Here is a 72089-nt window from a genome sequence, read left to right as displayed (position 1 = left end):
CCGAGCGATCGTCCTGCTCGGTCGCTACGTAGCGACCGAGCTCAAGCCGAAGCTCGGTCGCTACGTAGCGACCGAGCACTCGTTTCGCTCGGTCGCTACATAGCGACCGGGCTCGAGCCAAAGTTCGGTCGCTGTGTAGCGATTGAACCTTTCCGAACATCGATACGACACCAGTCCTTGCATTCTCGTCAAACCTTCGAATGCTATCTCCCGAAGACCGTAGCAAGCTCAGTCCATGTTTCCCGCTATTCTAATTCATCGATCAAACTTCGCGGATTAGAAACCGCGGAAAACTCGTAGTAAACGTGTCGAGTCGGAAGACGGCCCAAAGGGACCTAAAACACGACTCGAGGCCCATCCTACGATTTTTCTTAACCAAAAGCCCGTGAACCACAGCATGGTTCGCGCTTGGCCCACGAGGAAGGATAAATGTCAAGTTTCCGCGGATAAATACGGAAGTTTTGAAGATAATTGTGAAGATCGGGAAAAATGGAATATCTCCATTTTTATGCTATGACGGCTTAAGGGCAGAAGAGTAAAAGCGTAAACCGACCTTGGAGCTAGTATATAAGGAGTCCTAGGCGAGGAGCAGAGGAAAGAACTTTTTCAGAGCAAACTTAGCACTTAGAGCGATTTAGGCAACTTTCCGTTTTTGTTATTTCGAGCTGCGACTCAATTAGGTTTAGCCGTCTTAGGGTTGCTAGAACTAGGAATCTCGCTGACAGCTCTCGAGCCCAGGCTTATACCTTGTTGTAACGCTCATACGCAGATTCGGAATAAGATCTAATTTGCTCTCTTTTCGATTTCTTATTTTTATCGTTGTTATTCTCGTGTTCTGATTGCTTGACGTGTGGTAATTAACACATATCCGGGTCCTCTCGGAAACTAGGGTTTTCTTAGTTTCCTTATTTAAACGGAAATCGACAGTGCGAATTTCGGTTCCCACAGTCCCTTCCTCGATCATACTCGCGCTTACCGTGTCTTCTGCTTCACTTCCAGTAAGAGTACCTAACTCAACAGCAATGACAGATTCGGCAATCTCCGACCACGACTGGCGGCCATCGGCAAGCTCCATCTTATGAACTAACAAAGACAGCTGCTCACGAGCAACCTTCCCATCCAACGGCATACCAATCAGCGAACTCAGCTCCAACGTTTCCATCACCGACGGTATATTTGGCACAACATAAGATAAATTCGGAACGAAAGACGAGCTCGAACCAAAAGACGACGAGCTCAACCCAACCTCACCGTGACACAGCTCCATCGATAACGACAAGCTCGGAACAGCAAACGACAAGCTCGAACCTATGAACGAGCTAGGAACTGATGAACTTGACACAAAATCCGAGCTCGAACCCACCAATGGCAAGCTCGTGCCCTCCGCATCTCGACCACACTCTTTCACCAACAACGAACCCGAAGTAACAACAGGAGATGAGTTTGGAGAAGCTCGGGACGTCAGGAGGCGAGCTCAGACCTGCCGTTGGCAAGCTCGGGATGTCAGGAGGCGAGCTCAGAGCCACCGTCGGCAAGCTCGGACCCGCCGATGGCAAGCTCGGGACGTCGAGAGGCGAGCTTAGACCCGCCGTTGGCAAGCTCGGGACGTCAGGAGGCGAGCTCAGAGCCACCGTCGGCAAGCTCGGGACATCAAGAGGCAAGCTTGGAGCCGCCATCAACACGTTCAAAGCAACAGGAGACGAGCTCGGAACCACCGTCGACGAGCTCGGAGCCAGCATTAACAAGCTCGGAACATCAGGCGGCAAGCTCGGTGCCACCATCGACGAACTCTTCTTAAACGTTCTACGGGCGACGAGCTCAACCCCTTTTCAAAACGAGCTCAACCTCTTTCCAAAAGAAGCTCAACCCCTTTCCAAAAACGAGCTCAACCCCTTTCCACACCTCAGAACACGAGCTCAACCCCTTTTTCAAAACAAATTCAGCCTCCCTTCTCCCACATCACAGACCTCCTCAAGGCAAAAAAAACCAGATTTGTTTTCTTTTTTTTTAAGGGAGGAGAAGAGTAATAAGACGAGCTCAACCCCTTTTCTAAAAGAACTCAGTCTCTCTTTTCCCACACATCACAGACCTTCACGCTTCTTCCACCGAAAAAAAGAAAACAAAAAAAAAAGAGGAAGAAGAGAGACGGGAAGCAGTGTCGGGAAGGAGGAACCAAAAAAAGAATAAATATAATAATAAATGAAAAGGACAAGGATCAAACAAAAATAATAAAAAGAGAGGGCAAAATTTTTACCTTTGCTTCCAAATGGGAGATGACAATCTGTTTGAACGGAGGAGCCAACGGTGAAGACGTTGCGCTGAAAGTTGAAAGCCATGGTTTCACTCTCTGTAGAAACTATAACGAGAATAAATTAAAGACTTCAACTTTTTGATTTCACAGATAAATATATAACAAGACAAGTCAAATCAGAATAAGACTATTGAATTTTGGAATCATCGACGAGCCAATCGAAAAGAGTATCTGAAAGGAAACAACTTTCTACGTATACTCAACTTTCTACTTATCTCTACAAGATCACAACATGATTAAAACCTAACACTTACTAAGATAGAGACAGAGTGTGTGAGGATGGATCAACTGTTTTAGTAAATGTTCCTGTAAAGTTATGATTTTTATCCCATATGACAATTTGTTAATCCGAAACTGAGGATCGAACCGGTACAGCTTTCACAACGAAAAATCAAGAAAACCACCTTGATTCTATCGATCTCACGATTGATAACATCTTGATCACTTTGGAAATGATTTTAATAGTATATAGTGGTGTGGAACTCGCAGAAAAGATGGTTGGTGGTGAACATTGAGCATCGAAAACTATTTCCATTTCAATCAGTACTTTTTTATGAACATTAATCAAACTGTTTTTCTATTTTTCCTACGATAGAGTAGTTAACTTTCTAAATGGGCCTTTGATTTTGTAAGTTAACCATTTTTCCAACCAACACGTGAATGGCCCTTTTTTCATTAATATGTTTTTACCTATACGACTATACACAATCATTAAAATATATTCTTTAGTTGTGTTATATATATATATATACTAGGGTCGGTCCGCGCTACGCGCGAAATATGATTGTCGTGTGATGTATATTACTATATAATTGTATATTTTATTGTATGTGTTTCATGTTAGGATTCGCAAGAGGAGTGTACAATAACGTTGATGGTTTTTAAGTATTTTTGTGTGTTAAAGGTTTATAAATGTTAAGTGTGTTTATATTAAAAATTTGTTGTGAATAGAATATTATATACTTTGGGTGAGGTGGTAAGGGGAATTGAAAATATAAGCTATTTTATATAGAGAATTTTCATGTTTACTTTGTTGATATAACTATTCATGTTTATTATTATTAAAATTATTAAAGAAACATTTTAAAAAATACATTTTTCAATAACATGCAAATGATTTTTATATCCTTGTTATATATATAATAAAAAATATTTAATTTTTTTTTTATGTTTTAATTATATTTTTTTTAATTTGAACTTTTTATAATTTATTTTTCTAAAATTTTCCGATTTATAATTTAAAAAGAAAAAAATCTTATTGAAACTATTTTTTTTAAATAAAATTTTAAGTATTTATTTATATATTTATTAGAATCCAAAATTTCATATTTTTAGATTTACATCTAACATTTTTTTAAATTTTCTAATGTCTCTGTTTTTTTGTGGAATGTTATTATCCTGCCAACCTAAAATTTTACGTCTCTTGTTTAAATCACATGTAATACGTTGTTTTTGTATCCTTATAAAAGGTCGTATAAAATGGTAATCTTATAACTCTAGAAGCGCTAACCTAGTGAAGTGATTACAAACTATGACCATATAGGTTTTTCTCTTCTTCTTTTTTTCTCTTTCTTCGTGCGACCAATGATCTAGTTGTAAACCCGTATTTACATTGTTTTCATTTCCATGTTTAACGACCCTTTTTTTTTTTTGAAAATTGGCTTTTAACGACTTTCTCTTGTTGAAAAATTGGTGAAGCTCTCTGAAATTTCTCTCGTTTGTCAAAAGTTCTAATTTTGCTTGATATTGTAATGTAAATAATAATGGGTGGTTCTTCATCGGGGTAGAAAGATTTATGTCTATGTCGAGATACCAATTTTTATTATATATATTAAAAAGAAATATTTTTCTAATATATTAAAATATTTTTTTTTTCACTTCCTGCATCACTGGTATTGAGATCACTGAAAAATAAATTAAATTTAGGGGTTTTTGCCAAAACTAACCCACAACTTGATTTTAATCCCAAACCTATACCCAAACTTGAATCAAATGCAAAACTAACCTAAAAGCCTAGTGAAATTACAGCTCAGCCCCTTGTGGCCAAACAAAAAAACAGAAGCCATTTTTACGAATATAGCCCCAGTAAATCGTCTGAGATGTTGGAAGTCGTCTGGACGACTGAAGTGTAAGTCGTCTGGTACCAGTTTATTTTAAAAATAATTTATAAATCTTGTAAAAAAATATTTTGCTGCGTGAAAAATAAAAATCAAGTAATTATAAACAGTTTTAAGTGATATAAATTAAGATATGATAAAATTGATTTGTTTTGAAGATAGATGAGTGGAAGTAGTGAATCATGATATTCTTTGGTTTAGGAGTTTGGCAAACATATGTTGTAGTATTGTATGTATTGTTAGGGTTAGATTTTGGTAAACTAAAATGTTTTTTTCAAAAATTAGTTTTTACCTATATGTGTTTATTTCTGTGTATAGTAAACACTTTTCAAGTTTGATTAGATTTTATGAAGTGTTTAATTCGATAATTAAGTTTAGGGGTTATGTTTAGGGTGTGGACGACTTATATTTCAGTCGTCTATTGAATAATTTACTCGGACGACGTATATTTCAGTCGTCCACATCGTACCGAACCTTTAATTTTACCAATGTACGTTTTAACCTAACCGGATCATTTACCGGACATATAAAAGCTAATTTTAGGGGTTATGTTTAGGGTCTAGACGACTTACATTTCAGTCGTCTGGTGAAGAAATTAAAACAGACGACTTACATGTAAGTCGTCCAAATATTCCCGCCTAAAATTTAAAAAAAAAAATATTTTCCCGCTTAAATAATTTAAACCAGACGCTTAAGTAATTCTAAAACTCTCCAACCTCTCTCTAATCTCTCTGACTTGAAAACACCAAACTTTATATGAATTTTTCAGTTTTGTCTCATGTATTTCTTACTAATATATCTCTTTTGCAGGTTTTTAATCAAATGGTACTCATCTTCCACTAATTTAAAGGTAGATCTATTAATTTTAGATATGTATTTTTGTGTGTTCTATAAATGTAGATTTATCTAATCTTCCACTCATTTTCTCTATTTTTAAGTCATTTGAACGTTTTTGGATATGCAGGTTTTTCAGATCTGGATTTGATATGCAGGTTTTTCAGATCTGGAAGACTTCTGGGACGACTTACCTGTTAGTCGTCTGGAAGTCGTCTGGACTTCTTGGAAGTCTTCTGACAAAGTCGTCTGGACTTCCTGGAAGTCGTCTGGACTTCCAGGAAGTCGTCTGGACTTCCAGGAAGTCGTCATCTGGACTTCATGGAAGTCTTCTGACGAAGTCTCCCTTTCATAATAGATCTGAGCGTTTTGGTAAGTTCTTATGTCTGATTTTTCTTCATTTGGTAACTTCTTGTTGTATAAAGTTCTTACTTTTTTCCCAAACTAAAACTCTGCAAACCCACTCTAATCTCTTTGACTTGAAAACACCAAACTTTATATGAATTTTTCAGTTTTGTCTCATGTCTTTTCTTACTAATCTATCTTTTTTGCAGGTTTTTAATTAGATGGTACTCTTCTTCCACTAATTTAAAGGTAGATCTATTATTTTTAAATATGTATTTTTGTGTGTTCTGTAAAGGTAGATTTATCTAATCTTCCACTCATTTTTTCTGTTTTTAAGCCATTTGAACGTTTTTGGATATGCAGGTTTTTCAGATGTGGATTTAATATGCAGGTTTTTCAGATCTGGAAGACTTCTGGGACGACTTACCTGTTAGTCATCTGGAAGTCGTCTGGAAGTCGTCTGGACTTCTTGGAAGTCTTCTAACAAAATCGTCTGGACTTCTTGTAAAGTCGTCTGGACTTCCTAAAAGTCTTCTGACAAAGTCGTCTGAACTTCCTGGAAGTCGTCTGGACTTCTTAAAAGTCATCTGGACTTCCTGGAAGTCTTCTGACAAAGTTTTCTTCCATATCAAGTGGAGTACAAGCTTGTCTATGTAGAGGAATGATCTATAATAGTTTTGTTTGTGGTATGTTTTGTGAATTGCATGTCTACTCTTTTAGTTGTGAATTTTTTGTAAAATCAGTAATAATGTTTTCCAAGATGTATTAAATGTGCTAACAATGTGTTTACACATTTACAAATCAATGAAATAATAGATTTCAGTAGCCTTTTTCTTATCTTTGGATCTCTCATATGCAATAATAAACTCCAATGGCCTTTTTCTCATCTTAATAAACAAGAATGTTGGTAGCTTCATATTGATACAATATTTTAAGAAGCATTTTAACCCTTCTTCCAACTCATAACAATAGTCATCATTATTGTCTATAACAATAATACTTAAGAGATGAAAACAAACAATAGTAACTAGTCAAAGCATATCATATTTTTTATAAGTTTGCGTTGAAAAACTTAGTCAAATTTAGTAAAACTAAAGAAGAGAACATATTTTGTAAATATGAGTTTTACATATCTTGAAGTTACTTATCACTCTTAAAAATACAAGTTATTCAAAAACTAACGTAGAAGACTTAAAAACTAGCGGATCTCGGATCAGTTAGAAGCTTTAACTAACGTGAATGTTGGTAACCTCATAAATATCACCAATTAAGTTATAAATTTCATTCAGTAGCCCAAATATTCATTAATAAACATGAATTAACAAGAAAATATTAAAAAGTCTTTATAGTTTTAGAGAAAATGCATGTTTATTAAACATTGACGCAGACGACATCCACAGAGGTCATCTAGTAGACTTCCAGAGAAGTTGTCCATTTAGGACGACGCGGACGACTTCAATCTAAGTATTCCAGATGACTAAAATATAAGTTATTTACGCAGAAGTTATTTTTGCAATTGACTTTGAAATCTGTTATTTCGGACGACTGAAAAATAAGTCGCCTACTATTGTTTGGTTAAAAAAAAATCCTAAAAAGCTAGACGACTTACATTTCAGTCGTCATAGGTTAGTTTTGCATTTGTCTGGATTATTTCAGAAGTTTGAATTTCCTGGACGACTTACATTTCAGTCGTCTAGTGAAAATTAAAATAATAATATTTTTTAAAAAGTAGACGACTTACAGTTAAGTCGTTATAGGTTAGTTTTGCAATTGAAAAAAAAAACTTCAAAATTTAATTATATACAGACGACTTGTGGGGTGAATAGGGTAAAACTAATTTTCAAAAAAAAAGAAGGTTAGTTTTGTGTTTGACTTTAAGTTGTAGGTCAATTCTGCAAAAAGCCCTTAAATTTAAATATATTTAAAATACATGGTTTAATTGTTAATGTTGATTTTACTATGATTTTAGAAAATGGTAGGTTATTTTCCCGTGAAATCTTAGAAACAAAATAACTATCTAAAACAAATAAATAAATGAAATAGATTAATTGTTTTATATAACATTTATTTGATAATGAAAAATAAATATTTTTAATGTGATAAACTATACAATTTGTGTTATTTACAGAATCACAACACACCGTAGACTTTCACGTTCTACTTTAATATTATGCTGATTCTTTATTTTCTCCTTGACAATAATGACAATTCTTAGGGTTGAACTTCTTAACAAAATAATGATTAACGTTGTTCTTTCTTCACGTATTCGTAGTTTAGAACGTGAAAGCTCTACGATCTACACATTTAAGATTGGTCTTGACCACAATACTAAACGAATATAACTGAAGTGTTAGAACTCATCATGCAGAAAATGATACATATATGCAATATCGCTGGAACATATAATTATCTGGAATTGCATGAAAAAGTTTTAATCTAACTTTTACCTTGATGCTTTGTGGTAGCCAGAAACGACCTCTTTAAGAAGCTTTTTATCAGAGGCTCCTGTTAGATTCCATGCTTTTGCACATCAACTCTTGCCATGTTCTTCAGCAAGAACAATCACCATGTGACCATTCAACTTGATCCGTTTCTCAATGAACTCCAAGAGTCCACCTTTTCTTTCGATATATATAAAATGCTGACACAGGAGGTAAGGTATCAATCGACATCTCTGCTAGCTTATGTAGCATACATCGCTATGAATCCTGTTGTAAAAAATCCAGTAGCCTTTAGTCATTAACAGCTCAAAATGTCTTTTAGCTGTAATTTTCAAAGCAAATACACATGAAAAGAAAAACTTACCACTGTAAAGACCCATAGCATAACAAACCCGGGACCTGTGTTTCAAAAAGCGCTAGGCGAACCAAGGAGATGCTCCTAGCCTTGCGCCATGCGCCATGGCGCACAAAAGCGCTCGCCTTGCGGACATTATTTTAGTTCTCAATTCTTAAGCGTGTCCTTCTAGAAAGTTGGTTAAAGTTGGTTCATTTGGTTTCATGTTGGTTCAAAATTGGTTCATTAAACTTTCATCTTGGGTTACTTAGTTTATTGTTAAGTTGGTCCACTAAAATTAAATTGAAAGGCACATGGGTTAATATTATAAACCGGGTTGGTTTATTATTTAGGGTTAATTAGGTTAGTTTATATCGTCTTCTTCACCTGAGTATGTCACAAAAGTTACAGAGCGGCGGCTATGCCACGAAGCTCATGATTAGAACACAGAGGAGGGTCAAAACATAATGCTTTAGATTAGAATCTATAAGGCGCGCCTTTCAAGCGCTTTTGGCGCATTAGATTTAAGGTCAAGGCGCTCCATGGCGCGCGCCTTAGTGACCATACCCTCGCCTGGGAGGTGCATGGCGATGGGGCTGTCGCCTGAGTGCGCCTTGCGCCTTGGCGCAAAAGGCGCTAGCCTTTTTAAACACAGCCCGGGACCATTCTCATTACTCTCTGCTTGGAAATGTGAGGTGTTGTTTGCTCGCTGAGCCCCTTCAACAATACATGTATTATATAACCATCAGAACCGTTGATGCAAAAATTCTCATTCCAAGACGGGCGCTTCCGAAGGTGAGATGTCATCTTTCACCTGTTGTTATTGTAGAGCTCAAGAAATGGTTTCATGCAACTATATTTTTTTTATTTCCCTGTAATAAAACCGATAAATGCTATAAACTAATGTTTTCTTACCTGTAGATAAATCAGAAGGTTCACTGGTAATGCTCAGAGTAGGTCACCGAAATAATTTGATGTCACTATTATCAGCATCACCTCGTTAGAGCTTTAAGCCGAACCTGTCGTCATGCCCGAACCACTCTTGATTCACCATACGTCCATCACTGCCGTTGAGCCAAGCAAGAACCGCCATCTTTTAATGCTGCCATTGTTAAGCCAAGCAAGAATCGCCGAAACCGTGAGATGCTTGGAAGATCTGTCCAACAGAGTAAGATCTGAAGGAGTTCATGGTTATGGCTCCTGTAAACCACCATCATTAAAACGATTCAACAGGTAAACACATAGAGAGAGAGAGAGAGAGAGAGAGAGAGAGAGAGAGAGAGAGAGAGAGAGAGAGAGAGAGAGAGAGAGAGAGAGAGAATAAGCTTTGAATGATTGATCGTGCCTGTTGTGTTCGAAGAAGTAATGATGGTTGTTAACGGAGACTTCAATGGACCCGAAGGTTACATAGAAGAAGAATCTCATACGAAACGACGCCAGATGAAACTCGACCAGAGATTCCTCATGACAGATTCGTCTTCAGCAACATCCTGGAAAATCAAAAGACGCGATCGAAACCCATAGAATAGAATCCTCAGTCTCAAGCTTTCGTACGGCGTAGAACAAAGGCTACGATGAACAGGCAGGCAGGCCTTGAAGACAATAAAAAGCCCAAATAACACATAACGAAACTCACGTATATTACACAATTCACTTAATGAAACGCGACGTTTCAAAAAAAAAATAGACAGGTCTCGTGCTTTCCTTGCACGAATTAGTGACGTGGCAGCCTCCAAGAAGAGAATTCCTCTTCTTTATATTATAAGATATAGAACCAAAATGAAATTTTGATATTCTAATGCATCAAAATAACTATCGAATAATATAAATATATAACATCAACTTGTTTTTTTTTTTAATATTAAAGTTAAGTTTTCTCATGTACATATAATCTTATCTAATTATATATGAACTATAAGATTACACAAAAATAGTTGGTAGTTTCATATCAAAATTTTAAAATTATTTTTGGTTCAAATATTATCAAATAAAATATATTAAGTTTTTGGTCAAAAGACCAATTTATTTGCAAAATATAACCATAATTGTTTTTCCGAAATAAATACAATAAATATCATTCATTCACACAATATGGATAAAATTATTTCGAAGGTTTTGTGTCAACGTTTGAAGTTATTGCTACCTTCCCTGGTCTCAGAAACGCAATCGGCATTTGTGGCAGGACGCTTGATTTCTGATAATATTCTTATAGCACAGGAAATGTTTCATGGATTAAGGACTAATGCGGCGTGTAAAGGAAAATATATGGCTGTCAAAACGGATATGAGTAAGGCATACGACCGGGTAGAATGGGAATTTATTAAGGCGTTATTACAGAAAATGGGGTTCCATGGTCATTGGATTAAACTAATGGTGGAATGTATATCATCGGTTCAATATAGGGTTCTTTTAAATGGCCAACCTCGAGGACTCATTATACCACAGAGGGGCTTACGTCAAGGAGATCCTTTATCTCCCTACTTATTTATTCTGTGTACCGAGGCTTTGATAGCGAATATTAAGAAGGCGGAGAGGGAGAAACAATTAACAGGAATAAAGGTGGCCAGAGCATGCCCTTCAATATCGCATTTGCTTTTTGCGGACGACAGTCTCTTCTTTTGTAAAGCTCAAAAGGAAGAGTGTCACACTATTCTAAGGATCTTAAAGGAATATGAGAAAGCTTCAGGTCAACTAATAAACTTTGATAAGTCTTCAATTCAATTTGGACACAAAATCGAAGAATCTGTCCGACAAGAGCTAAGAGATATTTTGGGCATACAGAATCTGGGAGGAATGGGAACTTATCTAGGATTGCCGGAAAGTCTTGGAGGTTCTAAGATACAAGTTTTTGTCTTCGTACAGGATAGGCTAAATAATAGGGTCAATGGCTGGACTTTTAAGTTCTTTACGAAAGGAGGAAAAGAGGTGATCATCAAATCAGTGATTACGGCTTTGCCAAATCATGTGATGTCTTGCTATCGTTTACCCAAGGCTACTGCAAAAAAGCTGACGAGTGCAGTAGCTCAATTTTGGTGGAGCCCTGGCGGTAATACAAGAGGAATGCATTGGAAATCATGGGACAAAGTATGTGTCAGTAAGGAGGATGGTGGTTTAGGATTTAAAGATATCACTGATTTCAACACAGCGATGCTTGGTAAACAATTATGGAGGCTGATAGAGAAGCCAAATACCTTATTTTCTCGCGTTTTTAAAGGTCGGTATTACAGGAATGCATCACCCCTGGAGCCGATTCGTTCATATTCTCCGTCATATGGTTGGCGGAGTATTATTTCAGCTAGATCTCTGGTAAGCAAAGGACTAATCAAAAGGGTGGGAACAGGATCTTCTATATCCGTATGGAGCGATCCTTGGATCCCAACCACTCGCCCGAGACCAGCAAATAAAAATCAACACAATCTTTACCCAGACCTTACAGTGGATTCTCTTATTGATCCTCATTTGCGAAGATGGAATTCGCCGGCGCTTCGGGCTTTGGTGGACCCACAGGATGTGAAATTAATAGAAAGTATACCATTGAGTAGAACTCGAATGGCAGACAAAGATGGATGGTATTTCACAAATAATGGAAAATACACGGTTAAATCTGGATATCAAATTGAAAGGATATACCCAGATAAGGAAAGATCACCATTAGTGTTTGGACCCACAGTGGATATTTTGAAGGCATATTGTTGGAAAATACGGTGCCAACCAAAGATTAAGCATTTTCTATGGCAATTGGTGACAGGGTGTATAGCAGTCAAGAAGAATCTGCATAAGCGAGGGATACCCGGAGATATCGTTTGTGCAAGATGTGGAGCTGAGGAGGAATCGATCAACCATGTATTCTTCGAATGTCCTCCTGCACTTCAGACATGGGCTCTTTCAAAGATTCCAACAAGTCCAGCTATGTTTCCAACAAGTTCTCTCTTTGTGAACATGGATCATCTCTTTTGGAGAATTGTTCCACAGATGGAAGATCATCAGTTTGCATGGATACTATGGTATATATGGAAAGGAAGAAATAATAAAGTCTTTAGTAATCTGGATGTGGATCCGTTGGATACCCTTAAACTGGCAGAAACAGAATCAAAACTCTGGGCTGAGGCACAAATACTGACTGACCACAAGAGGATTCCACAGGTAGAGGCTATGATTCTTCCGGCAATTCCAGGAAGATGGTGTTTTACGGATGGTTCCTGGAAAGAGAATGAGATTTTTTCAGGTCAAGGATGGTACAGTACTCTAGAAGGATTTGCGGGTTTGATGGGTGCAAGGAATGTTTGGGCTTCTCTTACTCCTCTTCATGCGGAGATGGAAGCTTTATTATGGGCAATGGAATGTATGAAAAACTTACGACAATTTCATGTTACGTTTGCAACGGATTGTTCTCAATTGGTGAAGATGGTTTCAGAACCAGAAGAATGGCCAGCATTTGCAAGTTATTTGGAAGATATAAACAGCCTGAAAGAGAGTTTTTTCCGAGTAGAGATTATCTATGTACCAAGAACGCAGAACAAGAAGGCGGATAGCTTAGCCCGCAGTGCTAGGAAGGAAACGTCTTTTGTAGTTCACATGGATCAAGATCTCCCAGTTTGGTTCACAGAGTCAATATGAGTCTGTAAAATTGATGACAAAAAAAAAAAAAAAGGATAGAATAAAAAGTAACTTAAGTAATATATTACTTGGATTAATTTATCAAAATATAATACTTAAAAATAAGGCTATGCATATAAAACATAATAATGTTAAATATTTTTTTATTCACAAATAAATTGTTAAATAAGAATAAAAAATAAAAAAATTGTAAATTGTTAAATAGTAAAAATTAACATTACAAATTGAAAAACATCTGCCCGGGTGCGCGATTTAAAGTCTAGTATATCGTTAACATAGATATCAGTACAATTAAAACCTGATCTCTTTTTTAGATTTGCTCTTACTCTTCTTTGGAATATTACTTGTTGTGCAATTATGATTTTATCTACAATTTAAAAGCTCATTAAGGATAAATTGGGAAATGCAAAATAGATCCAAATTTCTTTAACCAAAGTGCACTTAGCTTTCTCGGCATACATCTGTTTAGAACTCCAGAGATAAACGTGTTTGATCTGGAGTAGTGGAAGGATGGGTAACCTATCGGGAAGTGATTTCCAATATCGTGCGAGTGAGGTCAAAGCAAGAAGAAATATCATGTGGTGATTGCAAGATCAGTAAACAATAATTTCAAACCTTCAAAAAATTAACGCACAGCCCGTCACACGGAATGGGTCCACGAGCCGAGAGAGTGGGCTTGTGAGGCCCATTAGGCGTGGGCGATCGGAGCGTTACAAGTGGTATCAGAGTGGGATTTCGTCCCAGCTCTGACCCGGGACAACGATTTATGGAACTCAAATTTTAGCGATTTTTAATATTTTGGGATTAGAAGTTTTTTAAAGAGAAAAAAATGACACTTATGTCCGGTAGCATTCGGTAAGATGTTAGCATTTCTGATTTTTTTTTGTTTGCAGGTGAAGAACAAGTTTCTATTTGTTTCCTTTGTTCATCATCTAGCGTTTTTCTTTCCTTTTAAACCATTGAAGTTCTTTCACAGTTCATCATGGAATTCAAGACGAATTCCGGTTAATTGGAGGATAATTGAAACGATCCATTTTTTTTAACCAAAGTAAACTTACATTTTCAAACACACCGTTTAGAACTCTAGAATTAAGCGTGCTTGAGTTGGAGAAGTGGAAGGATGGGTGACTTATCGGGAAGTGATTCTCGATATCGTGCGAGTGAGGCCAAAGGACGAGGAAAAGTCTTGTGGTAATTGCAGGATCAGTGAACAATGATTTCGAATCTCAAAAAAATTAATGCACCGCCTCTTGTACGGGATGGGCCCATGAACCAAGAGACCGGGGGTGGGAGGCCCATTAGCCGTGGATGGTCGAGGCATTACATTATGAGTCAAACCTATCTAAAATATAGCTTAGAGATAATTAATCTATATATCTGTAACCAATAATAATTAATACTTTTTCCTTTCAGGTAAACAAAAAGAAATGAGACTAACGAGTGAACTATCATTATTCCAAACACACGATATACAGACTATGCAACAAGAAAATATATACTTAGCTTTTGTATAGAAATGAGGAACGAGGAGAAATAATGTATGGTGACCAAGGAACGAGGAGGAATAATGTATTCCCTAACATTCCTAAAAAAAATCACCATTCACAAAGAATAATTTTTTCTTCTCATTCCCCACCATTCATTTTTTAATAGAGAAAAAAAGAAAAAAAATTATTTCTTGTTAAATATGGGATGGAACAACCATTATTTTTCATTCCTGCAATCATATTTGATTGAATAATATAATTTATATAGTTACATACCGAAGACATAAGCTTAATAGTATTGAAAAATGGAGTCTGTATTAGAATGATTTTCAATTATATATTTGTCAACTTTAGCATTGTCCCTAAATGTATATGTATATGTATATGTGGAAGGATAACCCTAAACCCTAAATTACAAAACTATAAACCCTGAAAATCATATATGTATACATAGTGTATACAATATTTGGTTATTAAATTTGTGCCAACACGTTTCGTAGACCCCACTGATCCTATGGACCCTAGGCTCACAGCCCTGCAGGACACTGATTCTAACCCCTCACTTACTCCCCCATGTAGGTTATTGATGCGCTTGGCGTTACCCGAACCCAATACCTCAACAACTCTAACACAGGACAAGCTGTTACCAATTGAGCTGCACTTTTTATGTGACAACCCGTCCCACTCACTAGGACCTCAGGCTCACAGCTCTGCAGGGCACCGACTCCAACCCCTCAATTATGAGTCCTCTCTGACTCCATAATTAGGTTGTTGGTGCGCTTGGCGTTCCTCGAACCTAAGACCTAACCCTTTGACAACACTCCCACAGGACTAGTTGTCACCAGTTGATATGGAGATCCTAGTGGGTGGGACAGGTTGTTACAAATTTTTTATCTACCTTAATAATTTACAGAAAGTTCAAACGAATTCCCCCTAATAAAATTTAAACAGAAAATTGTAATCTAACAATCTCGCCTAATATATACAAACACTAGGTTAAGATCCATGCTTTGCACGGGATAATGCTACTTTTATATTATGAATGTTAAATAACATTACATGAATTACAATTTGTTACATGAAAATACATTATAACTTGAAAAAAAAATCAATTAAAAACGTGAATTTCATAACAAAAAGACTCAGTTGGATTAATTAAGTGGACTATAATTTTTTGACACAATTTAAACTTTTACTTAATGGTCTTTGACCATGTTAAATATTGGGAAGTTAAAAAACTCACCTAAGTTATAAAACACATTATGAATGGACTACATCCTTTCTTTTGAGGTAGAAAATTACTTTGGGAAATAATTGTATTCAATTTTTAAACTAAAGCCAACGATTTGCATCACGGAGCACGAAATCAGGCAATAAATCATATGGTTTATTATAAGGTCAATATATCCATTATGTATTAATCCTGGAGCATTACAATATATGAACAAGAGTGAGAATTCCAAGATCCAACCTTATACGTATCAGCTCCAGGAGGCCCTCAAGAGACGCGTTCTTGTTAATTACGACACATTCACCATGATAAGCAGATGTTTTCTCAAAACGCCATTCTCCATTGGCCGACTTACTCCAAAGCCCGAGAATGAGCTTAGTCAACCGTCCCATCTGCATGTGAATTTTTTTTTTTTTAGCTAAAACACAACTACAAACTTTATATATCACAAGTTTACCGATCAAAAGTTTTGTTAAGTTTTAGTGTGTATAAAGGTTTGACCTAGAAGAAGACAGGATTAGTACCTTAACTGTTGATTTCTCCAGGCTATTTCCGGAGCAGACGTTAAGAAACTGGATTTTCTGTGGTGAATTTTGTTTGGGATTTTGCTCGCCGGTAGTCGCTATTTATAGCAAAAATTAGATAAAGAGGTGGAGTAAAAAAAAAAAGAAAATCCAGGTAATATGCAAGCAACTTGTGCACCTGCTACCTAGTACTAGCTATCATCATCACAGTTGTGTAGGTTATGGAAAATATCTCTGACACGTTACATTTTTTTATAATTTACAATGTTCTCGACATTATCATCTCCTTGTTTGGGACGCGAAATTGGTCTAAACCGGTTATCGGTTTTGGCTTAGATTTTTCGAGTTGTTCAATTGATCTGGTTCAGTTTATGGTTGCTGTTAATTGTAACGTTGTGCTTCTATCGACCACTTATTTAGATTCGCCCTTTGATGTGTGTTGACTATATTCGACCCCTTATGGAAAATTGAGTTTTATTGTCTACAATTTAAATTTATGAAGTGTTCAGCTTCGTTGCCATTCTAAAAAACTGGGCGAATTCAATGGGGGAAGTTGGTGAATCTTCTTCAGGTTCTATTCATCGCACACAACCATCACTGCTCCTCTTTGCCATTGTTTTCAATCAACAAGCATTTGCATCTCTTCGACCGATGCAAATCCTGGACGACGCTTTTTTAAATGCGAGCAACATGGCTCTGTAGAGGTCTGTTGAAGATATCAGTGTTGCTCATAATATTACGTTTGCGAAGATGTTCTATCAGTTGGTATTATTTTCGTTGACCGGGTTGGCCGTAGCAACAGCTGCTATTGTCTACATGATAAAAAGATAAATTTGTTTCCTATTGGTAGTTATCACTTGGGTTCTATCAGGGTTAAGTTTTGTTGTTCCTCTTTCTTTGTTATACTCGTGCTTTCTATTAGTGTTCTCTGAAATAGGTTTACGTGTTTATCTTAGTGATATACTAATGTTTAATAATCTTACCAGTTCACGTCTGCTCTATATAAAATTATGTTTGTATGTATGATTTCTTTACCATTGGACTCTATTATCGTTTTACATTTTGTTGGCTATTGTTGTCAAAAAGCCAATTGCGAAGGACTTATTTTATAAATTGCAATCTTGATACATGTCAGGTTAAGTTTATATTCGTGTGGCAAATACAATTTTTGTTCTTTTCGAAAGTCTTCTTTACGCGGGAACTATGTGAGACAAAATGTCATTATCTCTGACAGAACCTGACAAGTGTATCTAGTTTAGATATGCCTATATTAGGACTGCAGTCCATCGGCATAGCTTCGATATTCGTAGGGGATATTGCTGTCATTTCCCACCACCTTCTTTATCCGATCACCAAATTGAATTTTATTTTGCATGATCTCCAAATAAACTTTCGTTTCGTGTTTTTTCGGCCAAATAGGCCTAATATATACATATATTTTTTTTCAATTTGTTTTTTTTTAACTTTATAAAAAATTGCTTTTTATCGCATGTATATGTTTTTTGGAAAATTTTAAAAAGGAAACTAAATAAAAATAATAATAATATTTTTATATAATATTTTTAACTCATTAAGAGTATCAGTGTAATCAACTATCGTGAGAATTAACGTGAGAACGACACATAGGAAACTGACTTCTCAAATAATATTATAGATATGTTCATTTACAAATAATACATACATAGATTTATATATATATATATATATATTCTTTGTCTACTTCCAAAGAGTTATTTGGAACTCACTTTGGTCAAAAACTTTAAACACTTCATGATATACACAATATAAATCCAAATGACTAACAAATATAACTAAGCTTCAATGACCTATAAACTTATCCAATATTAATTCTCTTATTTTAAACAAATGACAATGACGAATTGAAATACCTGAAAATGAATTTGCCATATCTTAGGCTTAAGTGTTCATTTACAATATAAAAAATAAATTTATAAAGAATATTAAATATTATGTTATAAAATTAACAACACTCCGTGCGAAGCGCGGACAAACCACTAGTATATATATATTTAAAGAAGCATTCATGTTTCTCACTATTGTTTTGGTATGTTACATTTATGGTTCATATTTATATAATGTCATTTGTATATGAATATTAATCATATAACCCCTAATTGATTTGATAGAAGCATTGATTATGGATTATGACGCAGATTGAATCTTATCTTTTGATTGATTGGACGATACAAACTTACAAATACCATTTAAACTCTTAGCTTACCAAGACTCTAAAATTAAGGAATCAAGAATTGTCAATCAGCTTAATTTACAAAGTTAATATTGTTTCCTATATGATGATTTCTTAATTATAGTACTTTTAATACTTTAAAATAGACAGCTAAAATTAATTTCGTAGCCCAGACAAATTTCGCGAATAGTCCATGCCACTAATCTTGTGAAGTAATATATTTTGATTGGCTCAATTATTGTGGCATAAATTAAAAGTTTTAATTTATTTTAGTCTATTCACCATGCGCAAGGCGCATGTTACCACCTAGTATATATTAATATGGAACAATTGATTTTTCTAAGAATTCTAAAAATCATCATAGTGACAAAGATGTTGAGATTATGACAAGTGTGGAGGACTACATGGCTGAAGCTGTGCCCTTTGTAACTAGTGGACCTGAACTAGTTGCCAAGTACCAGTTCTTCTGTCGATCCCCTTTCACAATAGGTGACACAACTTACCTTGGTGAGGAGGTTACAGAAGCACAGCATCGGCAAGCTATAAGAGGTTCGATTCTTTAACTCATTTCATAACAGTATTTCACCGTAAAAGAACATAAATAACATCATTTTCTTAAATATTAGCAGATTTAGTTGGTGGCCATCCGATCGTATGTAGCAAGCATATCTTGGAGATAATGTTCAACGAACCACAACTCCTCATTGTCTTCCGTGTTGCGATAGAGATAGAGATGGTTTATGGTTTTCCTAATGATGAAGGCGAAACACAAGACCAAGCACAGTTTCAGCGCTTAACCGTGGATGACATTATATCTATAGACGGAGATGGTAGCATGTCACCAGAAGATCTAACGTATTTCAATCCTTATGAAGAAGGTAGCGTAAATCACTTATTTATACGAGTAGCATATTAATTATAAAACCGATGATCATTATTAAACCCCTAGTTAAAAGGGCAACTTGTATAAGTAGTATTCAACACGTAAAAGAATTTTACGTTACTAAGTAATAATAGCAATGTTGTGTTAGACAATTTAAGAACTTTTGAAAAACATGTTGTGGTGATAGGTAGACGTTGATAGTTAGACAATTTATATAACTCATATGGTAAATATCTAATGTTATTTCTAACATTCCTAGTTCTCTATGGCAAGCCCATGTCTCTGGAGGATCTGGAAAATGCAGTCCCAAATTTGCAACCAGCTGAAATTCTCCACCTCTCTACACCTTTGGAAGTGCAACCTCTACGCATATGGAGAGACATCACGCAAGAAGACCCCTACTTGGATGATATGATGGATGAAGAAGACAGCTATGAGGTGTATGTTGGAGAGTCACCACACGAGAATCAAGGCGTATTAGGTTTGCCACTGGCGGCTAACAGACGAGTCTCTGCACCCCAACCTGCAACAATAATTATCATCGACGAGGATGATGATAGCTCAACCACTGACTCTTCTGACAGAATCAACCACAACAATAACATAAGCAACGCCACTCCAACGCAAGTCAACAAACCAAATTCTACAGACGTGCAAAACAATACACCCAGTTTCATAAAAGGTAACAAATAAAGCATCTATACTTATGAAACAATTGTCTTAAAGACTGTATATTATTGTTACTCATTCGCTTGTTCTAATGCTATAAGGTGATTCGTCGGCTGGACTGGAGACAGACTCCTGCAAAGACGTCAACATGATTACACCGTCTGCACCTGAAAAAGGAACCGATGTAGAGCCTTGCCTCGAGCTCACACTTGGAGTTGGAAATAAGACATCCGTTGTCGCTCAAGTTCCATTGGGCACACTCGATGACTCTTCCTCTGAATCTGACGAAACCTGCGGTGGGTTTGGTCCCTTAAATTAATATCATCTGCTACTTTTAAATCTAGATAAATAACCAAGTCACAGATGTTTGTTGTGAAATAGTTGGACGCACTGAAATCCTTTTTGGCTTTTGTTTAAAGTATAACGGTGGCTTTGTTTATATGTTTGCGGAACCTTGTAATGTGAAATATCAATGTAAAATAAATGTATGTTTTTTGCTTTGTTAAAACTTAATATTAACCAATGCGAAGACGGCATTGTAGGAAAGCACACAATTAACTCGGACGAATTATACGAGGGAAAGATTTTTACAAGTAGAGCTGATTTCAAACAACAATTGGCAGTATATGCATTGAGACATAAATTCCGATTTAAAAACACACGTTCATCTCCCGAAGGAATGGTCCTGCGATGCATTAGTCAAACATGCAATTAGAGGGTTTATGCAATTAAATTGAAGAATGTCGACACGTACGAAATTCGGAAAGTAGAATTACAACACACATGCTCAGTAGACGACCGTGCAGGTATTACCAAAACATATGGTTTTAAGTGTTTGAAGCTAAAGTTTGACAAACAAAAGACAGTACTATATTAACCAATTTACGATTTTTTCATGTATATCCATATTCTTCGTAACCAATTCATAAAGTATGAAATTTATGCTTTGCATTTTTAATAATTCAACATTATCAATATGGAATTTATACATGGGCACATGTTCGATGAATTTAGAACATAATATATTGCCAAGATATGGAAGAATATTTCCAAATAATTGATCATAAGTCATCACTTTTACATAAATTAATTATTTGTTCGCATGATTTAAACACAACTAATCAATTCTGTTTACACAGGATATGCAGAACAAGCAACACATTCTGTTATTGGAGAAATGCTCAAGTCAAGATTTGCTGGTCAAGGAGGCGGATCACACCCACAAGAAATAATGCAACTCATGCTAGGAGATCACGATGTTAGGATATCGTATTGGAAGCATGGCGTTCTAGGGAAGTTGCAGTGGAATATGCAAAAGGATCGTTTGCTACATCGTACAAACTGCTTCCGGATTACCTGCACTGACTAGTGATTGCAAATCCGGGCACCATTGCAAAACTGCATACCGTTTTCGATTCAACAGTTGGGCATAGATTCAAATACATGTTCCTTGCACTTGGTGCATGTATTAGCGGCTTGAAGCATATGCGTAATGTCATAATCATTGATGGGGCGCATTTGAGAGGGAAATATGCTGGTTGTTTATTGACAGCATCATCACAGGATGGCAACTACCAAGTTTTTCCTATTGACGTGGCTATAGTAGACGGTGAAAATGACAATGCATGGAAATGGTTTTTACAAATGCTTTTGGAATTCATCCCCAACAAAACCGAGCTTGTCTTTGTATCCGACAGACATTCTTCCATTTACAATGCAATTGCAAAGGTATTTTTCCTGGTGTTAGCTCGACATACATAGATGTATAGATGAACATTGCACAAGTTTGCCGTTTGGATATACATGTATAAATTCGAACTAATTTTCCATATACTTGCAGGTATATCCAGCAGTTCAACATTGTGCATGCATTTTTCATCTAAAACGAAACATAAGGACATATTTTAAGAACAAACATCTTAGTTACTTGGTGGGGAAGGCAGCCAGGGCATTTCAAATCAGTGAATTTGACGGCGCATTCGACAAAATAAAGAAGATTAATGCTTCATGTGCAGAATACCTAATTGAAATTGGTTTCGAGCACTGGGCACGAGTTCATTTCACTGGAAAGCGCTACAACATCATGACCAGTAATGTAGCTGAGACATGGAACTCGGTTTTTCGCGAAGCAAGAGAGTATCAAATAACGCATTTGGTGGAGTATATAAGGTCCAAACTGATGAACTGGTATGCAGAAAGGCGGAAAGTGAGCCAGGTTTGCAGTGGACGTTTAACTCCACGCGTTAAGGAAATCGTGGAAGAAAATTTCGAGGTTAGCGGTGGAATGCTTGTAAGCCAGATTAATGATCTTGAGTTCGATGTGAAAGAGACGAATGGCTCGTCGTACCACGTTAACCTGTGCACAAAATCTTGCACTTGTTTCTCCTTCCAGAGCCTTCTTATACCGTGCCCACATGCGATTGCAGCGGCAATCAAAGAAAAAAAAAGCATTGAAGAATTCGTATCTTCCTTTTACACGGTTGCAACGCTAGCATCTGCATATGCTGACAACATACTACCCATAAGCAACAATGTCAATGCGAGTGAAGTCAAAATCAATGGTGAAGGAGAAGAAGTCGCAATATTCCCACCGCAAGTAAACGTCCTCCAGGCAGACCGCGGAAAACTAGGATATTGTCCACAGGAGAAATTAGAGTAAGCACTTTCGAGTTAATAAGGTATGGTCCTTTCAAATAACTATTAACGTAACCTTTTTTTTGCTAGATGAAAACTCCTCGAAGAAGACATGTTTGTAGCCGTTGTAAGGGACGTGGACACAACAAAGCAACATGTAAAGTTGCCATATAATTAAAAAGGTGTAAGCAAAACGAAATTGGCTCTTCTCGGATGATGAAGGTGTTTGGAAAGATAGGTGGATTAAGGAAGACATATTAAATAAAAACATGACATGTAAAATAGTGGAGTCCATGTTTAGATTGAGGCAGGTTTTAAACTTGTTCCCGAGATTGTAATATAAATAAGAAGCCATTTTCGTACTATCTTATATTATCGGTTTCAATGGCCACATGACAACAGAAACGTTACTTATTTTTTGGTTTTTTATCACTATTGATAACATAACATGAAGATTTAGAGGAAACAAAAGTACTAAGGACACATAATATATAAAAAATACATGTTATCAGGAACCGTACGTTTAGCAGTACATATAAGGGAGAAAGTGGAAGCTGTTTAATCCGGATTGAAATCTCAAAAAACTGGATTTTTGTTATAAATCAAAATTATATAAGGTAAAGTTTGTCTCTACCAAAACACTAATCTAGAAATACAAGTGTCACACAGGACACAAAATACTATAAACTCTAAGGTAAACTTGTCTATACCATAACGGGAAATGAAAGTTAATCGAAAACAACATATAAACTATATTACACAAGTTATAAAGATATCATAACTTAGACCTCAATACTATCGTTAATCCATATATCCAGTTACGTAAAACATACGAAAAGCATAAGAAAGTAAGTGATTATTAATATAAAAGTTAACCAATAAAACAAGATTGAAGCAAATACATTAACATCCATTATCCGATTACATTGCACATGGTTATGAAAAAGTTTTAGAAATAACACACATGAAAATTTTATTATACAAACCAAGGAACAGATCACCGTCCAACAAACCTTCGAATCAACACACAACACACTGCATTTATTTAGCAAAACATATCAAAGACAGTAGAATACATCAAAAGTCGAACTCGATGACGCCTTAACATCACATAGTTGGCGTCCGCATGTTCATACCCCCTCTCTTACTCTCGTGATCCAGATGGCGAAGATGTAGAAGCTAACAAAATTACTAACACAAGTTAGCAATTCAGCACTCCGAACTTATTTTTTTTATTTAACTAAGTATAAGACCAAACCTTCTCCAACACTTGGAGTGGATGAAAGACTGGCTGAACCACCGGTAACTCTTTCCTCTTCTTTAGCCTTTTCAATTTCAAGATGAGACCTATATATCGTCACCCGTTCTTGGTCATTGAATATCTCCTCCAGAATCTCTTTGCTTGCGACAAGTTCTTTGTCATTAAGACCTACCACGCCATGTTAATCAAAAGTGTTACTTGTATATAAAATTCTGGATATACTATATGTATACTATAAAAATCTCCTGACAAACCATTGAAAACAAACGTAGCACCTCCTATGGTGAATGTGGTATTGCTTAAGAACTGGAAATGAGCAACATCTTCAGGACCTGAAGAAACGCAGAGCGTCAGTTCCGAAAACCATGAACGGATATGCATCATCGTTTCAACTTGGGAAGTTGTCGTCAGATATATTGGGGGAGTGCGAGTTCCCAGTGGTTCAAGCAACCAATCAGGCGGGTGGTAAGCCATCACCAATGGTGTCTCAGGTTGCAAATTATAACGTTCACGGACAAGCTGCGCCAAACCTTCAACCGTCTCAGTCGGCTTCACCATAACCGTATACCCAAGGTCACTAAGCTTCCTCTGAAAATTCCAATGGCCATCTTCGTTACGACGCCAAGCTCCATGAAACAAACAGACACGCTGAGGTGTTGTCATCTGATAAATGAAATTGAATTAGTATTCACCTATAAATGTCACATTATAACAAATATGCTAACTAACCTTGTTACAAATAGTCGACGTATAGGTAATAACCCTATGTGAGTTGACAATAACTTAATGCATCTAGAGAATTTATAGAGGAACACATACATCTACAAAAAAATAAGCTAAAATATTTAAAATTTGACAAAATGTAAACTTCATAGCTGGCTACTCTACGATAGATATGATGATGAGATTCAATTCATAAAAGACTGAAACCAAATTTACAAGTATATAAAGCAAAGATATGACAAGGCATACTATTTTCAATACGCGTGCATTATTTGATTATAAAGTTCAACCTGACCCATCATTTCACTTTACATTCACAATTCTATTGTAAACTAATAATACACATAACTGACATGTATTTGCAGCATGCGTTACATACACAATTCTTGTTATTTTATACATAAATGTCTAAACGACAAAAGTTACACATATAAGGGAAACATATTGGAACGTTTGTAAGCCGGTTTTAAACAATGAACAAAACAATTAATGTTGAAACCATATATATACCCAACCTAAAGGCACTTTAAACTCCCAACGTGATACATAAGCAGATAACAAACGGAAAGCTATTCATAAGATAATTCAAACAAATACGATTCAAATCCAAATAAGTTCAAACGAAGGTGAAATTGCTAAAACAGATCATATAAGAATCTGCTCAGTCAAAGTCGAACATGTTACACTCACTCAAAGTTAGTTTGATCATTTATTTCAAAGACACATCAACAGCTAATATGATCTACAACTTCTCCTTGAACTCATACGCCAATATTGCTGCACTCTTCCCTTCCTCTTCAAGCAATTCTCTAGTTATTGTCTTACACGCATCGAGGCCATAGAGGGCGTGATACGCCATCATCAACAAAGCCATCAACCCAGAGTCAACATGAACTTTACTCTGAGCTACTGACTTTGGCCTAGCAACATCATAACACTGAATCACAGGCTCTGCTCCCAAAGGTTGACATGCATATCTAGCAAGATAGGATAACATCTGCACGACTGGCTTTATAATTTTTCCAGTGCGGCATCCTTGTGCAATGCCAAATTGCAATCAAGGATGATAATACTCCCACAACCAGCATCAAAACAGATTCCTACCCAATGTTTGTTCGCAACATTCAATGGAAAGTAATACCTTGTTGGATGGAGCATCGGAGCTTCTTTTGAAGGGAAAATCCCAGTAAGCCCTTTAGGAAATAGGTAACCTTCTTTATTTTTCGACTTGAGAAACTTTGGGAAGGTCCTCATAATAGAAGGGACAAATTTGGTATCTAGAAATGCAGCACTCCGAGAACCTTGAGGAGGCAGCAATGGAGTCATAACCGAACGTAGAACTCGAATTAGAATATCAAAAACCTGAAACAAATTTTCAAGCAGTTAGCAACTGACCCAGGCGAATAGTTGTATGTGAAAATGTTGTCTTAATCCCCACATACCTTAGCAGAGTAAGTACGAGGTCGATCCACAATTAGTAGTAGTTCCTTTGCAGATACTGCCAATCCCAAGATGTTGAACACACTAACAAGAAAAATGAAGTACATAATAAACACGCACGTCAAGGGAACCAAATACATTATGGAAAGCTACACCCAAAATGATAAACTTACAATTTCCCTTGCAATTTGGTAACCAGTTTTGCATACTTTCTTGTCTGTTCAGATATATCTTGTATAACAAATATGCACCTCTGAGATTCCCTAAGACGAGCAAGTAAATGCGGATCACATTGATAATCACAAACGAGACCTGATGGAACCGTCTTCTGCCTCTTACTTCTCCATGATGATTGGCCTTCTTCATTGTTGTAACCAACATTAATGTCGGCTATAGGTTCCTGATGATGAACCTGGTTTGTCGGCAATATAGGAACTTCAACCGGAATAAGCGCTTCCTGTGTTAGTCCAAGCGAGAACGAAGGTTCATCCATCAAACATTATGGCTGCCTTTTACGACCCTCCTTTGGGTTGATAACAGTAACAACAAATTATTTATAACATCAACCTCATGGCTTTACAGATTTAATGTATAATGTAAATTTTTGACAATGAAGAAACTGACTCACCAAACGTTGATGGAAGGAGTTTTGCCTAGAACGATTTTCGCTGTTAGCTGACTGTGCACATGACTGAAGCACCGGTGTGACGCAAACATATCCAGATCCAGCATGAGCTTTATTACTTGGAGTGAGATTCCCAGCCTGATAGTAATATATACATGTACACATAAATTTGGTAAAAATAATAATTATGATAGGCCTGTGAAAGCTTACAATAAAATATAAACACATAATTCTTACTTCGCTCATACGATTGGATCTTGGAGGAGTAGAGTACTGACTAATATCTCGCAGCACGTTTTGTATAGTCATGGCATTGACATCAGCATCCGGACTTGAATGAGTCGCAGGAACGGATACTTCTTTCGTGGGAGACGTTGGAATGGTTCCTGCTCCACTCAAAGAACCTATGTGCTCTTTCCAGAGAGTAGAAACCTTTTCAGTGACAAATGTGAGCATTTCTTCCTTAAACTTTTCTAATAATGTTTCAACGTAGACACCAACTTTCTGTTCTATTGCTTCTACTCCAGAAGTCGCCACTTTGATGTTTCTTTCCATTGAAGCAACCTCAGATTTAATTTTCTCTAGCACAACCTGAACGATATAACTGGTCTCACTGTCTTGCGCATTAGACTGGAACTTCTTAGCTCTCTTTGGCTTTGTAGTTGATTTAACCACTTCTCGCATACGATCAACATCACTCTTTTTAAGGCCAGAGGGAAAATCAGAATTATTGAAACAATGGCTACGGCTAATGCGCACTAACATGCTTTCAACTCGCGCATCATGTTCTTCGTCTGAATAAACCAAATTTCCCGCGTTTATCGGCCCGGCCGGATCTTCAACCAAGACGCTATTTACGAGAACCTAAACATGCAAATGCGTGTGCTATATTAAATACAAGAAAAACGACGCTCTATGTCATCTTAATGTTTGAAAATATAAATGTATAAATTGCACAATATTTGTCAGGAAAGAATAACTTACATCAATTCTCTTATCTACATTGCGTGCGTGTGCAGGGTTCAGAGTCTGTTTCTTACAGAAAATATCACGGCCATGTCCATCCACATCTTCACTATCTGATTCGGATGATGAACACGTATCTTGCACAACATCTGTCAACGCCGGTACTGCTTCTACCATAACAAGCTGTAATGCAAGAACAAATCCTTTTATAGCAATCGTGTTTTGCGACAAAGCTATCTCATCTCTCTCTTTGATACTCCCCATAAGCATGTCAAATGCTACTCTCCCCCAAGGATAGGCAAAAAACGCATCAAGATCTTTTATAGCTTCAACATGATCTCTTGATATCTTCATCTTTAAGCTTGTTAGCAGCAAAACAGATTCAAGCAGCGCCAGACATGCATATTTGATCCGGATCTCCGTATCCTTGACTGTTTTCCGGTACATCATCTTGATGACGGAAGAGACGGTCACCGTGTCAACTTTTCCGAATAACGACGGCCAATAACGTTGCTCAGTTATTGTTTCCTTTAGCTTCATCTTTGACTTCGGGGGAAATTGACCACATTGTAGGCCCGTCACAATCGCAAATTAGAGAAGTGAAAACCGGACCGGTTTACCAGCAAATCGAAACCACGCTTCGTGCTTTTTCTTCGTTTTCAGCTGCCTTGACAACATATAACGCGCGAATCTACCAGAAAAAACTGGTTTGTCGGCAATCTCTATCAACTTCCCAAAAGAAGATCTCCTTATAATATCTAATTCTCCTTCGTCTAACGCATTAAAAATCCGTTTTAAAGCACTAGATGATTGATAGCTAAGAACACGAACCCCAACTGGTTCCTCACCGGCTGCAAACATCATATCTGGATTTGGCTGCATCTCTGTTTCTTCTGGTATATCAGGACAATCAACCAGCCGAGCAGACACCATTTCTTCGACGAGCAGCGAAACAGATTTCCCACAAAAAACTCACTTCGTAGCTTCCGCTCTCAAATTTTGTGTTTCCCTGATTTTAGTCTCGAATACGCTAATTTTAATGCGTCCAAAGATTTTTTTTTTCAGCTGATAATATCAATGGCGTGATGTAGACAGCTATAGGATCATTATTACAGCGACAGATAGGTTGTATAGGATAACTGTAGCGATAGGTCAATCAGAAGTCCCGTAACTACATTATAGGGATACTTTTGGAATTTTTATAAATTAGAACAGTGCATATCCAACCACCTAAATAGTTTTAATTTCGTGTATATCTACTGCAATTGCCCTATATATAATATGATTTCATCAAAAAAAGGAAAGTTCACAAATTTTTCTTAGATGATAACATAAAATAATTTAAGTAACATAAACTCATAGATGTTTAATTAACTAAAAATAGTTGATAATTAGTATTATTGAAATGTTTTATTTATTTTTATATATTTAGTTGACTATAATATCTTTCAATTACATATATATGCATGAGACTTCAGAATATTATCGTTATATTAATTTATGTAATTTGGAATCAAACATTTTAGTTTATTTTTTATTATTTCATTTTAAGCACAATATATCTTAATTTATACATAATCTTCATAAAATATATTTACATATCTAAACAACAACCACCTAAATACAAATAAGAAATTAATTAAAATTTTAATATATAGAATAAAAAATATTACGGTTGAATTCAGAGATGCAATCTAATTTACTCAAATGATAACAAAATCGACTGTAAAAACAACAAAACCGATTAGATTTAACATATATAAAATCATATGTATAATTAAAGTAATATAATGTTATTAATATAAATGATACATACAAATTATAAATTAATTTAAAATTAAAAGTAAATAGCAATAAATTATTATAGTATATATTTATTTTAGAAATATTTATATCCATGCATGAGCATGAGAAAATCACCTAGTATAACTAAAGTGTGCATCCTTCTGCTATGGTTTATGTCGACTCCGTTCCTCCGAGATGGCTCTCGGCTCAGGAATCTACTTAGTTTAGTTTTGTCTTTTGTTGAAAAAAAACTAAAGTGTGCATAACCTCAAAGCCGGTCTTCAGATTTTCGAGACCTAATCATTATTTTTTTTAATAAATACTTTATATTATATATTTATTTAAAGAAAAAATCAAAGTTATTAGTTTTAATAGCATACTAATATATAATTTTAATTGTAATATGTATTTTATTTATATTTAAATTATAACAACCAAAATATATTTTTTATTTTATAAATCTCTTTATGAAGTACTTTTATTTTTATTTTACTTTTTTTGAAATTTTCTTATAGATAAACACTAATTATATTAATGTGTATATATTTAAACAAAATATTTTTAAAAAAATAGGGACCCCAAAGAATCGAGGTCCCATTCAAATGTTTCAAACAAATGCCCACAGGTCCGGTTCTGCATAACGTCCTATAATTTAAATATATTTTCAGTAATAGTGTAAAAGAAGTAATAATGTCAATATATTTTGAATTTATTAAGTATGAAAAATTGTCTGAAAATTTTACGTTTCATAGTAACACTTGGTTATAGCAGTTTATGTGTTAAAGTAAAAGTGAGTGCAATAGTTTACTGCATTCATAGTTTAGTTTTGAAATCCAACTAAAATGATTATTATAAATTATATATATATATATATATATATATTCAAAATATGTTTTTCTCTTCACAAACGTCCATCTCAACCGTTAATAATATTATAAATAAGAAATTTTAGAGTGTCAAATTCAAAATGGAATACTTAATGTGTCAACACTGTTAGGTTCATCTACATAATTAAGATTTGCGGGCATTATAAGCAAGGAGACGAATGAGAGTAAAATAAAATATCCAAAGATGGGTCTCACAATTTTCTTATATAAAGTTTAGAATTTGGCAACCTGCAATATAAACCAAAACTCGAGAATTACTTGCAGCTCTTGCTCTAAAAGACTTAGCCAAGGCTTCAACATCAAATCGTCTTTGTGTGAGAGTTTTTCTTTTTGCTTTGCTAGTACTAAACACTGTGATCGTTAAAGCTTCACTAATCATTAGAATTGGGTAGCCTACATTGTTTCTCATGCTGCTACAGTCATATCTTGACGATGCCTTTTGTTAGCAAACTCGAATATCCTATAATGTGAAACTTCAGTTCATTAAAAAGTTTTGGTTTCTGCATAATGGTGAATGAAACAGTTAAGATGTGATTCCCAAGTCTTTTGATACATATATATACGTAGATGCAAAGATCAGATGGACGTTCTGATACAGACGCAAGTACAGCAGCGAATGAAGCAGAGTCTGCAACAGAGAAGTGTACGTGCGGATGAACAAGTCAGGATGAAGATTTCGACTTGAAGAATGGATTGCGGATCAAGGCTAAGTTGATACGAAGATATTTTGGGGAGCAAACTTGAAGAGATTCACCTTGGAGTAGGGAGATCTCACGATGGAAGTTTTCTAAAAGACTTTGGAGAGGTTTTACGGAACTTGCCTTATTTGGATAGATAGGGAATATTGGGTAGATAGGCGTGGATAGCCGACTTGGCTGTATTGTATATATAGTCATACTCGACCTGTGGATTAGGGTTGTCGAGAGAATTGTATTCTTAGCATAAGAGGTCGAGTTCACTAAACATGGAAGCGAGTGAATAACACAAAGGGCTAAGGGGTAGAGGTCCTAGAGATCTTGTATTCGATCTTAGGACGTGTGAGGCTAGGGGAGCAAGTCTAGAAGGGTCTTGATCTTGTTCGAGTTATGTTTAAAGAGACACTTGTAAGTTCGCTTTAAAAGAATACTAGTAATAACACATATCTTTGTAGAGATATTCTCTGGTGTACTATGTGCTTTACTCTGTGAGTTAGATCTTGCATTTACAAGGTGTATCAGAGCAGTCACCCGTTCGATTATATAACATGTGAGATCCTGCGAAAGAAATGGAGAACTATCATGAGCTGGTGTCAAGCACAAGGGTGATGTTGGATGGATCCAACTACGGACTTTGGAAGTCACAAATAAGGTCTATCATTCGAGGGATTGATGCCATGGGATGGAAATCTGTGACAACAGGATGGTCATAACCAAAGGGTAAGGACGAGAATGGTGTTGAATCCAACAAAGAAGAGGAACTTTGGACCGAGATAGAACTCAAAATGGCAAAGTTCAACTCCAGAGCACTTTCGCTATACACGCCAATGTTACAAAGAAACACTTTGAGCTGATTCAAGGATGTGAGACCGCCAAGGAAGCATGTGAAATACTGCAAACTCACTTCGAAGGAACGTCAAAAGTGAAGAGCTCACGACTGGATTATCTAGCATCCAAGTTTGAAAATCTCAAAATGGGAGAAAGTGAATCAGTTGAAGAATTCAGCTCACAGCTCAGTGGCATAGCTCAGGAATCCTTGGTATTGGGAAAGAAATACAAGGATAAGAAGCTAGTCAAGAAGTTTCTAAGGTGTCTATCATCTATGTATACCGCATACAAGGCAGCTATGTTAGTTTCACTGAACATAGATGAGATAAGCTTTGATGAAGTAGTAGGGATGCTGAGAGCACATGAAATGGAGATTGCCAGATGAAAGAAAAGAATGGGAGTTGCACTCATATCACAAGAGTCAGATGACAGAGAAGATGACGATGATCCAGTAAGTATGCTTGCTAGGCGATTTGACAGAGTCCTTCGTAGAGCCGAATCAGGTCAGAGAAGAGGAAGTACATCACAACGTGCTGCAGAAGGTGAGAAACGAACATCTGAGCCAGAAAAGAACGATCATAAGCGGAGGTTCAGTGTCATGAGTGCAAGGGGTATGGACATTACAAAACTGATTGTTCAAATGTTCGAAGGAGAGAAATCAAGTGCTACAAGTGCAAAGGAATTGGGCACACTCAACTGGAATGCGTCAACGATCAGAAGAGGAGACGCGAGAAATCTATGATCGGACTTGATGAGATAGACTCAGAAGAAGACAGTGATGAAGATGAGCTGGCGAACTTCGTAGCATTCATTGGCATCACATAGTTTGTGGAAGGAGAAACTGATACTGATGATGATCAGTCAAGTGCAGATGGTGATGATGGAATTAGCTATCAAGAACTATGTCAGACGGTAGTTCAGATTGGTAAGCAGAATCTATGTCTCAAAAAGAAGAAAAGCTGGCTGGAAGACACGTTGATACCTCAGGAAAGAACTTGATGATGAAAGAAAGAAAGAAAGAAAGAAGGAGGCAAATACCTCAGATCTGAAAAAAGAGAATGTACGACTTGCTGTTCATATTGAGGTACTAGAGAAACAAGTGAAAGACGAGAAGGCTCGATCATCGGACTTAAATACCAAGCTGGAACATCATTACAAGACTGTCAGAATGCTCACTGGGTCAAAGGAACTTGATAAAATCTTGAGTCTGGGAAGACAGGATCAGACTTCTCGAGGTCTAGGATACATTGGGAATGAAAAGAGTCATACAAAACCCATCAAATTTGTGCCAAGCTCCAACTCCACAGGAAGAACAACAACTGAAGGTACTACCTCAAAGACTGGTGCTGAGAAAGTTAAGAATCTCCAGAAAGTGGGACGATCATAGATTCAGCAGGAGAGAGGATGTTACTACTGTGGAAAACCGGGTCACATCAAGAAAAAATGCTCTCACTTTCGGGAAAAATTAAATCAGTTGCTGAGACAATGAAAGTAATGGTGGAATGGCTCTCGAAATCAAGTCTGATCAGGAAATATAATTTAGGACGTACAACAGTGAAACCAACTCAACGATCTATTCACGGAGGTCCGAGATGCAGCATGGCACTTGAATCTGAAGCAGTAGCATTGATATCCAAAGATGAAAATCCATGATACTTCGAAAGTGGTTGCTCTCGTCATATGACATGAACACACAAAAATCTCAGAGAGATAAAGCCATTGAAAGGAGGTAGAGTCACATTTGAAGATGGAAGCCAATGAGCTATCAAAGGCAAGGGAAAGACTGTTGAAACCAAACCACCTCTGAAGGATGTGTTCTTAGTCAAGGAATTAAAATCAAACCTAATCAGCATCAGTCAATTGTGTGATGAAGGGTTGATAGTTCACTTCACAAGGAGAGAGTGCAAAGCTGTGAATGAGGAAAACAGAATCATGCTTCATGGAGTACGATCTGCTAACAATTGCTATGTATGGCAAAGTGTACAACAGTGCTTTGTTGCACATGATGAAACAAGTCTGTGGCATCAAAGACTTGGTCACATGAACATGAGGCATATGACCAACAGCATCAGAAAAGGTGCAATCAGAGGCATTCCTCAGCTGAAGGAAACAGAGAAGATTGTATGCGGACCGTGCAATCAAGGAAAGCAAGTCAAAGTTCAACACAAGATGATTCAAGATATTCAGTCAAACGATATGTTTGAAATGGTACACATGGATCTCATGGGTCCTATGCAGACAAAGAGCATAACAGGGAAGATGTATGTTCTAGTACTGGTTGATGACTACTTAAGATTTACATGAGTCAGATTCATTCGTGAAAAGTTTGCTACACTGGAAAGCTTCAAGATCTGGGCTCTTCAAGTTACAAATGGGAAGAGACGACTGAAGTACATTCGCAGTGATTATGGGGAAAATTCCAAAATGAAGCCATGAGTAATTTTTGTGGACAGCATGGAATAGTTCAACAATTTGCTGCACCTAGAACTCCTCAGCAAAATGAAGTAGTAGAAAGGAAGAATTGCACGCTTCAGGAAATAGCGCGAGCTATGATGCATGGTAACAATGTGAAGCAGAGGTTTTGGGCATAGGCTATTAGCACCGCATGCTACATCATAAATCGTGTCTATGTCAAAAGAAAAACTATCAAGACTCCGTATGAACTATGGAAAGACAAAACACCAAAACTCAATTACTTTCATGTTTTTGGGTGTAAGTGCTACATCCTGAACGACAAAGAGCATCTTAGCAAGTTTGATGCAAGAAGCGACGAAGGCATGTTCGTTCCTAGGATACTCAGCAAACATCACGGCCTTCAGAGTCTTCAACTTGAGATCCCTGATGATCATGGAGTCAGTAAAAGTTGTGTTTGATGATGTCACAACAGTGGAATGGGAAAACAATTTGGAACAAAGGAAAGCTACGCCATCGGATGCATCAAAGGATCCATCAACTGACTCAACGAATGACACAAAAACTTTCTCAGAACTGACTCAGGAGACAATCACTCCAAACATTCACAAAAATCATTCATCCAGCGATGTCGTTGGGAACGTGAATGAAGGGAGAAGAACAAGAGGTGTGAAGATCAACTTCAGAGAAATGGTGCAATCAGCATGTTTTGTCTCAAAAATTGAACCAAAAGATCACACCGAAGCACTTTCAGATGAGTTATGGATTCAAGCTATGCAGAAGGAAATAGAACAGTTAATCAGAAATGATGTATGAGAGTTGGTGGAGAAGCCATCTGATGGTCACATAGTTGGGACTAAGTGGATCTTCAAGAACAAGATTGATGAGAATGGAGTTGTGGTCATAAAGAAAGCAAGATTAGTAGCTCAGGGGTATTCGCAAATCGAGGGAGTTGATTTTGAAGAAACTTCCGTTTCAGTGGCTAGATTGGAGTCTATCAGACTGTTCATTGGAAGGGCATGCATCATGAACCTCACAGTGTATCAAATAGATGTTAAGAGTGTATTTCTGAATGAGATACTGTCTGAAGAACTATATGTGCATCAGCCAAAGGGTTTTGAAGATGCAACTAATCCTGAGTATGTGTACAAACTCAAGAAAGCTCTATATGGGTTGAACCAAGCACCTTGAGCATGGTATGTTAGGTTGACAAACTTTCTGGTTGACAAAGGCTACATCAGAGGAAGTGTCGACAAAACATTGATTGTGCTGAAGAACAAAACATGGATGCTTGTGGTTAAGATCTATGTTGTCGACATCATTTTTGGAGGAACATCTAAACAACTTGTAGATGGTTTCACTCGAGATATGACCAAAGAATTTGAAATGAGCATGGTGGGGGAGTTGAAATACTTCCTCGGGTTACAGATACAACAGACATACAGAGGAAGGTGTTTTCATCTCGCAAAGTACCTATGCAAAAACACTATTGAAAAGGTTTCAGCGCGACTACTGCAAGGAGGCAAAAACTCCGATAAGCTCTACTAACAAAAGTTGCAAAGATGAGGAGGGTGAACCCGCGGACACAAAGTTTTACAGAGGAATGATCGGGAGCTTACTATACCTTACAACTAGTCGACCAGATCTAAGTCTGAGCTGGTGGGCAGGAAAATTTATCCTATGATTTTCATGATAGAAGTTTCACCAAGTTTGCAGTTTTACATAAAATATCATAGTTGTACTTTTATTTTTTTTCTATTTATCTTAATTTTACTCTACTTGAATGACTGATTTCATGGTTATACCAATTATATTTTGTTTCCTAGAATTATTTATAATATGATTATGTAAACATAAACTTGATTCCATGCCATAGTAAGTTTTCAAATGTGGCAAGGTGAATATTAGCGAAAAAGTTATAAGGACATAATACATTTCGTATATGATTACTAATAAGTAAAGAGATGGAAAATTTATTAGTTCTGATTAAGTCATAATTAGTTCTGAACACAATGTTTCTTGTGCAAATGTTCATTTAGTTGTACAAACACAAAATACAAATTTCACCTATATCCAGTAAAGAAAAAAGTTATACCAGTAAAGAAAAAAGTTTCACTTAGTTGTACAAACACAAAATACAAATTTCACCTTTCAACGTTCCCACACAGTAAAAACATTAAAACTGGAAATGAAGGTTTACAACATACTCCTCTTGTGTTTCTTGTGGGGATGTTCATTGTGTTTCTTTTGTTCCAAATCAGTGTCACGTTCTCTTCTTCTCCATATCCACTATAACGCTCACCATAGTTCCTATTACATGAGTTTTCTTTCCCAACTCTTGATAGTTGCTTGGTTATTTGAACTATTTCCAATTCTTGGATGTCCTCTACATGCAAAATACTTCTTATTTGTTTTTTATTCACCGATGTTAGATAAACAAACACATCTTTATCATCTAAAATATATGATTGCCTCTTAGGTTTCACTACCAATGGAATGTAACCCAAATTCAGCCTCTTCATAAACATATATATTCCTATCTTCATGCATATCCTCTCTTTCAACAACAAATAAGTGATATCCTCTAATGATAATGTCCTAAAGGATATATCATACAAACGAGCATCGGTTGGAATCCATTCATAATCATCTCAACACTTAGAATAATGTCCATCATAATCAAAGTGTATGTTTGTAGAAGAAAGACACATCTGTAATACAAAAAAAAATTAAACCAAACCATTAAGTTATACATATTTATACAATTATAGCATTTAAGTTATACTAAGTTATATCTTCTTACACAGTTTTGTCAGTAACCAACTTTGCCAAACGTTTCCCAGTTCTAACTGTTTTCTCCTCTTCAATATGTTTCAATAGTTATCTTGGAGTTATTAGCATTCTTTGATTTCTGATGTTCTATCTTTTATTACGATTATACAGTTGTTGATTATCCAATTCCCTAATAGACAGACTATTCACACTTTCCGATCTTCCATTAGTCCTGTCCAATTACAACAATGAATCTTGTAAATCGGAATCTCTGTAAATCAATCGTCTATGGTGGATTCTAAACATTGGCTTTAACGACGATTTAAGATACATATCCTATAAAACATAATCAATAGCTCAATGATTCAGCATCCAAACGACGAAACCGAGTTAGCTCAATGCGATGATAGCGAAGAAGATGAGAACGCCCGAAGATTCGATTACTCTCGATTTGGAAATGGAATAATGATTTTTGATTGGTCATCTGACGTCAGTCAAAATTCAATCCATCGGTCAGGTAGAAAAATAGCACTTTCAATATTAACTATCAATATAGAGAATATCAGAATAGATAAAAGGGCAAATCTCCAAAATAGCACATTTCTAAGTTTATATCACAAAAATAGCACTCAAAAACTAAAATGACCAAAATAGCATTTTATCTTTTGAAAAATTTAAAATTTTTTTACTTTTCAAAATTTGAAATCTTATCCCCAAAATCCCAATTTCCAACTCTAAACCCTAAAACCTAAACTCTAAACCCTAAACCCTAAACTATAAACCCTAAATCCTAAACCCCATCACTTAACTCTAAACCCTAATGTCTACACTAATTTACCATAGTAGTATAAATATTTATTTATTTCTTTTGATAAAACAATAAGTGCTATTTTTGTGACTTTTGACTTTGAATACTAGTTTGGGAACAAAAACTTGATTTAGTGCTATTTTTGTCTTTTTCTGTAGATAAAAGTATGACAAAATGAATTTCGCTTCGTTAAAAGCATTCTCACCGAGAAAAAACATCAAGTTCATGGGTCGAATCTGTCGTCCCATCCGGTTTAAAAATGATGGGCTAGAAACAAGTCAAAACTCAAAAAAGGTTATAGCAAAAAAGTCTGCTTCGAATCTCCCTATTAATAGCTGCCGTTTCTTCTCACCAACTAAGCAAAAGCTCATTAAAGTTCACGGATCATTGCAGATCCTGGAGAAGACGGACATAGATATTTCAGTTGATTCAATAACCCTTTTCTTCAGTCTCTCTGTATCGTCGTTTCTTACAGACGATTACTATGTCAGGTCAATCGCTTTCTCCTTCTTCCTCTTTTGTGTTTCCGACATCATCCCATCATTTTCTGCGTTGAATTATGCTTCATGGTTCTTCCCTGACATAACAAGATGGTGAATCAGTTGTGTTCTGTCTCGGTCTATGCTTTATGGTTATTGTTCCATGAACTATTTGAATTTTCGATCATTTTTAGGGTTTATGATTATTTGTGTTCGGATTATGCTTAGGGAATAAAGTTGAAATTTTGGGTTAATTTGTTGGATGTACAGGTAATCAAGAACCAATCTTGGTGAAGGAGGAGAGTGTGGAAGGTATTCCATCTCCACTCTTGAAGCTCAAAAGCTGGCAATGGTGGGTTCTTGTGTCTATCAACATCTTATTCCTCATTGGTGGTCAAGCTGCTTCCGTCCTTCTCGGTAGGTTTTACTACGAAGAAGGTGGGAACAGCAAATGGATGGCCACTCTTGTTCAAACCGCTGCTTTTCCGATCCTCTATATCCCGCTTCTGCTCCTTCCTTCTTCCTCTTCTTCAGAGCCCGCTTCTTGCTCCCTTAAAACCATTGTCTTGATCTATGTTCTGCTCGGTGTCATCATAGCTGGAGACAACATGCTGTACTCTGTCGGACTTCTCTACCTCTCCGCATCCACTTATTCGCTCATTTGCGCCACACAGTTGGCTTTTAATGCGGTCTTCTCTTATTTCATCAATGCTCAGAAGTTCACTGCTTTGATTCTCAACTCAGTTGTGCTCCTCTCCTTCTCTGCTGCTTTGATTGCCCTTAACGACGATGCAGACGCTCCTTCTGGTGTCTCTAGGTCCAAGTACGTTGTCGGGTTTGTGTGTACACTCGCTGCATCCGCTCTCTACTCTCTACTGCTCTCGCTCATGCAGTTCTCCTTCGAGAAGATTCTGAAGAAAGAGACGTTTTCAGTGGTTCTCGAAATGCAGATCTACACTTCTCTAGTCGCTACTTGTGTCGCGGTCATTGGGCTTTTTGCTAGCGGGGAATGGAGAACGCTGCACGGTGAAATGGAAGGTTATCATAAAGGCCAATCCTCTTATGTACTGACTTTGGTCGGAACAGCAGTTACATGGCAAGTATGTTCTGTAGGAGTGGTGGGTTTGATATTTCTGGTGACGTCACTCTTCTCAAACGTTATTAGTACGCTCTCTCTAGCTGTGACTCCACTAGCGGCTTTGGCTGTGTTCCGTGATAAGATGAGTGGGGTTAAGGTTATGGCGATGCTGATCGCTCTTTGGGGTTTCGCTTCTTATGTTTACCAGAATCATCTCGATGATTTGAAAGTAAGACGGGCTAGAAAGCAACCTCAAACAGGGCAGGTGGATCCGCACTGCTGAATATTCTGCGGTTATCCACGCAGATGTATCGGTTTAGGTTACTATACTCTATGGTTTAGATTAAGCAACAATAATTGCCATTCTTAGGACAAGCTGTCATATTGCTTAAAAATCAAAACTTGTCGTAAATAAAATGGTTTGAAGTGGTTGATACTTCTACCATCAAGTTAGCCGGAGCTGAGATTGCTCTTATTCATGCCAACATCGCAACTCTATGTTGTAACTACTTATGAAGAACGTGTCTTCGTAACTCATATTCAGTCAAGAAATTCACAAACTATAAATGGTAATGAGCCTCCAAACGTCAATTCTAGTAACACATGTAGTGACTTCGATACCGCAGGGTATGAATCTAGTTATGACGACGTGTGGTGAAAAGCACACTAGACGAACTCACAAGATCCAAAAATGCAATGGACTGGATGCAGAGGCCGAGGCCGAGGCGCTGGAAGACTACACCATTAGGGAATGCATGCGAATTTTCTGTGATTCTTCTCTTAATTTGCTTCTCGCATTTAAACAGAAAGTCTTTTTTTTTTAATGCTAAGGATTCGTGCCTGATTGTATCACTTAAGCCGCCCTATCGGATCCATGCTTGACGGTACTTGTGCCATGCTACAGATCTCTTGTATGCAGTTTCTCCATTAATCACATAATTCTGCTTTTTCCGGGAATTGAATCCTAAACCTCTTGATGTAGAAACATTAATGAACATTTGGTCAAAACATTGGACCAAGGAAGCTTCCACAAACATAAAACCCTTACACAAAAGAAACTTTATGAAATATTTTATATTGTGGAAGCACCGTAGCCTACTGGTTAAGGTTTAAAGGCTTCTACACCCAGGTATGGGGTTCGAATCCCAGACTATGCAATTTATTGCAGATTACATGAAATCCAGGTTTCAAGTCCCGGAGAGAACGTTTTACTAAACAATTATGCAGACTACAGAGGGAAGACTTGCAAGGGATCTTCAACATGGTGCAAGTAAATCTGGCCAGACGTGGATCTTCATAGGACGGCTCAGGTGATGCAGTTAGGCGTAGGTTTTCATAAGGCAGGTAGTATTGTCGTTTGTCGAATCGTCTATGTAATCTTTCCCATATCATAATTGTAAGATCATAATAAATCAATGTTAAAAAAAGAAATATTTTATACTTTAATTAATTTTAACTAATTACTACGAATATCTTTATAAAACATTCTTAATTTCTGAATCTTTTTTTCATCAAACGGCTATTCTATTATTCAAACTTGAGGTAATCTATCAGACCAGAACATAATAACCAACGGAGTACATGTCCCTGTGAAAGGATCTTGCTATCTTAGCTAATGAATCAGGCGATACATTTTCAGAGCAAGGAATAAAAACAATCGAGAACTCTGTGAATCTACTCTTCAGCTTCGCCAACTCTTCTAGCTCCGTGGAGAAATTATGTGATGCTCCGGGTCTTGAATCATCGAGACTAGATCTTTAAAATCGAAGCCAAAAGCCTGGCACGTCGATAGTTGTAGCATGCATTGCATCACCCAATGAAGGGTCTCAAGTTCCGAGTGAAGCGGTGAAATTCTTCGTAGATGGTTCTTGGCTCCCAATAGCTGAGTTACTCCTCTTGATTTTATCCATGTCCATCCATAACCACTAAAGAGTGTGTCATGCGTCCATGATCCATCTATCATGCATCTCTCAGCTGTTTGTTCTTGTTCTAGGCGTTGAATGTCTGCAGGTTCTTCCTCTTTACGGTTAGCTTCAAACCAAGCATGGTATTCTAACTTAGCATGTCGGACAGTTTCCAATGGGTCTTTGTCTATCCCTTTAAATAGTTTATCAGTTTTTGCTTTCCAAATATACCATATAATCCATGGGTATGGATATTTATCCAGCTCATGGTCTTCAATATCGTTCTTTCAGCAGAATATATAGTCCATATTTGTGTAGTGGCTCGCGCTAAGGAACACTAATGGCGGATTTGGAGTTGCTGCTGGTGCACATGTCTGTAGAGCAGGGGGTACTCAAATATTGCATGGTTTATAGTTTCATCCTCTGCGCTACAACTGGGACAATGGTTGTCACATCGCATATGACAATGTGTCAAGTTTCTTGTCACTACTAATTGTCCATATATCATTTGCCAAATATGATGTTTGATTTTTGATGGAGCTTGTATCTTCCAAGAGAAGGCTTGGACTTTTGTAATATTAGGTTACATTTGTGTCTGCACTTTGTCCTTGTTGAGAAAGTTTATGGCTACCCAGTAGCCTGACTTAATAGTGTACTTCTCAATTTTTTTATAGCTCCAACATTATTCATCGATGATATCCTTGATTTGTGGCCAATGATTGGATCAATGGAATGTCTTTCGGGTTGACATAGTTTCCTAGTAACTCAGAGTTCCATCTTCTTGGACTCCCTGTTATTAGCTCCCTGACTGGCAACATTGGGTGACCACTGGTGTGATAGGCTTTGCCGGTCTTGTTGAGATCGTTGGTAGCCAAAGGTCTTTTCAGATTCTGATCTCATTTCCAAAGTGTACCTTTTGTCTGATTCCTAGCAATATTAATGGCTTCACTGCCATTATATCCGTCCAACCGTATGAGGTTTTATCATCCTTGTTCAGTTGCAATGGCGAACTGCATCTGAAGTATTTTTCTCTTAGTACTCTTGCTACTAAGGAATCTGGAAACTGCACTAAGCGCCATAACTGTTTGCTTAGTAGGGCTAGATTGAACTCATGGATCATCATGAATCCTATCCCACCCTCTTCTCTCGATTTACAAAGATTTTCTCATTTTACCCAGTGTATACCTCTTTTAGGAAGGTTTGAGCTCCACCAAAACTGTGCAGTGGCACGAGCTAAGTTCTCACATGTCTCCAACGGTAGTAACAGAGTGGACATTACATAGGTAGGTAGAGACAGTAATATAGACTTTATCAGTACTTCCTTTCCTCCCTTTGTTATCCATCTACCAGTCCAATCATTAACCCGATTCTGCAATCGTTCTTTCACAAATGCGAACAACTTCCTTTTTGAGCCACTAATGTCCTAACTTCTAAGGGATACCATAATAAGTCCCCCCCCCCCTCCTCGTTTGTGATATCCATAAAACTTTTGACCGCCTCTTTCACCTGTCCAGGTATCTTCTTACCAAAGAGTAAGGATGATTTCTCGAAGTTAATACATTTTCCAGAAGTTTTCCCATAAGTCTTAAGTGCTTTCATGACTTCATCGCATTCACGGGGCACCGCATTACAGAAGAAAAAACTATCATCAGCAAAATGAAGGTGTGATACCGGAGGGCTAGCGCGTGAGACGCACATCCCTGTTATCTTACCTTGATTCTATGCATGACTAAGAAGGCTAACGAGCGCTTTCGGGCATAGGATAAAGATGAAAGGAGACAAAGGATCTCCTTGACGTAATCCCCTTTTTGGAATAATATTTCCTCAACAGGACATGGTATTTCACTAATGTTACACATCGCATTATCCATTCAATCCATAGGTATGAGAATTCCATTTTCTTCATGACTGCACTGATAAACTCCTATTCTAACCGATCATAGCTTTACTCATGTTTGTCTTTATTGCCATCCTCTTATTTCTTCCGCCCAGATTTGTACGAAGAGCATGGAACATCTATTGTGTTATTATTACATTGTTAGATATTTGTCTTTCGGCAACAAAAGCTTACTGGGTTTCCGATATCTGATCCGGTAATATTTTCTTTAATCTTTGGCATACGACTTTCGATATTATCTTGTAGTTGACATTGTAAAGACTGATAGGTCGAAACTAAGACATCTCATTCGATTATTTTTTCTTAGGGATTTGACATATATTGGCATCATTGAGACCGTTGGCCATTATTCCATCAAAGAGAAATTCATTAACCATCAGGTTATGTCATCTTTCACAATGTCCTAGAATTTTTGATAAAATAGGGCTTTTAAGCCATCGGGTCCATGCGTCTTTTCTGGGTGCATTGCAAACAAGGCCAGCTTTACTTCCTATTCTAAAACAGGAGATGTAAGATCCGCGTTCAGTTGATCAGAAATTGTTGTCGTAACATTGGCCAGAGCCTCCTAAACAAGCTTTGGATTGGAAGTAGCTAACAAGTTTCTAAAGTTAGTAGCAATGGCTACTAATTCTTCCTCATCCTCCACTAGATTCCCAGCAGAATCTAAAGGACCCGTTGTTTTATTTCTGGCTTTTCTCTGTTTGGTGATGACATGAAAGAATTTTGTATTCAGATCCCCTTCTTTAAGCTAAAGAACTCTACTCTTCTTTTTCCATAACCGTCCTTCAGCCTTAAGAGCCTCAGTAAGTTCCTTTAGTTTTTCTCCTATCACTCCTATTGTAGCATCATCATCGGAATAGAGGTTATCCACCTTAGGTTTTAGATCTTCAGCTAATTTTTCAGCATTTAGGTATCTTTCTCTTTTCCACTGTCCTAGTGTTTTCCTACAGTTGGATATATGATCCATTATATTTGCACTAGGAGAGAGCTCAGAGATATTCCAGCCATTTAAAATGACTTGTCCTATTTATTCACTATCCAACCATCTCTTATCAAATTTAAAAGTTTTCCTTTTCCTTGTTGATTTGGATAAGATATCTGTCTGACCCCCACATCGTAGGTATTATACTTCTTTAGAATGAGAAAACTTTTCATGCCAATCGTTGTTTCCAAGAGCACGATCTAAACGACACTGTACGTACCCACTAGGTCGTTTTCCAGCCTATGATAGTTGATTCCCAGTACATGGAAATTCAAGCATACTGATATCACTCAAATTACCCTAAGGAGTGATTTTACTCTCTCAAATAAGAGGTTCAATTGTAGTACTTAGGGATCGAATCCACAGAGCGCATGGGTACACAATAAACTATAGAAATCTAGGTTAAGCTAGGCAAACAGTTTAATAAGTAGTCAATAAACCAGGGTTGAACAAGGCAGTTGTTCGGTTGATTGATTGAGGTTTGTAAAAAATAATATAAAAGCGCTAAGGGATTTATCAATCAAGAGATTCAAAACTACAATTCAAGGATGATAATGGTTTATAGATTCAATTCTAGAACTCGATATCTTATGTAAAAGACAACCAGTTCTCACTGTGAGTCTAATCTATTGACTAACTCTTTGTTCCAGCTCTTGCATGCGAACAAGGAATGAGCGTTGATCGATGCTATGGTATGAGTGTCGATCGATGCTATGCTATGAGCGTCGATCGATGTTATGGTATAAGCGTTGATCGACGCTGCCTTAGGCAAGCGTTATCGATATGATTGAATATGTTCAACTAGATTCCTAGAGCAACTCTCGTATGCGCCTAGGCATCTAATCCAGCAGAGTTCGGGTTTCGTTAATTGATTGCACTTTCGTGCCTCTCAACAATCCTATGATTCTAGGTTCAAACCATTAGTCACACTGTAGTGCTATTCTACTATTCCAGATCCTAATATTACGAATCACCCTGGTGTAAAGATCTATAGATAATCTAGCAATCCTAATTGATTATAAGTTTGACATTAAGCTCATAAAACCTAACAAGATGAATTTCTCAGACATGCAAGCAATAACAGAAATCATAGTCTAAATAATATAATAGATAAGAAAGAAAATATAAAACCAATGGAGTTTCAATCAATCTCTGAAGGATAATTGATCTTCCCTCCAACCCTAAAACAAGAATAATGAAGTAAAGAAAGCGTAGCCATCAACAATGGCTTAGAAATACATAAATAGGGTTTCTGATCGTCCTTGAGTATTTTGGTAACTTGGTGTGGCTTATGGGCTTCAGTCGTTCATAAATTATGCTTAGCCCATGTTCTGGCATCACCGTCGATCGATGGCAAGGGTGCACCATCGATCGACAGTCCTTCATTTCTTCGACAGCTTCGTCTCGCGAGGCAGACTGACCACTCTTTAGTAAAACGGGCATAACTTCTGCTATAGGTTGCTGATTGACCTAAAACCATTGGCATTGGAAAGCTAACTCAAAACTATATTTTGTGTCAAAAGATAGGATCAATTTAACGATGAAAAAGTCTCCATCCATTGTTAAACATCTGAAGCGTCTGTGTAGTTATGCACCTCAAAAAGCTTCAAATCACCATATTTCTCCAAAACGTACATGAACCAGTAAATACTCTAAAATGCCTCCAAATCATAGTAAATATATCTTTAAACACTTATATACCATGGCTAATAATGGGTAAAATCCATGGTATATCAACTCCGCAAGACTTACCATTTTGCTTGTTCTCAAGCAAAAGATAGAGTACTCATGTGAAAGAGGTTTGAACACAGGAGGTATTCACACAATTTTAAACTTACTACTTTTACCTCTGCAGTTTTGCAAGCCACATTAGATCAGTGCCAACTTTAGAGGCACACTTCATGTACTAGACCTTAGCTTAGCAACCAAACCATCCAGCCCACAACTTAGGTGATTCCTCCTAACATACCTCTCTACTGACCTCATTTCTGCATATAAATGTGTAGGCTAAATCTTGGGAGTATCGATCAAAGGACACATGGACTCTTACCCCAGCAGGTATCTGAGTAAACATGTAGTCTTATTCTGGTTTATTTTCTCCCTTTATCTCTCTTCTCTGAATCTTTTTATCTCAAATTCAATGAACAATGATGCTGATGCAGTCCATCTTCTTCTTTTCGATTTTTTCTTTACATTTTTTTTCTTGACAAAGTGTAGGCGAATAGTGGGGTCATCGGTAATGTACATACCCCTCGCTTCCAACGATGTGTGGTCATTCCATTAGAGAAGAATAATGGGGTCGCATGAGACATTCCTACCCCTCTAAACCGCATGAAATCATTTCAATCTTTTCTTTTTTCTTTCTTCTGGATGCCGACAAGAGGAGAGAAGGAAACCAAAAATTTACAAACTTATACCTTTCAGACCTGAAAGAGGAATCTGATCCAATGTATACCAAACCCCAAGACATGCAAGTTCAGTTGATTAAGGTTGGAAGTCAGCTTTGGTTCCTTCAGACTTTCTCAACTAGCATGGATGTTATTGGCAGGTGATCCACTTTGGTGTTTCCATTCAGTACACCCTTCAGTCAATAACCTCAAATAATGGTGCTAGACAGCGGTTAGATAGTAAGTAAAACTGTATTTGATTATAATCTCCTTCTTGACTCGATAAAAACCTTATTTAAAAAAAAAAACATTTGATAAGACTCACAATAACTAGATATTAGTAAACCTCCCTCCAGAGTTAAATTACATTGTCTCCAGTGTATCCAGTCGAAGGTACGGTGATAAAGAAATCGTAAGTACTCAATTTAATAAGTTAAAACGATATATTTGACCGGATTAAGTGTCGATCGATGGAAAGGAGTTACCATCGGTCGCTGCAAGTAATGTACTGTGATCGATATCGACATGCTCTCATCGGTTGATATGATGGTCACTCGTCTACTCTGATATATTTTTTTTCTTCTTCTAAATAGCTAACTAAACACACAATATTATGTTGGGGTCAAAAACGGTTACGACGGAATTACCACCCGAAAATCTTCAGAGATCGTATTTCCGAAAGAGTTAGTAAAAGAAAGGATGTAATTTTCGTAAAAATAACCTATACGAGGTTATTTTTACGAAGAAGTATTCTTTGGGATTCAAACCGAACGATCGTCCCGCTCGGTCGCTACGTAGCGACCGAGCTCGGGCCAAAGCTCGGTCGCTACGTAGCGACCGAGTGATCGTCCCGCTCGGTCGCTACGTAGCGACCGCGACCGAGCTCGAGCCAAAGCTCGGTCGCTACGTAGCGACCGAGCGATCGTCCCGCTCGGTCGCTACGTAGCGACCGAGCTCAAGCCGAAGCTCGGTCGCTACGTAGCGACCGAGCACTCGTTTCGCTCGGTCGCTACATAGCGACCGGGCTCGAGCAAAAGTTCGGTCGCTGTGTAGCGATTGAACCTTTCCGAACATCGATACGACACCAGTCCTTGCATTCTCGTCAAACCTTCGAATGCTATCTCCCGAAGACCGTAGCAAGCTCAGTCCATGTTTCCCGCTATTCTAATTCATCGATCAAACTTCGCGGATTAGAAACCGCGGAAAACTCGTAGTAAACGTGTCGAGTCGGAAGACGGCCCAAAGGGACCTAAAACACGACTCGAGGCCCATCCTACGATTTTTCTTAACCAAAAGCCCGTGAACCACAGCATGGTTCGCGCTTGGCCCACGAGGAAGGATAAATGTCAAGTTTCCGCGGATAAATACGGAAGTTTTGAAGATAATTGTGAAGATCGGGAAAAATGGAATATCTCCATTTTTATGCTATGACCGAAGAGTAAAAGCGTAAACCGACCTTGGAGCTAGTATATAAGGAGTCCTAGGCGAGGAGCAGAGGGAAGAACTTTTTCAGAGCAAACTTAGCACTTAGAGCGATTTAGGCAACTTTCCGTTTTTTTGTTATTTCGAGCTGCGACTCAATTAGGTTTAGCCGTCTTAGGGTTGCTAGAACTAGGAATCTCGCCGACAGCTCTCGAGCCCAGGCTTATACCTTGTTGTAACGCTCATACGCAGATTCAGAATATGATCTACTTTGCTCTCTTTTCGATTTCTTATTTTTATCGTTGTTATTCTCGTGTTCTGATTGCTTGACGTGTGGTAATTAACAGATATCCGGGTCCTCTGGAAAACTAGGGTTTTCTTAGTTTCCTTATTTAAACGGAAATCGACAGTGCGAATTTCGGTTCCCACATATTAGTAGAACCTCCCCCTGACATAAACAACACTGTTACCAATGTTATACAGTTTAAGATTGGTGGGAAAATAAACCATAAGCACGAAATTGAACAAGGTTTCGCGAGTATACATGCCATTGATGTGAGTGTCGATCAATGCAGTTAAGGGGCGATCGATACTTGTGATGCTCTGTCGAGCGACAGTGATCAAGTTTCGGTCGATGCTGGTGCAGAACTCGTCTTCCTCGTATATTTTCTTTCTACCTAACATAAATCAATCATGAACAATCAGTAATAAATAAATAAAACCATTTTTATCGATGAACAGTGACTCTGCTACAGTGTCGGTTGATGGTGCTACTACAGTGTCGATCGATGTTCTTGCTATAGTGTCGTTGTTATTGTTCATTTTTTTACCTGCAATAAATATAAAACAAAAAATCAGTAACGATCTAAACTAAACTAAATGAAATTACCTAATAGTGGGTTGCCTCCCACTCAGCGTTTTGTTATAGTCATTTAGCTTGACTTTGGAGATGTAATTTAGTCCGGATGATTATGTGTACTTGCTCTAAAACAAGTCTCAATGTCTCTCTTCCTCATTTTGCTGATGCAGTTGATAAAAGCTCTTGCTGAAACTTCTCCTTTCTCTCTCAGCTCTGGATCACATAGCACCCTAACCTTGGTAAAAGGTTCAGGACCTCCTCTGCAGCGCACTCTATACTCAAGACTACCCTCTTAACATTGCAAAGGAACTACTGATAGGGAATCTGCATATGCATTCCTTTTTCTTTTTCTTCTTTCTATTCTTGGTCTTTCCCTGAGACGTAGACTTTTCAGTCTCGGGGTGTTCTGAAATTTGGAAGGTGTGGACCGATACTGAAGGTTTTGTGTCGATCGATTCTGAAGACTGAGAGTCGTCCGATGCTGTAGGCTGATTGTCGATCGATTCTGATGACTGGAAGTCGAGCGACGCTGCAATTCCAATGTCGACCGACGCTGATTCTGGTTTCGCAGGCTCGCGATTTGAATCAGCTGCAGGTTCTGGATCTTCAAATATCTCTATGCATGAAATGAGCTCCTCACTTTTCTTCTTTTCCATGGGATCATAGAAGACAGTTTCATCAACATTAGTCAGACACATCTTATTTCTCTTAAGATCACAAACTGCTCCTACTGTAGCCATGAAGGCTCTTCCAAAAAGAATAGAAGATATCTTGCCTGATTTGATATCCACAGCATGAGAGTCCAGAGGGATAATGCATTCCCCTATCTCCACCTTAACATTCTTGATCATGCCTACTGAGTTTGCTTGGGAGTTATCCACTAAATTGAAACTATCTTTAGAAGGTTCCATCTTTAGTCCTAATAGCTCAGCAATGTCTATGGCCATGATGCTGACTGTTGGGGTCAAAATCGGTCACGACGGAATAAATGTCTGAAAGTCCGTAAAAATCGGCATGAACATTTTTAAGAAAAGTAATCTTCGTGAAGAAATCTTTACGAAGAGCCTTGCGGTAAAATCTTGTTCAAATCTCAATCGAACCACTAAATACTGATTGTCCGAAGGCAACAGACACGTATCTAAACCAGCCACGGACGAGCTCGAGTATGGCGATCGGATCATGGACAAGCCAAGCACGATCGCTACACAGCGACCAAGCATGCACACTGTTCGGTCGCTATGCAGCGACCGAGCACACGTACCGCTAGGTCGCTACGTAGCGACCGAGCCCGAGCCAAGCTCAGTCGCTACGTAGCAACCGAGCACGCGCACTGCTCGGTCGCTACGTAGCGACCGAGCACGCGTACTGCCCGGTCGCTAGCCAAGCTCGGTCGCTAGCCAAGCTCGATCGCTACGTAGCGACCGAGCTCGAGCCAAGCTCGGTCGCTACACGCGCACTGCTCGGTCGCTACGTAGCGACCGAGCACATAGCGACCAAGCTCGAGCCAAGCCCGCTCGCTACGTAGCGACCGAGGACGCGTACTGCTCGGTACGTAGTGATCAATCTCGAGCCAAGCTTGGTCGCTACGTAGTGACCGAGCACGTGCATGTTTTGATCGTTACGAAGCGATCGAGCTTTCCCGAAACGTCGATGCGACACGAATCTATGCATTCTTGGCTACTCTTTAATGCTATCTCCCGAAGACCGTAGCGAACCCATTTCATGTTTTCCGCCATTCGAATTCATCAATCAAACTTTACGATAAAAACCGCAGAAAGTTTGTTTTTATCAAAAGAAGTCGTAATAAACGCCTCGAGTCGAAAGACGGCCCAAAGGGACCTAAGACATGACTCGAAGCCCACCTTACGATTTCTTAACCAGCAGCCCGTAAACCGTAGGATGGTTTACCCTTGGTTTGCAAGGAAAGATAAATGTCAAGTTTCCGCAGATAAATACGAAGTTTTGAAGGTAATTACGAAGATCGGGGAAAAATGGAATATCTACATTTTTAGGCTATGATGGCTTAAGGGCAGAAGGGGAAAAGCGTAAACCGACCAAGGAGCGAGTATATAAGGAGTCCTAGGCGAGAGGCATGGGAGGGCTTTTTCACAGCAAACTTAGCACTTAGAGCAGTTTAGGCAATTTTCCGTTTTTTGTTATTCGAGCTGCGGCTCAATTAGGTTTAGCCGTCTTAGGGTTGCTGGAACTAGGAATCTCGCCATCAGCTCTCGAGCCCAGGCTTATACCTTTTTGTAACGCTCAAACGCAGATTCAGAATAAGACCTACTTTTCTCTCTTTTTACGATCTTATATACTTTGTCGTTGTTATTTTGTGTTCTGATTGCTTAGCGTGTGGTATTAGCAGATATCCGGAACCTCTGGGAAATTAGGGCTCTCCTACTTTCCTTGTTTTGAACGGAATTCGACAGTGCGAATTTCGGTTCCCACAGTTTAGCGCTAGAAGGAGGGGGTGTACGGATCAATCTAACACGCAAAAGCCACTCAACAATCAGGAACGATATGCAAGACTCGACATGCGCAAACGTCATCTCGTTCAAGGGCGGAGCAACGGTCGATCGAGCCAAAACCTCGTAAGGACCTCCTTGTTATCGAGCTAACTATTCGAGATATCGACGTCTCTAGGGTGCTAATTGACACCGGAAGTTCGGCTGATATCATCTTCAAAGATACTCTCGAAAAAATGGAGATTGATTAATCCAAAATCGCGAAATATCCTAGCCCACTGTTGGGAATTTCGGGAGAAACAACCATGGCCTACGGGTCGATTAATCTCGCAGTCAAGGCTGGGACCGTGACAAGAGTCACAGAGTTTCTAGTCGTTGACCGTCCCGCGTCTTACAACGTTATCATGGGAACGCCATGGTTGAACGCCATGCGCGCAATCCCGTCAACGTACCACCTTCGCCTTAAGTTCCCAACCTCTAAAGGAATTGAGGTAATATGGGGAAATCCGAGGGTATCACAGGTGTGTTTCACTGCGGAACAAAAACGAAAAAGACCAGACCTGGAAACCACTCCTAGAAAAGTGGAGAAAAGGGTCTCTGACGAAAATTCGCGAAGTCAAGATCTAGCGGAACTCATCTGGCAGTCGCGTAATTTCGTGGCCCTAGAGGAGAAACGCGAACCAACTTGCAAACCTGTGGTGACAGTCTGTCTCGATGAAGCATCCCCGGAATGCTGCGACGAGATCAGAGCTAATCTTCGCGAGCCCTTGAGGACAGAACTCATAACCTGTCTGGAAAAGAACCTCAATACTTTTGCATGGGCTGCGGAAGATATGCCAGGGATCGACATTAATAAAACGTGTCACGAGTTGAATATCGATCCGACTTTCAAACCCGTCAAAAAAAAGACGAAAGCTAGGACCCGAACGTGCTTCCGCGGTAAACGACGAGGTCGAAAAATGTTTAAAGTCGGGTCAATAACAGAAGTAAGATATCCAGACTGGCTCGCCAACCCTGTAGTAGTCAAAAAGAAAAACGGGAACTGGCGAGTCTGCGTGGACTTTACCGATCTAAACAAGGCATGTCCAAAGGATAGTTTCCCTCTGCCACACATCGATTGATTGGTAGAAGCAACGGCGGGCAACGAACTTCTGTCTTTCATGGATGCCTTCTCGGGTTACAATCAAATTATGATGAATCCCGACGATCACGAGAAGACTGCATTCATTACTGATTGCGGGACCTATTGCTACAGGGTAATGCCCTTCGGCCTCAAAAACGTTGGCGCAACTTACCAACGACTTGTGAACCGTATGTTCTCCAAACAACTCGGTAAAACAATGGAGGTTTATATCGACGATATGCTCATCAAATCCCTCTAAGCAAAAGATCACGTATCACATCTTGAGGAATGTTTCGTGCAGCTAAATTCTCATAACATGAAGCACAACCCGACAAAATCCAGATTTGTCGTGGCATCAAGGGAATTCCTCGGCTACCTAGTCACATACCGCGGCATCGAAGCTAATCCAAAACAGATCAATGCATTGATCCAGATGGCTTCACCAAAGAATAAGCATGAAGTCCAAAGGCTTACCGGTAGAATCGCGGCACTTAACCAATTCATTTCACGGTCGACGGACAAGTGCCTGCCTTTCTAAGATGTCCTACGGGGAAATAAAAAGTTCGAATGATCGGAAGAATGCGAAAACGCTTTCCAACAGCTGAAACAGTATTTAGCTTCTCCTCCAGTTCTTGCAAAACCCATGGAGAGGGAACCTTTGTTCTTGTACATTGCCGTATCGGCAACAGCTGTGAGCGGTGTCCTGATCAGGGAAGAACGCGGTGAACAGAAACCTATTTTCTATTTAAGAAAAACTTTGCTGGATGCCGAATCAAGGTACCCGCTAATGGAAAAATTAGCATGCGGGGTCGTAACATCGGCCCGAAAACTAAGACCGTATTTCCAATCCCACACGATCGTCATCCTCATGATCTTTCCCCTATGAACGATTCTGCATAGCCCAAGTCAGTCAGGCCGACTAGCCAAATGGGCGTTCGAGTTGAGCGAGTACGATTTCGAGTATCGGCCAAGAACAAGTGCAAAATCACAAGTGCTCGCAGACTTCTTGGTCGAACAACCAACGGGAACCGTAACCAACGAGGAACCAAATTCCACATGGCTCCTTCACGTCGACGGATCCTCATCTAAACAAGGGACCGTAACCAACGAGGGACCGTAACCAACTTGGAATTCGCCTCACATCTCCGACAAGCGAGATCTTGGAGCAATCATTCAGGCTGGAATTCTACGCCTCAAACAACGAGGCCGAGTACGAAGCACTCATCGCAGGGCTGCGTTTAGCTCACGGCTTGAAGATACGTAATATCCACGCTTACTGGGATTCCTAGTTAGTGGCAAGTCAATTTAGCGGAGAGTATGAAGCAAGGGACGGAAGGATGGACGCGTATCTCAAACTGGTCCAAAATCTAGCTCAAGAATTTGACTGTTTTGCTCTTACGCGAATCCCCCGTTCCGAAAACGTCCAGGCATATGCTCTCGCGGCCCTAGCGTCAAGTTCTGACCCGGGTCTTAAAAGAGTAATTCCGGTCGAGTTCATCGAACTCCCGAGCATCGGACCACCATTCGTCGTCAACCTCATAGTAGGTCAAGATAGCGAGGAAGAAGAAGTTACGATACAACCGGAATCGGAGCAATCCGATTACGGCTGCGATACTCCATGGCTGCAGACAATTCGAGCCTACATCACCGACGGAAAGCTACCTACCGAGAAATGGGCAGCCCGCAAAGTCCGAACGCAGGCCGCGCGTTATGTAACAGTGGACGGCGAAAATGCGAAAAATACCAAAGGCATGCTCCAACCATCCGACAACCAGCCGAAGTCCTTTCCTCCATCACATCGCCCTATCCCTATATGCGCTTGACCATGGATATCGTCGGACCTCTTCATAATTCAAAGCAAAAGCATTTCCTCTTAGTCCTCACCGATTTCTTCTCAAAATGGGTAGAGGCAGATTCATACGCAAGTATAAAAGATGTCCAAGTCAAAAATTTCGTATGGAAAAACATCATCTGTAGGCATGGAGTTCCTTTCGAGATCGTAACCGATAACGGATCTCAATTTATCTCCATCCGGTTCGAGGTATTTTGCAAAAAATGGAAGATACGACTGAACAAGTCAACACCCATGTATCCGCAATGCAACAGACAAGCTGAAACGATCAATAAGACCATTCTCGACAGACTTAAGAAACGACTAGAGGCTAAGAAGGACAGGTGGGCCGACGAACTCGAGGGATTCCTCTGGTCCCATCCCACCACCCCAAGGCGAGCAACGGGAGAAACACCTTTCGCTCTGGTATACGGAACGGAATGCATGATTCCCGCGGAAGTCGAGTTCCCCGGTGTTCGAAGAAGATTGCTACCAGAACGAGAAGAGCTTAATGATGCCATGCTCTTAGACGATCTTGATCTCATTAACGAGTGCCAAGATCGAGCGCACATTCGAATCCAAAATTACCAATACGCAGCCGCAAAGTACTATAATTCCAACGTACGGAATCGCAGATTCAATGAAGGGGATTTAGTCCTTCGCAAAGTCTTCCAAAACACCGCTGAACGAAATGCGGGAAAACTTGGAGCAAACTGGGAAGGACCCTATAAAATCGAAAAGGTCGTCTGACCAGGCTCCTACGAAATAGCCAACATGCAAGGCATAAAAATTCTAAGGACCTGGAACGCAATGCATCTCAAAAAATACTATGACTAAACAAACCGCCTCGCAATTACCGAACTACGAGACGGCTTGATCTCCATAAGGAGTACGTAGGTCGAAAGGCAAATTCAGCTGTCCCCCTCACTAAAAAGGGGGGGAAGGGATACGTATACTCGTATACTCTCAAATTCGAAAACATCTGACCACGCCCTAGATGTTTCCAACAGATTTTAACCAAGCGAAACATTTGTATCCGCAAATTATTTTCAAAGCCCCGAAAATAAACCGGTCATTAGAGAAAAGCAACCTTTTGCATCGCGAGACGTCGCAAAAAATGCCTCAAGAGTTATTTTTTCCCGGCCGATAAAACGAAGCCATTGTCACAAAAAACAATGAACATGTTAACACACATTTTGCGCAAAAACTCAAAACGACGATATATGCCGCCAAGTCCAGTGCTGATCACATCGAACTCTTGAACGTCCAAAACAGACATAGCCATGTCACGAAGATGACTCTCATACATCCGACACCAGGATAATAGCGATATAAAAGAAACCTGAAATTTTCGTCTAGCACTTCCAGTTGGCTTAAAAATTGTCTCTGGAGAGATGCTCGATTTGTATCAAAAAAGTCACGTAAGCCGAGAACCTATCGCGGACTTTAAATTGGTACGAATCAGATTAAAATCACGACAGATAAATCGATAGCCGGCTAGTCACCGCATAAATCTTAAAACTGAAAGTAAACCTAGGTTTTGTCCTAAACCCAGCGCACTGGTCTCTAACATCTCAAGGCATGATATCCAAAAGATACGAGATCCCGAAACCATGCCTCTATGTTATATTCGACATCTTCAGCTATCCCGTGAAATCTATATCTCGCAAAAAAACTCTTGAAACAGATCTCGAACGAAACATTTCACATCGAAGGAGGATATGAGACGACAACTCATCACCTTCCTTCCACACCATACACTAACTCATGAAAAACGCAACTTGATCATCTTGTTATAAAAAGAAAGCTGAGAATGGCAAGGATTCAAAGCCACACACGGCCAGTCCCGAAACATGAAATAAAAGCCACTTAAGGCCAAAACATCAAACATAAAAAAAAAATCTCTCGCAAGAGATCTAAACCACAGTCATCTTCAGAACTCACACTCCCTCTTCACCTGTCGCTTCGTCCAAGCCTGGAGCCGCGTCACCCCCCGTTTTCTCCGACCATGGGATATTTCCCCTCTGGGTCTTCTGAACATGTCAGAAGGAGGCACGCGGATTTCAAGTCAGCTAGGACGAGATCGAAATCTCCATCCACGGCTGCCAAATCCCCCTTGCAGTTGGACAGCCGGGTCTCTTCGGCCTCTAAGGTCGGAAGAGTCTAACTCTGGAACGCCCGAACTACGGTCATCCCGCCCTCAATCGTCGCCAAGGCCAAATCCCTGCTCCGGATGCACTCGAGGGAGCCCAGAAAGGCAGAGATCTTGGCCAAGCGAGCCTGAAACTCAGAGCGGAGAGCGTTTGTGGCCTCTCGGATCCCGCGACTCGCTAATCCTGCATCGCCCTCGATCTAACGGTGAAGTCGACGCACCTCTGAAGATTTGGCCTTCCTGGCCTTCTTCTCCTTAAGCAGAGAGCTCGCCATCTTCCCGATGTCCCTCTCGAGCTCCCCTATCTCGACCTCGAGTTTGGACACTTTCAGGGAGTGAGAGTCCTTGACAGCCGTCAGCATGGCTTCGGTTTCAGACTATCGACCCTGCAGCTCCGAAAACTCCCCGGCAAGATGACTGGCCTCAGAGCCGCACTCGCTGATCATCCCATCGATCAACGACATGTACTGCGAAACGAAAAAACAGTTAGAGATAAAAAAGAATCATCATAAAAAAAAAGTTGAGTGAGCAACAAACCTTTCCACGAAGCCCCGACGCTATACTCGAGCCTCCTTGTTGCAAAGACTCCCCATCACCGCCTTTGGTGAACTTCCTCTTCCAGCTCTTAGGCTGACCAACCGGAACAGCACTAGGAGCACGCAGCGCTAGAACGATCTCCTTCCTGACCGGATGAGGAGGCATGGACTCAGCGGCCCTCTCCTTATCGGAGTCGTGGACGATCCGGCGGGGAGAGCCGAAGTATCTGGAATGCCCGAGCCAGCCGAAGTTCCCGCATCTTGCGGAACCTTGACCTTGGTCCCATGACCCGGAGCAACGGCCAGTGCATAAGAGGATGGGAACTCGGTACCAGCTCGAACCGGTTCCTTCTCAGCTTTGCGACGAGTTAGTTTCTCTCGGAAGGAGAGATGGTCAGCAACACAAGCCGGCGCTTCGACGGGAAAAGTCGGAATCAGAGCTGGAGTGGTGGCCTCGCCGATCTCAACGTCGGAACTTCTCTTGCCACCTTGGGAGGAAGACATGTTGAAGGCTAAAACTTGGGAGCTAGAGAGGGTTTGAAGGTTTCAAGAAGGGAAGGTATGAAGAAAATGAATGACAAGAGCTCACTACTTATAGAAGTATGGGCTTAGAATTTTATTATATTTTTAAACATATACTTTCTCGATGACTTTCTTCTGCGGGGTTTAGAGTATAAGCTTTGTCCGATACGCCTAACTTTGCCTAAATCGTCAAACCGCGCGCTAGAATCTCGTCTCTCAATCCACGATTCTAACGGGCTGGGGGGCTAACTGTTGGGGTCAAAAACGGTTGTGACGAAGTTAACATTCAAAACGTCCAAAGAAGAAAATAAGAACTTTCTTCGACAAATAGTTTTTCAAAACAGATTCGTTCTTGCGAAAACTTTTGCAGAGGAAACACGAAACATCGGAGAAAAGCCCGAATAGGGTCGCACGATCGCTATGTAGCGATCAAGCGACCATCCCGCTCGGTCGCTACGTAGCAACCGAGCTCAAGCCAAGCTCGGTCGCTATGTAGCAACCGAGCATCTGTCCCGCTCGGTCGCTACGGAGCGACCGGGCTCGAGCCAAGCTCGGTCGCTACATAGCGACCGAGCGCACGTCCCGCTCGGTCGCTACGTTGCGACCGAGCGCACGTCCCGCCCGGTCGCTACGTAGCGACCGAGCGCACATCCCGCTCGGTCGCTACGTAGCGACCAAGCGCACGTCCCGCTCTGTCGCTACGTAGCGACCGAGCATGCGTTCCGATCGGTCGCTATGTAGCGACCGAGCTCCTCTGAAACGTCGACACGACACAAATTCATGTGTTCTCGTCTACCCTTCGATGCTATCTCACGAAGACCGTAGCGAACCCATTTCATGTTTTCCGCCATTTGAAGTCATCAATCAAACTTTACGATAAAAACCGCGGAAAGTTCGTTTTTATCGAAAGAAGTCGTAATAAACGCCTCGAGTCGAAAGACGGCCCAAAGGGACCTAAGACATGACTCGAAGCCCACCTTACGATTTCTTAACCAGCAGCCCATAAACTGTAGGACGGTTTATGTGGTTTGCAAGGGAAGATAAATGTTAAGTTTCTGCGGATAAATACAAAGTTTTGAAGATAATTACGAAGATCGGGGAAAAATGGAATATCTCCATTTTTAGGCTATGACGGCTTAAGTGTAGAAGGGGAAAAACGTAAACCGACCTAGGAGCGAGTATATAGGAGTCCTAGGCGAGAGGCATGGGAGTGGTTTTTCATAGCAAACTTAGCACTTAGAGCAGTTTAGGCAATTTTTCGTTTTTTTTATTCGAGCTGCGACTCAATTAGGTTTAGCCGTCTTAGTGTTGCTAAAACTAGGAATCTCGCTGACAGATCTCGAGCCCAGGCTTATACCTTGTTGTAACGCTCAAACGCAAATTCGGAATAAGACCTACTTTGCTCTCTTTTTACGATCTTATATAGTTTGTCGTTATTATTTCGTGTTCTGATTGCTTAGCGTGTGGTATTAGCAGATATCCGGGACTTCTGGGAAATTAGGGCTCTCCTACTTTCCTTGTTTAAACAGAAATCGACAGTGTAAATTTTGGTTCCCACAATGGGCACACAATAAACTATAGAAATCTAGGTTAAGCTAGGCAAACAGTTTAATAAGTAGTCAATAAAACATGGTTGAACAAGGCAGTTGTTCGGTTGATTGATTGAGGTTTGTAAACAATAAGATGAAAGCACTAGACTTAGGGATTTATCTATCAAGAGATTCAAAACTACAATTCAAGGATGCTAATGGTTTATAGATTCAATTCTAGAACTCGATATCTTATGTAAAAGACAACCAGCTCTCACTGTGAGTCTAATCTATTGACTAAGTCTTTGTTCCAGCTCTTGCATGCGAACAAGGAATGAGCGTCGATCGATGCTATGGTATGAGCGTCGATCAGTGCTATGGTATAAGCGTCGATCAACGCTGCCTTAGGCAAGCGTTATCTATCTGATCGAATATGTTCAACTAGATTCCTAGAGAAACTCTCGTATGTGCCTAGGTATCTAATCCAGCAGAGTTTGGGTTCCGTTAATTGATTGCACTTCCGTGTCTCTCAACTATCCTATGATTCTAGGTTCAAACAATTAGTCACACTGTCGTTTTATTCTAACTATTCCAGATCCTAGTATTACAAACACCCTGATGTAAAGATCTATAGATAATCTAGCAATCCTAATTTATTATAAGTTTGACATTAAGCTCATGAAATTTCTAAACCTAACAAGATGAATTACTCATACATGCAAGCAATAACACAAATCATAGTCTGAATAATATAATAGATAAGAAAAATCAATGGAGTTCCAATCAATCTATGAAGGAGAATTGATCTTCTCTCCAAGCCTAAAACAAGAATAATGAAGTAAAAAAAGTGCAGCCGTCAACAATGGCTTAGAATTAGACAAATAGGGTTTATGGTCGTCCATGGGTATTTTGGTAACATGGTGTGGCTTCTGGGATTCAGTCAGTCATAAAATATGCTTGGCCATATTCTGGCATCACTGTTGATCGATGGTAAGGGTGCACCGTTGATCGACAGTCCTTCATCTCTTCGACAGCTTCCTCTCGCGAGGCAGACTGACCACTCTTCAGTAAAACGGGCATAACGTCTGCTATATGTTGCTTATTGACCTCAAACCGGTTGAATTGGAAACCTAACTCAAATCTATATCTTATGTCAAAATATGGGCTCAATCTAATGGTTTTAAGGTCTCCATACATAGATAAACATCGGAAGCGTCTGTGCAGTTCTGCACCTCAAAAGGCTCCAAATCACCATATTTCTCCAAAACGTACCTGAACCTGTAAATACTCTAAAAAGACTCCAAATAATAGTAAATATATCTTAAAACACCTATATACCATGGCTAATAATGGGTAAAATCCATGGTATATCACATACCACAATCCGTAATAATTTGGTTGAAAGAAAATATGATGTATCAAATCGTCATTTTCCTCCTTATAACCAATGGTGTCCTCTTTTTTGTTAAAATCACCTATCAAACCAAGGATCATCTCTAGTTGTGTCAAAACACGTAAAATGTTCCTAAACTTCATCTCTTTTTTTCTAAAACAGGATTCCCATAAACGAATGTCATATAGGCATTTATTCCATTAATAACTGCTTTTACATCAATCATTCGATTATACGAAAATAAAATATCAACTTGAAATTCATCCATAAAAACAAAGCTAAACCACGTTGGCCAAGTGGCTCAACAGTGAACAATTTATTAAAATCTAAGTCAGCCTGAATGTCTTGCAACAGCAGCTTCCTATTCTTCGTCTCATAAAGGAACAAGAGTCCTGATCTATGCTTTTGACACATCTCCGTAAGGAAATCGAACATTGAGGTCTTTTTCTTCATTGATGAAGGTGGGGTGGATGTTTGGCACCCACCAGACCTTTCTTCTGAGTAGTTGAGATGTTTTTATGTTTCCTTGTAGCCATAACCTGCTGTGCAAGCCTGCCTCGTCCTGCACCATTGGCTTGTGTTGATGAAGATATCGCTCGGATCCTCGGAGATGCTCTACGAACACTCTCCACTAAAGCTTTGTTTGTGTCAGCCTAAATTAGAGATCTTGCTACACTTATAGTTAAAGACTTATGTCCCGAGTCAGCCTCATCTCCTTCAGGTTTTTCCTCGATTATAAGAATCATGTCTGGCTGAATCGTTTCATCTGAATCATTAAGCCGTGCAAGTTGATTGTTACTATGATCGTCCATTTGCATTAGGCCTGCTCCCAGTAAATCATCATCTTCTATCACCATAAGTTCATTACCAGCGAACTCCTCCTGCATTTCATCTTCTTCAGCCGGATCATCATCATTTAGTGCCCCTATCTTAGGAGCATCATAAGGCGGAATGAGAGCATCAGCTGTGACCATCTTTTGGTCAGGTTCCATAGGAGATTTGACTTTCTTTTCATGCACTGCTGGTATAAACGTGATGTTGCTGTCAATGATCTGATGTCTTGCCTCCATCGAGATATTGGCATCAAACGATTGATGTACCGGTGCGATCAAATTCTTGGGTTTTTGCTTTGCAGCCATACGAGCTACACCCAAAGATACCCCAGAGCCAGAACCTGATCCAGAAGCTTTGGCACTGTCATTACCAATCTTGAGTGATCTACTTCTCTTCTCCTTCTAAGCATGCTCTTTTATCCATGTTGTCCCTCATTAGAATCCTTAGGCACATAAGAATATGGGTTGTAGCAATTGCCTCTGGAGTTGAAAGACCTTTGATCACGGGATGAGTGAGATGATCTTTGAACCCGGCCTTGATAGCTTGAGCGGTCATTGTACGACCTAGAGGAGCTCCCATCCAGTAAGCGCTTAGAATTATCCTTAGGGCTTCCCACATGATTCTTATTGAATGACCTTTCCTTTTGAATAGTGTTAACAACCTTGACCCGATCAAACACAGTCTCTCTACCATTAGCTGGAGCATGGACTTTTTTCGTCAAGCAATCTGCAGATTCATGAGTCATGAGACCACAAAGAAGGCAGTGCTTAAACAGCATATAGTAGTGAAGCTTGATCATTATGTCCTCTACGGATCTGGTTTGTAACTTTCTTGCGAATTTAAGAGGCTTCTTAGAGTCCAAAGAGACTATGATTTTCGTTTTGGTGCATCTATGGATTTCACCTTTCCAAGTCTATCGCCTATAGCTTGCAGATTCTGTTCCGTACAGAGATGATGCGGGATGCCCTGTAAGTGAACCCAAAATAAGATCAATGAAGGATAATCAGCATCAATCACTGGCTCCCATCGGATAAGGACAAACATGCAGTAATTATGGTGAAAGGGACCAAGACTGAGAACAGCGTTGAGGTCTTCTTATGTATCGAAATTGAACAGGAACCTACCATTTCCTAGATCATATGCTTTAATCTTGTCAGGCATGCCCCATGTTCTGGCATTGCAACAATAAGACGAGCCATATTTTGCTTCTTTGGATTAAGGATTTTTCCTATAAGAGACAAAATGTATTGTCTAATAAGATTCTGAATCCTTTTCTAAATGGTGAAATTAGACATGTTTATCCTGAATAATTATTTAGGCCCATTCGCAATTATCTCGAATTACTTGAAATTATATAAAATATATCTCCTTGACGTGATGTCATAATTTCCCATCACATATTTTATATATGGTATAATATTTTGGTAACACTTTTCAATAATTATGTATGTTTAGGTACTCGTTCAGATTCAGATCAAAATTTTGGGTTTTTATAGTCTTTTAGACCTCTCTCAAATTTTATATATGTTCAAAATGAATTCGGTTAATAAACTTCAAGTTTGGATATATTTTTACCTATGTTCATATCGGATTCGAATAATAATACTTTAGAATTAGGTCTTTTAGATATTATATCAAAATGAACATGAAAAATTAGTATTTAAATTACTTAATTTGGTTTCAAGTAACTTTCGGATACTAATTTGGATATTCAAATTCTTTTAGGGTTTTTAGTATACATTCGATTTCGGATTGTGCTGGCATGATACCAATAAATTGAAATACCTACTTACATTATTTGTCTGAGGCCTTTTACAAATAAAACCAGGTACAGGTTCAGGGACAAATATACATACTTTTCAGCATCGTAAAAGTTATTTTGCGTCTGTATACATTTGCGTCTGTATACATAATAACATGATTTGAAAAGAAAACTTTATAAATTGACATACTTTGAAGGTGATGTTTTACAATTTGACATACTTTTAGCTTGAGGTGTACTTTGTGAAGCAAATGTGGCATAAAATATCTATTATAACCTTCATTTAATTAAATTCACGTGATCAAAGAAACTATGGTCATAAAACCGATTTCAAATTATGGACTATCCATAACCACCTCTTTCACCGCCGCTGTTGTATCCATCTTTGCATGCCATAACTATCTCCTTCACCACCACCACTTCCATATTCATCCACCGATGGTCTGGTTGTGGATATGGTTATCCGCTTCCAACCACAACAATACGCATCCAACCACCACCACAAGACCCTCCACGTCTCCATGACCACTAACCACTTCTTTCACCACCAAACCTTTCATATCCACTTCCACAAGCTCCACTTCCGCTATTAGCTCATCCAACTCTGGGATAAGCTCCTCCACAGCCTCCATGACCGTTGACTACTTCTTTCATCACCACAGCTTTCATATCCACCTCCACAAGCTACACTTCCGCCATTAGCACCTCCACCGTCACCTCGTACTTACCTTCCGACTTCTGCTCCACCTCCAGCTCGTCCTCGTTCATCACTATCATAAGACCATACCTCTCCCTGTCTCCACACAAAGTCTGTAAGCTTGAGAAAGCTTCCTTTCATGATTTAAGATTCATTTCACAATAAAAAAAGATTCATTTCACAAACAAATGCCCCAAAAAAAGTTACCTCTCTGAGTGGAGAGATGTAGACATAGAAAGTGAGATTAATTAGTTTGCAACATCAAATGAGAGATATAATTACAAAATATGAAGAAATGTGAAACCTTTCATTATTTTGGTCGAAGCAACGTGACGGTTCATCGGAGAATTTGGAAATCGGGGTCGTCGTCATAAGCTTTGAGTACTAATATGCCGGAATCATAGGGATTGACTTTCGTTGGGTGTTGACACCGATTGCCGGAGAAGTTTTGCCGGTGAGATTAATGCATGATCTTCCACTTGTTGATCTTCAACCATCTTCACCGGCTCCACTTTCGTAACCACCACCATAAGTCAACCCTCCACCGCCTTTGCTATTGTCTCCGCCTCCATCTCTGTGCCATATGTGACGGGATAAAGATTTTAGATTTTTAGGTTAAAGAGAAAATGTGAGGTTTGAATTAGAAAAGGTTTTGGGTCAAATTACTCAACAAAAATACATGGCAAGTAGAAAGTGTGGAAGTGTTAATGGACAATGGGAAAGTATTCTCCATGTAATTTTTTCAATTGAAAATGCCTTGTTTCATATGGCATTTGAAAGTTGCCCACACAGAAAATGCCGCTCCGGTTTAGCATAAGAGTATCAATAAGGTGGAATCGATCAAGTGGGATACAATTACAAATAGTTAAACTTTAATTTCTTACCGGACATAAGACAAAGTTATGTTCAACATGGGACAAGAAAGAGATCCATAGTTTATTACACTAAAATTAACACCAACTGATGGAACCATTCTACGGCTGCTAAGATTAGAAATTGCGATTAGGCCAGAAGCCAGAAGTTCTTCTGCCATCGTGTGTTAATCAGGTAGCCACTAACACCGTTGCTTTGTTTCCTCACACCAATCGTCAAACAATCTGCACCATTGATACATCGATTCACGAGCTCCTCTGATCTACTGGGTCCACATAAGCTACGTACAAAACGACAAAAATGAAAAGTAATTATTGGAACGAGAGAATCATGATGAGGGAAAAGAGATCTGACGATTGAGATTACGCACCAGGAGATGAATGGTGCAGATTTCTTCTGACCCAAAACAAGAACAGTGACTTCAAGTTTCTTCACTTGGCTGAGTACAGTTGCTAACTTTGGTCCTTGAATCACCAACGCCTCCACATCCACCTTTTAAAGGAAATTTACATAATAAAATATTATCAAAATTCATCATAAATCATTGAATCTTTCAATGCAAAAACTGTTAATGTACTATATAAAACATTTCTTAAACAACTCTCAAGAAACTTTTAAGTGATCAACTACATACAATAAAAGATCTTATAAAACAATGGTGAACTATAATTTTTGAAAAATATCTCGACAGTTTGCTTAGAAATCGTAAAAGTTACGAAGAACTATACCTGATAACATGGGGATAACATGTTAGATGTTTTCGAAAAACTTTCCTTTTGAAATGCTATTTAAATATTCTTTAATGGGTGAGTGCACTTTTTAAGTAACAACTGTCTATGTTACCAACTATACTTAAACTAAGATTTAATAACCATTTTAAAAACATTAGATCTAAACAATGAAAAAAAGTTGGATCTTTAACTGAAAAAGCTTACAATCAGAATGATGAAAATCCCTTTTTACGGAAAAAAAAAGGAGCCAGTGGAATCAACTAGTCACTATGCCCATCACAGAGACATGGTTTCTGCCTTATTCCTATCTCCAACACTCGCGCATGCATTACCCAACTACTCAAGTAGCTATAAGACATTTTACACTATAAAAACAAAACAAAAATCCAAAGGTGGATTACTACACTTCACTAACCACGGCCTTTAATGAATGAACCGTATTAAGACTAGTAGATTAATAGTTGAGTAAATTAATTAGTTACCTCGGGTTTACAAGCTTTGCAAAGTGAACCAAGTGACTGAACCAAAGAAGAAGAAGCTTCATCATGAGGAGACACAACATGAAGAAGAGTCATCAAGTCTCCTTTGTTAGTCAAGTGCGTCAAAGCCCACATCATAGCATGTTTGGACCTTGAAGTCTCATCCACCACAACCATCACTCTTTTCCTTCTCGCCGCCGGATCTTCACCGGAATAAACCCCATACAGGCCCTCCATTGAAGAGTAACCGCCAGCACCACCGCTTGTGTCGTCGGCGAAGGCCGTTGAGCTATCTCCGGAAGTCCACCTTCTAGAAGCCGACCTCCAACCTTCTTTTCTGCTTAGTTGTCTAAGGATTGAGTTTCTTGAAAATTGCATTTTTGGGAGTATGGTGATGGGAACTATAACGTTTTTGTAGCGAGAATCAAGAGAGAGAAAGAGTAGGTGTAGGAGTCTATTGTAGGGAGAAAGTGAAGAGTCTTTGGTTTCAACTTGAAACAGTGAAATGGAAAGAGAAAGGCGAGAGGGAAAGGGGGTAAATGATGTTGTTAATAAAGAGTGAGCGACAGGGCATTAAGGCTGAATCACATGCCAATAATAAAGTGTGTGTTATTTAAGCAACCAACCATATTATTTTTTCATTACTTATTAGTGAATTTTGTTTTTGTAACAACAATATTATTCAACAAAATTACTTAGTGAATATTTTTTAGTTTGGCTCTACTTCTGTTTATTTTTAGTGTTGGAACGTAAATCTAAGATTAACCCGTTTAAGAAGAAAAAAAGTTGAAGTGTCTTGGATTCGTTTGGTTTAGAAACTATTCCCACTGATTCAAATTGTAAGTAATTTTACATAAAAATACTATTATTAAAAAATTGTTACCTTTTAAAAAAATATTATTTAATACTCATAAGTTTAACCAATTATTAAAAAAACATAAATAATTTAATTGGTCACACAATATTGAACAAAGACAAAAGTGCATTAAAATGTTCAAACTAATTATATTTTGAAACAAAAAACAATATTTCTCAAATTAGCTACTTATGAAATTGAGGAATAATAAATACTTCATCCGTTTCAAATTAATATATATTTTAGAATTTTCACACTTTTTAATAAAATATATTAAAACTTATTTATAAATACATAGTTTTTTATAATTTATATTTCCTATATTTTTAAACCAATAAAATTTTAAAAATGCAATTAATGTTCTTGAACTTGAAATTTTTTCATTATTAGTTTAAAAAATTTGAATTGAAAATATAAAATATGTATTTTTTGAAACAAAATTTTTCTCCGGAATATTCACTTTTTTGAAACAGAGGGAATATAAATTTATTCCAAAAAAGTTTATTTCTCATTTTGTCCACCATTTCAACCGTTTAATAGCAAAGCACCAAGATTATGAATAATATAGACAATACAATTGGTGAGACTTAAGAACATTTACAACTCATTACTATTTTTACTTTTATAATAGCATTTAGAGATGAAATTATTCCAATTTATCACTATTTATTCTTCTATAATAAAAATTGCTATTTTTGATCTATTTTAGAAAAATAAGTAGCATTTCTCTATTTTTATTTTGTATTTAGAGATTGTTTTTTTAAACGAATACATTAGAGCATATCCTACTTATATTATAGAGTTTCTCTATATTAGTAGAAAAATAATAAAATACATTGGAGATTGTTTAAGAGCATCTATCCAATCTCAATTTATTATTTACTCTAAATAGAGTTTGACGTAAACAAATGCTCCAAATTTACTATATTTTTCATTCCATAATGGGTTAAGAAGTGATTTACTCTATAAATAAAGTAATGTATCTTTTTTTTCATTAGTCTGTTTTTCATTTCAAAATAGAATATGGTTGAAACAGCACTCACTCTGTTATATAGTTGCTCCATTTTAGAAAGAAAAAAAATAGGGTTACTACATCGAAGATACTCAATATAGTTACTACATTGAAGATACTCTTCTTTTTTTTGTAACAAACAACTTTTATATTACTCAAACTTAAAGTGGTATGGAACGGGTAACCAGATCGGAATAGAACAACCATGCTGACCTAGCTAGAGAATCAGCAATTCCACTTTGCGCTCTTGGGACGTAAGAAATTTCGAAGTTTGAGAAGAATATCTGAAGAGTATGTATTGCCTCCAATTATATTGCAAAACTTAGCCAAGCTCGAAGTTCCTTTGTCATTGCAATTAGATCTTTGCATTATGTCCCAAATTTCTAGCATTTCGAATGTTAAAGCATACTTCTCATATCCCATCTAAGTGCTTACAATTTTGTATGCAAAGCAGCCTCTCGACTTCTTAAGTTTTGTGTATCCATGAGTTGAATATTTCCCAAACTCATCCGCATCCACTGAATTGAGATGTAGAGGTCCATGAACCATCTACCATACAAATATCATCCAAGCTTAAGACTTATTGCTCATCAAGGGGATGCTTTTGTGGGGGTACGGGTATTGACTCATGATACCACTCAAAATTACCCTAAGGAGTGTTACTCTCATCAAAAGAGGTTCAGATGTAGTACTTAGGGATCGAATCCACAAGGAGCTAGGGAACAATTAAATCTAGTGTTTATTAATTCTAAGAGTTGTAAATGTAATGAAATAGCAATAGTAACAACACTACAAGAAAACGTAACTTTAACGAGGAAAAATAATCCTCGTAAAAAAACGTTGATTTTGCGAGGAAAGTACGTGGAGAACAAAAAGCATCGTTATTTCGTCGTAAGGTAACGACAAAACATATTCGTCGTAAAGACGATGTAAATTGACGTGGCTTTTACGAGGAAATAGTTTTTCCTCGTAAAAGCCACGTAAATTTCGTGAGTGCTTTACGACGAAATATTTTACGTGTACTTAACGAGGAAATTTTGAATCCACCAACTTGGTAGGTGGCTCACGTTTTTTTTTTGGCCATACAATTAATTTTCGTCGTAATTTCATAGTAAAATTACAACTACCAGATTCGAAATTTTCTATAAATATGGATGTTGTAACATCATTTTAAACACACCAACAACAAAAAACGTGAAAGAAAAAAAAATGGCTGGCTCTGGGACTATTTACGAGTTGCGGAATTGGATGTATATGCATAGAGATGCTAACGGGAGAGTGACGAAAGAATACCTTGCGGGGCTGGAGACATTTATGCACCAAGCAGATTCAACACCGCTCGCCCAAGAAAGTGGTAAGATGTTCTGTCCTTGTCGGAAATGCAACAATTCGAAATTGGCAAACCGTGAAAATGTTTGGAAGCATTTAATAAATAGAGGTTTCACGCCAAATTACTATATCTGGTTTCAACATGGGGAAGGTTATAATTATGATCAGAATGAAGCTAGTAGTAGTAATAGCAATTTTCAGGAAGAACCGGTTAATCATCATTTGCATAATGAACATAGTTACCATCAGGAGGAGATGGTAGATTATGATAGGGTTCATGATATGGTAGCTGATGCATTCGTAGCTCATGATGAAGATGAAGAACCTAATATAGATGCAAAAAAGTTTTACGGAATGTTAAACGCGGCGAATCAACCACTTTACAGTGGTTGTAGAGAAGGTCTCTCTAAATTGTCGTTAGCTGCTAGAATGATGAATATTAAAACTGATCACAATCTACCTGAAAGTTGCATGAACGAATGGGCGAACTTGTTTAAAGAGTATTTGCCGAAAGACAATGTGTCTGCTGATTCTTATTATGAGATTCAGAAATTAGTTTATAGTCTTGGGTTGCCTTCGGAGATGATAGATGTCTGCATCGACAACTGCATGATCTATTGGGGAGATGATGAGAAGCTAGAAGTATGTCGATTCTGCAAGAAGCCACGATTCAAGCCGCAAGGACGGGGACGTAATAGGGTACCGTACCAAAGGATGTGGTACCTACCAATTACAGACAGATTGAAAAGATTGTATCAATCAGAGCAGACTGCTGCAAAGATGAGATGGCATGCCGAGCATACTCAGACGGATGGTGAGATGACTCATCCATCAGATGCAAGAGCCTGAAACATTTCAACAAAGTACATCCGGATTTTGCTAGCAATAGCCGGAATGTGTATCTCGGATTATGCACAGATGGATTTAGTCCGTTCGGAATGTCAGGGAGACAATATTCATTGTGGCCAGTCTTTCTTACGCCATACAACCTGCCACCGGAGATGTGCATGCAACGGGAGTTGCTATTCTTGACGATATTGATACCTGGTCCGAACCATCCAAAAAGGTCCCTGGATGTTTTCCTACAACCACTGATAAAAGAGTTGAAGGATTTGTGGTCAACAGGGGTGAGGACGTACGACTGTTCAACGAAGACGAATTTTACGATGCGAGCTATGCTTTTGTGGACCATAAGTGACTTTCCTGCATATGGGATGTTGTCTGGATGGACTACACATGGGAGATTAGCTTGTCCATATTGTAATGGAACGACAGATGCGTTTCAACTGAAGAATGGTAGGAAGACAAGTTGGTTTGATTGTCATCGTCGATTTCTTCCCATTGGCCATCCTTACCGAAGAAACAAGAATTTGTTTAGGCACAAAAGGGTTGTGAGAGACACTCCTCCACCATATCTAACTGGAGAACAAATTGAAGCACAAATCGACTACTACGGAGCTAACGAAACAGTTCGTTGGGGTGGTAATTGGCATGTCCCTCGTAATATGCCTGATTCTTACGGTGTTCATCACAACTGGCACAAGAAGAGTATATTTTGGGAGTTGCCATATTGGAAGGATCTTCTTCTGCGCCACAACCTCGATGTGATGCATATAGAGAAGAATTTCTTTGAGAACATCATGAATACAATATTGAATGTCCCAGGGAAGACAAAAGACAACATAAAATCGAGGTTGGACTTGCCGGATATTTGCTCAAGAAGCGAGTTACATATTAAAAGCAATGGACAAGTTCCCGTTCCGATATTCAGACTGTCTTCAGAAAAAAAGTCGGTGTTGTTCAACTGGGTGGCATCAGAAGTGAAGTTCCCCGATGGGTATGTTTCAAATCTCTCTAGATGTGTTGAAAAGGGTCAAAAGTTCTCTGGGATGAAGAGTCATGATTGTCATGTCTTTATGCAACGACTACTGCCCTTTGCATTTGCGGAGCTACTTCCAACAAACGTACATGAAGCACTTGCAGGTTCGTAGTGTTTTATATCACAATAATTTTATAACGGTCTAGTTTGCAAAATAATATACGACTAACAATGTGTTTAATTGTTTTTGGAATATAAAAGGCATTGGAGCATTTTTCAGGGATCTGAGCACACGCACTCTTAAAGAAGAAGTTGTAGAACAGCTTCAGGAGAACATTCCCATCTTATTGTGCAACTTGGAGAAGATATTTCCTCCTGGATTTTTTGACGTCATGGAGCATCTAGCTGTCCACCTCCCATATGAAGCATTGCTTCGTGGACCTGTACATTACGGATGGATGTATCAGTATGAGCGAGCCATGAAATATTTGAAGGGAAAAGCAAAGAACCTCGCCAAAGTTGAAGGTTCTATAATTGCTGGAAGTTTGACGGAAGAAGTTTCTCACTTCACATCGTACTACTTTGCGTCAAAAGTACGTACCCGTAGAAGAGCTCCAAGAAGATATGATGATGGTGGAGTTGCGCCAACATATGCAGTTGCTGGTGTTCCAGACATCTTTAGCCAGATTGGACGACTCGGTGGGAAGTCTAAAGAGGTTTGGTGGTCGAGTGAACAAGACGCTCATAGTGCACACACCTATATTCTACTCAATTGCGAGGATCCATTGATGCGTTATTTTGAAAGGTAACATATATGGACACTTCAAAACACATATAATTAATTATATAATTGCAAGAGATTCATTCCTATGAAATGTGATTAATTTTACAGCCTATTTGTTTCTCAAGTCGAAGAAACATTTCCTGGTATATCCACAAGTGACGTAGACAAAAGGAAAGATCAGCACTTCATTAAGTGGTTGCGGAATCAGGTATTATAACTCAAACTATTTTTTCATACATGATTTGTATTTTAATGTTCTCTTTATTTTTGCAGGTTGATTATGACGACGATGCAGATTATCCTAAGTGGTTACACGAAGTAATTCAATCTCCACTTGTAAAGGTCACCACATCACAGATGTATTTCACACGAGGCTACACTTTTCACACATATGAGTATGGTAGACAGCGGGCGACCAGTAACTATGGAATATGTGTGAAAGGGGAAACAGATTTCTACGGGATCTTGACGGAGATTATTGAAGTCGAATTTCCAGGGATACTGAAGCTGAAATGC

The 72089-nt window shown here is 38.5% G+C and overlaps 3 protein-coding genes across 4 annotated transcripts; 1 reads left to right on the top strand and 2 right to left on the bottom strand.

Annotated features, from left to right (window-relative positions):
- Positions 1-25362: 25362 nt before the first annotated feature.
- Positions 25363-28191, bottom strand: LOC103847747. Its single transcript, XM_033282856.1, has 7 exons — positions 27670-28191; positions 26923-27549; positions 26689-26823; positions 26234-26517; positions 26063-26144; positions 25762-25982; positions 25363-25597 (listed from the first exon to the last, which is right to left on the bottom strand). Exons 1-7 carry the CDS (start codon positions 28189-28191, stop codon positions 25363-25365), a joined length of 2106 nt encoding a protein of 701 aa, XP_033138747.1.
- Positions 28192-36554: 8363 nt separating this feature from the next.
- On the top strand, positions 36555-39770 carry LOC103847727 (probable purine permease 11). 2 transcript variants are annotated; one of them, XM_033282064.1, is made up of 2 exons: positions 36555-38431; positions 38588-39770. In XM_033282064.1, exon 2 carries the CDS (start codon positions 38773-38775, stop codon positions 39676-39678), a length of 906 nt encoding a protein of 301 aa, XP_033137955.1. In that variant the 5' UTR covers positions 36555-38431; positions 38588-38772; the 3' UTR covers positions 39679-39770. The 2 variants fall into 2 exon arrangements, with proteins under 2 accessions (XP_033137955.1, XP_009123059.1); XM_009124811.3 differs by having other exon boundaries at positions 36557-38329.
- Positions 39771-64692: 24922 nt separating this feature from the next.
- LOC103847728 (uncharacterized) lies at positions 64693-66151 on the bottom strand. The gene is given in 3 exon segments (NM_001301931.1): positions 64693-64843; positions 64934-65055; positions 65777-66151. Coding segments are annotated over 3 exon segments (648 nt in total).
- Between the last annotated feature and the right edge of the window lie 5938 nt (positions 66152-72089).

This window comes from Brassica rapa, chromosome A10, assembly GCF_000309985.2.
Source record: "Brassica rapa cultivar Chiifu-401-42 chromosome A10, CAAS_Brap_v3.01, whole genome shotgun sequence".
Lineage (NCBI taxonomy): Eukaryota > Viridiplantae > Streptophyta > Magnoliopsida > Brassicales > Brassicaceae > Brassica > Brassica rapa.
Note: the sequence above shows the minus strand (reverse complement) of the source record. Positions and strands in the feature narration are given on the sequence as shown.

Excerpts from the sequence above, each read along its gene's own strand:
- LOC103847747 (XM_033282856.1), bottom strand. The coding sequence starts at position 28,191 with ATGAAGCTAAAGGAAACAATAACTGAGCAACGTTATTGGCCGTCGTTA. Across the intron at positions 26,145-26,233 it reads ACCAAATTGCAAGGGAAATT|TGTGTTCAACATCTTGGGAT; the intron begins GTAAGTTTATCA and ends TTTTCTTGTTAG. Across the intron at positions 25,983-26,062 it reads CTCGTACTTACTCTGCTAAG|GTTTTTGATATTCTAATTCG; the intron begins GTATGTGGGGAT and ends AATTTGTTTCAG.